This window comes from Mytilus edulis, chromosome 8 (assembly GCF_963676685.1).
Source record: "Mytilus edulis chromosome 8, xbMytEdul2.2, whole genome shotgun sequence".
NCBI lineage: Eukaryota > Metazoa > Mollusca > Bivalvia > Mytilida > Mytilidae > Mytilus > Mytilus edulis.
Window position 1 is genome coordinate 39,055,034 of NC_092351.1, and position 60,948 is coordinate 39,115,981.

Genomic DNA, 60,948 nt, shown 5'->3' on the forward strand with positions numbered 1-60,948 from the left:
AGAGAAAACGAAGTACAGAAAAGAAAAAACAGAGAGACAAGACAGGAAAGGAAAGTAATATACTTAAATAACTTACATTTCAGGAATATCTAAATGCTGCTTGTAGAAGAATTGTACAGTATACGGTTATTATAAGGTATACTTGTGTTTTGTCAAAATATAGCTATAAGAAATCGACCAGTTTTGATGTTCTGGTCAAATATTTGATTTAAACTCAAATATAAGCTTTGAGGAGATGTTATCCAAACCATAATCTAAGTAGGCACAAAAGTAATTTACTAAAACTATATGCATTGTTAATATTTAAAAGTATCTAAAAGAACAGGTAGGTCTAATTAAACTGCAATGCTATTTTTTGGTACACTTTTTTTTATCAAAAGTAAAATCACAAAAAATATTGATCTCCGATGAAAATTCATAAACTTAAGGAAAGTCTTGAATCTAATCAATATCTCAAACACATCAAACGAATGGATAACAACTGTCATATTCCTGACTTGGTACTGGCATTTTTTATATAGAAAATGGGGGCTTGAAATATTCTATTTTCAGTTTCCAGTCTTAATCTATGTTGTTTTTTGTATACTGTTATTTGTCTTTTTGTTGTAAATTACAATTTCAAATGTTGACAAAGCTTAAACTGTTCAAGCTCGAGTTGACATTTTTCCTTACCAAAAAACGAAAGATATCAACTTGGAATTGAAATATGACAAGTTCAAAATGACAAATTTGTTCAATAAATAGACCGATCTTTTGTTCTCTAATCACATTTTCTTTTAACAGCCAGTTTTCTAATAGTCGAATTGTATCATTGTCGTTTTTGGTGGAAGAAGACTTCAAGTCTTCTGAAGGCCAATGGTGCCGACTTTAAAATCATTTAATTCTCCGTATGCCGCATTCGTTTCTGTTTTCGTTTTCTATTACAATTTCATAACAACTTTCGATTCCTGACACGATTTTAACATAATTAAGCACCTGAATCATTTAACTTGTAAATAAGGATTGAAAGACAATCACTATCGTAAATATGTTCCCTTTTATTTATGTAAATTATTAGATTTCATCTCATCTCATGAACGTCATTTGTTTACTTGTAACCGGATGTTTTTACTGTAGATGTTTGTAGTACGCATGCGTGAATTGGGTATCGGGACAACTCGCCCTGTTAACATGTTCGCCCTTGGTCTGTTCGTCCTGAGTTCTTTCGCCCGTATAGCCCTGTGTTCATTCTCTTTACTCTTATCAAGGATGTTTCATAATAATTCGTTGCATTTATTAAAAAATATTAATATTAAGTATATCGTTAAAAAAAACTCTAAAAAAACGTGTTTCTTGTAAGACAATCGTGTTCAGCCAATCAAATTCGGTGTTTCTTATGATCAATTAATAAGCCAATCAAAAACGTTTCTCTGAAGATCATTCTCACATGCTAGATTTTGAACTTGTATGTTTTTTTATCTAGTTGTAAAATCGCCAGTGAACATGGCATGTGAATTTTCATCTGCAAGCAGGTTCTTACACAGCTGAAGGATAAAAGCATGGCTGATTTGACAAAATTCAATGATGCAGTACTACCATAAAGATGATAAATAGTATTTTTTACACTAATTTTTTGACATAATATTACTTGTTACATATTTTATTTTTGTATTCAATCAAATCATTTAAAGGACAATGTACTATTCTTTTTTCACGAAGACAAACAAACAGGTGTGGACACTCCTCCGCCCCCCCCCCCCCCCCCCCCCCCCCCAATTATGGGTGGTGTTCTTTAAATGAGTGACTTCCCTAAAACAAGGTGTCGTTTTACTGTAGAAAAAATAAGAAAGACATTTTTAAGATTTTTAACTCAATGGTGGGAAAATTCATTATATTTGGAACAACTTTTCTAAATGAGGGTTCAAATTAATAAAGATGATATAAGTTTAGAAACATCACAAAATTCTTTTGTCATGTTTTGACCATTTAATACTTGATAAATGCATAGTTCTTGGGGAAAAGTTTCATCAAATAAAATGAATATAAAGGTGCTCATTTTTTACAGTGGGTTGTAATGTACTTCCAATTAGGGTTATCCCCTCATTTGGAGTGTTGTTCCCAACCCGTTAAAGGTCCAACTTTGTGCATAATTCAAAATTGGAAATTTCAACAAGCATCTAATATTCTTACACAAGAAAATAAACCCTGGTCTGCTAGCTACATGTTCATCTTTTCTACCGATGTAATAACTAGAATCATGCAAACAGACTTAAGAAAATGGCATGTAAGTTCATCATACAAATATGACACTTTTTCTAGACAATCCAGCTCGTGCACTTAGCTAAAAATTGTAACCTTTAAAATTATTGTCGCGCACTAAAACCGGCCCCCATGGGAACTTTCAAAAGTTGGCAGGTATGTAACAAGTCTTACTATTATTATGCCCCATTTATGGGCATTATGTTTTCTGGTCTGTCCGTCTGTCCTGCTGCAGGTTAAAGTTTATTGCCGAGGTAGTTTTTTATGAAGTTGAAACCCAATCAACTTGAAACTTAGTACACATGTGTTCCTTATGATATGATCTCTCTAATTTTGCTGCCAAATTAAAGATTTTACCTAATTTTCACAGTCCACTGAACATAGAATATGATTGTACGGATGGAAAATCCATGTACTTATGACACATTCTTGTTTGAAGAAAAAAATACGTCATAACGATAATGGAACAAAGCAGGCTGGGTTAGTGGGGATGCTTTTATGGTAATTCAAGTTACCTTTTATTTACCTTCTTCCACCTCAGAGCTATCAGCTCTTTGATTAATGGATTCTTGTGTGTCGATGTGTTATTTTGAGGTAGCGTATATTACGTAAAATCCAAGTTCAAATGGAACAAAGAAAACAAACCACACTACAAAGTTTCAATTCAAATCACTATGTTATCTGTTAGATGTATATCAGTTCGACATAATAAAACAGTTGAACAATAATCCTCATTCACTAACACAATTTTACTTTCAATTCTTCTATCTAACTATCTCCCCCTCTGATCTCTCTCGCATCCCTTACATACATAATTAACGGTACCCCGACAGTTCCAAAGATAGGGTACGAGGTGGTTCTGTGGATACCGGGCGGTACCTCAACGGTTTTTAAGATGGGCTACCGGGCGGTACCCTGACAGTTTCAAAGATGGGGTACCGGACGGTTCTTAGCATACCGGGCGGTAAATTTAATTAACATATATACCGTTCAAATAAAAAAAATACCAGGCGGTGCCCTATAGAAATGTAATTTAACCCAATGTATTGAATAGAAAGACATCTTACAGAATAATAAGATATACTATCAAAACTATAGAATCGCTACAGTATGTTAAACACATTATGATGTTATATCACTTGTTGATTTATATGTACATGGTAAATACTACACTATGAAGATGATTAAGATTAAAGATAAAAAGACGCATATATAAAGTTGTCATCGACGTCTGCTGGTATTCGTCATTATTCAACATGTGTTTAACTGTAAAATTGTATAAAAACCAATTGGTGAAATGGATTTAAATTTCCTGATAATTATCAGGAGTTACTGCGATTTATTATTTCGATGTAAATCACGATGGGTATGGTTGTCCTGCGAGAGAACGTTCTGTGCTGGTGATTTGGTCCTGTCAGGTGCTGGTGGGTCCTGATTCTGTGCTGGTGGGTTTGTTTACATTGTATCAGAACGGCAATAAAACGACTGTTTTGATGCTTAATTTTTCTCTGATGCGTCATAAGTACCATGCAAAGTATATTACAACAATATTATATTGCAAAAGTCGTGCAAGTTCGTTAAACGGAATTGTCCTAACGCTGTGCTGGTGATAAGAAAAACGGTCCTGGTTCTGTGCTCCTATGTCCTGATTCTATGCCTTTATATTTTAGTTAAAAGTGGCATATATTCAAGATCATTGATGCTGTACTGTTATTGGCTAATTAACTGTTGTCTGCTTTCTTGAAATTGACATTGTTGTGAATCTGTTTACTGTTATTATGAGAGAAAAAATACCCCTATATTTTTTTTTTTTTTAATTAACTGTAATCTTATTTATTGGCCTGTTAATGGAACCCTTCTTGCACCCTTTTAAGATCAGAAAATATGTTTACGATTTTCGGGATTACGATCATTTTGCAAGATCACCAAAATACGTTGTAAATTATACAATACTTATATAAAGTAGATGATGTGGTGTGTTTGTTGTCAATGGAAAAATTTCCATAAGAAACCAAAGGAAGTATGTGTTAACAACCATACGTCATCGTACGACCTTCAACAATAAACCATAAACTAAAAATGTAAAAGGTTTTGCTGGAGAGCAAAAATAGAGAACAAAGGACTTTCTGAGCGTTTGAATCATATGTCTTTAACAGCATAAAACACATTTGTTTGTGAACAATTTAGATCTGACTATAAGAATGACAATAGTATTGCGGGTTTATTTGTTTGGTTTTTTTTTTTTTTGGGGGGGGGGGGGGGGGATGGGGGATAAGTTAGAGCGAGATTACAGTGAAAGTTTTAAGCTTGGCATAGTTTCTCGTAAGATTTAAAAGTTGTATTTTAAAAGAAAAATGTATCTTATAGCTATTAAGGTTCACTTGCTGTATCTGTAAGATTTTTTCAACATAATTTTTTTGTCTGAACGGTTATCAGGTATATTTTTTCGAAAGTTCGATAGAACACTAAAAAAAAATCACTATTTTATGAAAGGGCAGACTAGAATATGTCAGAGAATGAAGACGAGATAACCTTTGTACAGAGATTTTTGTTATGTTTAGCATGGGATCAACACAAGGGAACATTATCCTTAAAGATCTATTTAAAAGTATTTGAAACTACCGTTTGCTTTGTTAATTGTGCCTTCAATTTCAAAAATTAAAATATCTCCTAGCTTCATACTACCAATTGAGTATAAAACAAGTATATAAGTTTAAAAAAGAAATTTTTAGATTAAACACCTACATTTAACTTTAAAAGGTCATAACAGTTTAATACAATACAAATCTACACACAAAAAAAACTGGCTTAATTTCAACTGGTTATCAACCCGAATCGCTATAAGATCATATATAAGCTCACCTGTGTCGAGGGGTCGTGTGAGGTTCATGTATTGTCTTGGCGTTCGAAAGATCTTTTCTTAAATTATTTGACCAAATGTTACCAAATGATTTTTCAAGAGTGAATCTAGGAAAAACAATATTCATCAACAAACATGACCACTGTCTGTTAAAATGTATTCGAGTTTTTAGTTACAGCCGATTCCATTCAGTATGTAGGCAAAGGTAATATCTTTGGTTAGCTTGCTTGTTAGCTAAACCGTGAAGTCATTGTTATGTAAGGTATACTACCCTCCTTTCGAAGTAGCCTGGTCCTACAGACAGAAAGATGTGTCATTTGTCGGACTAGTCTACTCTTAAAGTAGGGTAGTTTACATAACCTAACAATTACTTTTCTGTTCAGCAAGCAAGATAACCAAAGATATTCCCTTTGTCTACACACTCATTGAAATCGGCTTTAATATTGCAAAAGTTCAAGCAATTAGGGCAAAACTTACCGAGTAAAAAAAATCAAAAGGCCAATGTCTATCTACCTTGCACATTTTAGAAAATTCAGATCAGATAACGAAACTGGGTCCAGCAACATTTATAAGCAATTTAAGATTTTGACCCTCACAGTTTCCATTCACCACAAATATTCTCGTTACAACGAATCATTTTAAATACAAAAATACCAGTTACAGCCTTTTGTTTATCTATTAATATATGTATACGGATAAAGTTATGAAAGGCAGCAGGGTCACCAGGGTGAGGAGTCCATGTCATCTGAAATAAATGCTAAGCATAGATCTAGAAAGCGACAGATAATCATGACATTAAAAAAACTCTCTTCTTTTCGACTTTTTTCGAACAAATTGACACATAAAATGAATTATATAGTATTGTGGAATTTTCAACTTGTGTTCAATTCATTGGTTACACCTTTTACTAGGATAACAATCCTGTCAAGTATGAGCTGGGAAAAATATTTCAGAAAAGAAGATGGAAATGTGAAAGTTTCCGTGCGTCAGGTGCAACAGCATACGAACAGCTAACATGCCTCGTCAGGGTGGAAGCTAAAAAGTCCACGAAAATTTGATTTAAAACCTTTATTCGTTCCAACAAAGTTATTGAGATTTTGTTGAGGATTTAATCATCTACGACAACAAGATTTTTTTTTTTAGAATTTACAGCTCTTCTATAAATATATGCAAAGCAAACCATTGATCAAATTGCTTGCTATGGTTGTTTGGATGTTTGTAAACGACAAGTAAGTAGTCTGTTTACTATATACTAGAATTTGTTTGGACAATAAACATTAACTATAATTCCTGTCAGTTTGTATTTGTCCAAACAAATCCCAGTATGTATTGAAACTCCGCCTACCTCAAAACATCCAAGCAAACATAGCAAGCAAGTCAATCAAAGTTTTTTTTGCATGCTTTTATAGAAGAGTTGCACTATATAATGCAAAGAAGCGTTTAAGTCTTTCGCCAAAAAATACTATCAATTTCTTTTTGTCCTATGTAAACTTCCGTACCATTTCCTTCCATTCATGATCATTAAATTGAACTGTAAAATATTTCTTGGTACCTTCTTAATTCCTTTATAAGTCTTATGTATACATAATTATGACAATAACTGTTGTGAGCACAAGATTTACTGCACACTTTTAAAGTTCTGCTTCATCAAACATTAAAATGTGAACTTAAGTTTTGAGACTTTTTTAATCGACACGATTGGAATTTTTGTATATGAGAACATGGTTTATCTATTAGTTGAAAATGCGGCTTTGAATAGCTTTCAGTACCTGCGAGCATTCGTTGTTCAATAATGTGTGTCTTTTCGTTATTATTTTACGTGATAAATTGTTGTGTTGGTACACCACTGTAACAATGAAGGAGGAAATGAGGAGGGTTGGTTGGGTGGAAGTGGGGAGGGGTATGCGGAGCGCTAACAAACATGTCTATGCGGCATGGGCTTTGATCATTGTTGAAGCATCAATGTAAGGGGCATTTAATATCTTAATAAAACTATTCTTATTTTAGATACTATATATTGTTATCTGATATTGGACGAAAGATGTTGCCCTTTTATGTAATTATGTAATTAAGGAATGACTGTAATATTTTTTCTGTCTATTCGAAATAACATAAAAAATGTGGTGCACACTGAATAACGCGCGTAGCGGGTTATTTAACAGTGTGCACCACATTTTTTATGTTATTTCGAATAGACAGAAAAAAATATTACAGTCATTTCTTATAATTTAATTCTAAATTCCATTTCAATCCGTAGAAAACCACGAAAAAACGTTAATGACGTCACGGTCACATGACTAAATTATGTCTATGGGATGATAACAAAATAACCAATCAACGCGTCTTCAGCCAATCAGAAGACGCGTTACATTCTAAATTAAATTATTACAAGTTACGATCATTTGAAAACACATATTAAACACCCAAATGGATGCACAAGAGCTAAAATAGGAGTCATAGATCCTATTGACAACAATTATCTGCCCAATTTTATTGATTTTGTAACATTTGTTACAAATATGACCAACTTCTTATCCAAAATCACCAGCACCGTATCAGGACCCACCAGCACAATGACAGGACCCACCAGCACAGTATCAGGACATGAATAAATTGAGAAAAGGCTAAATTTTAATAAATTGCAATGTTTTTTCACAAAATAGTTTTGCCGTGTGGATTGCGGTATGGAAAGCGGACTCTATGAGCATTTTTGTTTTATATTTTCTGAAATTAGCACTTTTGTGTTACGCTTACTGAAACAGTTTAGAGGGTCAACTTTTTAATGGTTTACATATGAACCCATAAGAAACAAAATTGAAAAATCTCAACTGTTTTCTTCCATTTTTTATGAGTGAAAACGTCAAAAATCATCATTTTCGTCTTTGTTTACATTTTTTCATTGGTCACCAGCACCCGTCAGGACCGAATCACAAGCACAGAACGTTCTCTCGCAGGACAACCATACCCACCGTGTCAATGTTAATATAAAATCTAAAATTAAAATGATAATTTTCAGACACTTGAATGAGGATCAGTTGTCTTAATTCAAGAATAATATATAATGTCACGTTACGACAAATCGAACTCTTGTCGCGATATTTTGTCAGTTTTGTCTTACGAAATCTTAAAAAGTATGAATATACATGAATTGCATAAGAGGAAACCGATTTTTTTTTACAAAATATTTATGCCTACACAAATGTTCTTTTTTTGGTCCATATCTAGCAATTGAAATCATACACCAAATACATTGATGATGTTACTTTTCGTTATTTTTTGTACAAAACTCGAATGTGAGTCAGGACGAACATCCTATTAGAAAAACTATGATACATAGCCACAGATTTGTCAAAAACATGAAAGAGTATACGGACATTTTCCATTCTGATAACTTTTATAATTATAAACTTAATCAGTCTAAAACATGAATCTATATATTGTACTGAAAATTCTCCCAACAACTAATTTTCAAAGAAGTATTCAGAAAAATACCGCAAAAGTCCAGCAAACGTGAAAGAATCAAACTGTCGAACACATCAACCAACGTAACGAAAGGAAAACAAATGTCATATTCCTTATTTGGTACATCAATTTTTATCGAGGAAACTAAGTAGATTTTCACCTGATTTGAATGCTAGCAAAGACTTTCACATACCGGATAGTTGTGTTTAGTTCCGTCATATTGACAAAATTGGGTCAACAACCAAAACTGACATAATTGGTTATAATTAACTTGCCAATACCTGTGATCTAGCAGCAATAACTGTGTTAACAAACACCAAATTCAAAGAATATTTAAGACTTGTATCTTTCCTTATTTAACTACATCAAGTAAATTAGAAAATCGCAAAAATAACTAACAGTGACGTGGACTAGAAAGGACAAAACGCGAAATTAAGTATCCGCGAAAATAAGTTGGTTTACGGTAACACATTTTCATTAGTTTATCTAGTTTAAGCTAAATGGAATTTGAGGATTGTTATTGAAAAATCCTACTATTATCATGATTATGTCTTTTAGGGTCTAGCAGCTACTTCTGTAAGGAAAACATCGAATCTAAACCCCATATTTCTGTACAAGCATGAAGGAATTCTAAAACATGCGTCGCAGAACTGCATAGGGTTATTATACGTCAGGTTTAATATAATAAAATGTTTTAAGAATTACAGAAAATAGAATATATACTAGCTGGAGCTCTAAAGCATGCACCACAGTTTAAATATTTAAATGATTGAATAAACATATATGAATAAACATACAATATGAATATGGTTTCGAGTTTAGGTGTTATACCTACGGAAGCGTATTAGCGCCACACATTTTTTTTTCATCTTTCTTCCTTTGTTTGCGTTAAACGCAAACCTTTTGTGTTACAACGCAAACCTTTGTGATATAACACAAACCTTTGCGAACGCAAACATTTGCGAAATAACGCAAACATTGGTTTTATCTTATTTCTTATTTAAGATTGGCTGTATATATTAAAATTTATCACCTTTGTAGTAATTGCAAAGTAAAATGCTTGAATAATTAGATCATATCATTGACTAATAATGAGCAGAATAATATAAGAAGATGCGGTATGAGTGCCAATAAGAAAACTCTCCATTTAATTAGTCACTATTCGTAAAAGAAAACCATCATAGGCCAAAGTACGGTCTTCAACAGAGAGCATTGTCTCACACTGAACAACAAACTATAAAGGCCCCCAAAAACGATATCCTTGTTACTACTAATTATATATTACAAAGAAAATTGAGTAAATTGAGGTTATACCTAAGAAAAAAAATCAACCCTGCTAATATAGCTATAACCGTATATAAATATACTTCTAAAGTAAGCTCTCGTTTGAGAACTGTGTAAAGTAGGTTAGATTCAAACAAACTACCCTTTGGCAATAAATGTATAGAATGAAGATGTTTTATTAATAAAATTATGTTCTCTCTATTCAAATTGCTACCCAAGCATCTTAAAAATACTTCATTATATTGAAATGAAAATTCAATGACTTTCTATCAAAGAATCTTGATCATATTCTGAGATTTAAAAAAAATGTTTCCTTATTAATAATTCATTTTAAAGCAGAAAGATCATCTTGTCTATTTGACTTGGAGGTTTCACAATTGTATGACATTATTTTTGATCTTTCAATTTAAATATGACTATAAACTAAACTATCTATTTTCTTGTTAAATTATATACTTTTCTGATGCACAAATCAGTCTTAATTTATGTTTAATTGCACTTCAAGTATTCCTTTATTCCAATGCATATTTATTATAATGATTTGGCCTTGTATGTATGTTTCTTTTTTTTATCTACTAGTAAATCACATCCGAAATGAATGACAGATGGACATATATACAAAACTTAATTAATAATTGAAATCAAGATATTTGCGATATAACGCAAAGGTTCGCGTTATAACGCAAATATAGGAAGAAAAATAAAAATAAAATGTGTGGCGCTAATACGCTTCCGTATATAACACCAAAAACATTTATTTTTTTCCGTAATAAAGTTAGTAGGAAGACAGTGATTGGAAAAGAATTAAATGAATGCGGTTGGTTAACAAATGAAATAGTTATATGAAAAGTATATTGCATTTGTAGTACATGATATCACATTTTTTTTTAATTCGACGACAAATCAAAGTTTGACATGCACGTGTTGGATGGAAGATGAATACAATATGCTGTGGGGACCATCTCAATATGTACAAATGCTAAATATTTTTGTTACTGGTCTGGGCCTGTTTGATATCTCTGTAAAAACATCTTAAACAATTACATTTATCAAAGCACGCAGAAGAAGATAAAATTTATTTTTAAAGAACCAGAAAATGTTCAATAAGTACATTTTTTGATAAATAGATATAAGTCTTGTGATTAATTTATCTTGTTTTAACATCTTGTAAAAAAAAAAGGGTAAAAGGATGTAGTTGTATATATAACAAAGCCATAAAGGGACACACACAAAAATATTCATGATCTCGGATTAGTAATCCGTGATATGGAATTGACAATCCCTGATCTCAAATTGCTAGTTTATGATCTCGGAATGATTATCCGTGATCTGTGATTTTTTATCTGTGATCTCAGATTAATAATCTGTGATCTCGGAGTGATATTCCGTTCTATGCATGTTTATTTCATAAGAGCAGTCATCAACGAATGTTTCTGCAGTTCTAAGAAACAAGTAACACACAGTATCAAAACAGACTACAAAGTGCAACATATCTTACTCAGGAATAAAGTACCTTAGCCGTATTTGGAAAAACTTTTAGGAATTTGGGTCCTCAATGCTCTTCAAATTCGTACTTTGTTTGGCCTTTTTAACTTTTTGGGGTTCGAGTGTCATTGATGATTTTTTTGTAGAAGAAACGTGCGTCTGGTGTAAATACAAAATTTAATTCTGGTATCTATGATGAGTTTATTTGCAATCACTGGGTCGATGTCACTGCCGGTGGAGTTTTCATTCCCCGCGGGGATCACCAGTCCAGTAGTCAGCACTTATGTGCTGACATGAATAATCCTTGATATGGTCATATTTATAAATTAACTGTTTACAAAACTTTTGAATTTTGTTAAATACTTAGGATTTTCTACCTAAGGAATATATTATCTTAGCTGGATTTGGCAAAACTTTTAGGAATTTGGTCTTCAATGATCTTCAACTTCACACTTTATATGGCCTTTTTAACTCTCGATTTGGATTCGAGCGTCACTGATGAGTCTTTTGTAGACGAAACGTGCGTTTGGCGTAAATACAAATTTTAATCCTTGTATCTATGGTGTCATATTCCTGTACCAAGTCAGGAATATGACAGTTCTTGTCCATTCGTTTTTTGGTGAGTTTATTTTATACTATTTGTTTGAATACCGAAAACAATAATGATGGGATACACTCTAATAAAAGAAATGCATTCATTTATTATTCTTTAATGAACAAATAGTACTTCAAAAAAACTTTAAAATCAAAAACATGGAATGAAATATTTGCATACGGATTAAAACAATCTTTTAAAGGAGGGTACAAGTTATCTCAAATTATGCCTTATTCATTGAAGAAGTTGAAAACTGGAATATGTCTGACGATAACTCACAATTATTTAGAAATAATGATTTCAGCTCTTTAGGTAATATTAAGACTATTCTTTTATGGAACTTTTTGGTCATAAATTCAGGATCCTAATGCTTCTATGTAATAATTCATCCCTGACTTTCAAATATTAAGGTTTGAGTTCTCTTGGTAATCCATAAAAGCGCTTCAGTCACACCAAAAACTTTTCTTTACATCCCATAAAGAACAATACGAAAGCCAAACCTTGTCTTTAACCTTACTTAGGTTTAACAACATTTTAGAGAGTTCAAAGTAAATCGTGAAAAAAACAATAATGAACAAAATTTCTGTCAAAACCATAAACTTTCTAGAAAAAAATGTAAGATGCAACAAATCTTAAGATTCCTGACCTGAGATGTGTACATGACAATTTGGTTGAAATTTTTTATTAGTCAGAACTCTATTACTTTAAAATCTAAATGACTGAAAAGAATACACATTAAAATAACTTACACAAAAGCATTGCACCTAGATATCTTGTTTTAAAGACAAGAAATAAATAAATCTACACTTTTCATGTGAAAAATGATATTCATTAAAGAGAGGCAATTTGAAGGCTTTTTATTTTCTGTGTTCTGGAAATGCCATGTGATTTATAAGTTCCTCAAGATAAATAACCTAGTCGGTTTTTAATTATTAAAAAAAGTTTCAGACATACATTCACTATTATGCAAACCTTGACTCAATATATTGTCGGGAATGGTAGGTTTTAAAAACGAAAATAGTGGATTGTTTTTAGGTATAACGTCGGTAAGTTTATAATTATACATAACTATGTACATAAATGGATACATTGAACAGAGCATCTATCTGTATAAGAACATATTTGATATTGTTTTTAAATTTGTCTTCTTTGAAAAAAACCTGCATGCAATTGTATTTGTTTCAATATTGCGGTCTAACATGACACATTGCCACCATTCATATAACACTCTGAAAAGAAACAAAATGTTTGATAGTATTACCATTTGATATTCATTGACCAAAAAAAAATGTAAAGCAATGTTTTCGGTTTTACAGTTTCTGTATTTAGTAATAGCATCATCCTACATAGTATGATAATATGACAGTTTTTCGTATTTTTTATCGGGTTTTTTTTTCTGTTGTGTGTGATATACATAAACATTTGGGCTCTTTGATGTCTAGATATTGCATGATCGCCATCTAGCAAAGACTCTTGTTAAATATGTGCTAGGGAATTTTATGAGAGTATTTGCCGGTATGAAAACTTCATTCGTACAGAAGATATTCGTAATAGATTTTGATTAATAGACTATTCATTGGGTGCTATGAATAATAAAAACGATAAAAAATGATAGAAATATTTTTAAAAAACCAACTTTTACTTAAATATATTTGTATCATCTGTTTGCAGTTTACTACAAAAATATTGGGAGTTTATCTTTAAACAATAAACAAATGTCCTACAAAATCTTTACCTGATGAAGAAACATCCTTGTTCAATTCATTTAGTACTAATTCTGGTGTTAGTCTCTTCCTATAGTCCAGGTCAAGAAGACCTATCAATATTGGGAGTATGTACGGTGGTATTTTATCAACTTTGTCCAACGACTGGCGATTAATCTAGTTTAAAATAAATAAACTGTTTTAATGAAAACCAAAAAAGGGTTTTTTCCCACTGAAATAGCAAAAAAGTATATTTAACATAATTTCACAAAGGGATCGTAAGGATTATGTGTGATATGGTGAAACTTTTATATTGCATTCTTGTTACTAACGATTTGACCAATCCCTGAAACCCCATGAACAAAGTCATTCTTTAGTCAAGCTACAACATCCTTACTTGTTAATAGCTTTATAACAACTTCTGGAAACAACTTCATGTTATTGGTTATACGCCATTTTTCAGAAACCCCACGAACTAAGCCATATTCGAATTGTAACTAGCCACTTAAATTAAAGATTACCAACTTTGGCATTGGGCATTATTTAGACCTATATGTTCTTGTCGTATACATCATTGTAAGAGTCGATCAATCGATCAATAATTAAATAAACGAATGAACCAAAAAGCATCTGCTTACAGTTATTTTCAAACATGTCCAAATAACTCATTAAATGCAAATATCTCACATAAAAATATAATTGAGCTTACATATTGTTTCATTTTCTCTCTGGTAGAGTTCAGATTGTCCTGAGTGACTTTGCCATTGATGTGTGGATTCTTTTTGGTCAATAAATTGAAAAGTATCATACCAAGCTGCCAGCTGTCCCATGCAACAAGAAGACTCTTTACTTGCCCATCAAACTTTAAAGATAAATATCTGTTTAGCATCCTCTGTTCCAGGTCTGGAGGACAGAGATATGCAGTAATTGGTCCTGAAAAGTACAAAATTGCTATTATTGTATAAGTGTATATCGTAATTTAAGAGACAAAAAATCCAATATACTTTGTTTTGAGTATCCGTGATTTTGGAAATTTCGATTTGTATGCACTACTAATGTTTCAAATCTGAATTTGTTCAAGTACATGAACCAACTAACATTGCTACATCATCCAAATCTTATTTTTCTCTTTATTTAGATATTTATAAATTTGTAACGAAAATGAAAACTATTAAAAAAAATAAGTGTGTCTTTAACCCATAATCAGCTAGTCAGTTTGCAAGTCCAGTCTACATATATATTAAGTTTTGATTAGACTAAATATATATGTATGTATATATATATATATATATATATATATGATGTGTACAAGAAATGTGTGTACCAGATGTAAGTTTGTACAAATTATAATTTGTACAGGGTTTTTGTACAAGTTATAAGTTTTTTGAGACATACCTTCTTGCACCAGGTAATGAAGGTTTATCTTCTAAGATGTATCAGTTTAATTTTTTTAAATTCAAATTGATATACTTCAACCTAACATTTAGTGCTATTCTCCTTGTCCTCAAACTGGAAATAAGTACACCTGAATTGTTTAAATTCTAGTTTTATTTTTCTCCTTATACCAAAATCATATCCACAAAAAGTCTTTTTGTGTTCTTATAATCTTATTTATATCAATGTTCAGTATAAGACTGAATCATATAGTTCTGAAAATATGACCGAAAAATACGAAACAAAAGAATGTATGCTTGCATCATCCATTTTTGTTCAGCAGGTCATAAAACACTGATATTTTGTACAAAAGATCTGTACAAATTATAATTTGTACAACATTACAACTTGTACACAACATATATATATAGTTTTTGTGTATGGTCGATTAAATAAGTAACACATACGTAAATGATTTTTGTCTGATTTCTGCATGATTGTTGAACCGAAGTCTATTATGACGACAGACGATGGATCATTGGGATCTCGTAACATAACATTTGACACTGAAATATAGAAATCTTATCAAGTGATACGTGAATGTTTTTATGTTAAATTCAATTTTGCAATTATAAAATGTAATTTGTAATAAAAAGAAAAACAAAGCAACCTCATTATATAGACTTTTTAAATGGAATGAACCAGATTGATTGCCTTGTGTCTAATTAAAAAAAATGTCTGTTGAAGATTTGGGGAATCATAATTACAGCAATTTTACTCATTGATGTATAAGTGATATCCGTCAACATTCAATAGTAAAAAAATAACAGACAAGTAAGTGTCCTTATCCTTTATCTTATAACTACTGCACACTTAACATGAAAATAAATGATACAACAACAATACAACATGGCCGAGCTTTCATTCGTCAACAACACCAACAATAAGAGGTTTTTAACGTCTGCTTTCGTTGAACAAATATTTTCAGTCACTTTACATTTCGCCCTTTCAGAATTTAAAGACCTATGAGTAATCTCATAGTTCGTACACAAAAATTAAAATAACGATACGTCATTGGTTGAATTTCCATTGTTTAGAACGTTTTAAACCAATCATAACGTTTGGGGTATGCTTTTAAAAATATTACCCAGAATGCATAAGATTCTGAATCGGCGAATTGATACAGATGCTGTTCTTTCAATTGCTATAAGATTAATCATTAGATACGTTCATATGTTATCAATGTAAATAAAAACAACCCAAGATTGAATAATTAATAGATCCAACCACCTTGAATATTCTTTACTATTTTTACACATTGTTTAAGATCTTCGTGCTAACAGTTATGTATTGAAAAGTTAACAATTCTGTTAATTTAAATGACAGTATATATATATTGTAATTATGAATTATTGGTAGAACATGTAAACATAAGTTATTATGATATACATAAATGACAATATTAAAATTTGATAAATATTTAAACAGCTGTCTTTTGAGATCGACATCTTCAATGTGCAAATTTCAGATATATGACGTACATGTATTCTTGATTATTGCTTTCATTTGATCGCAATTATATGTTAAATGAATTATTTTCAGATTTTAAATGTTGATAACATATGTATGTATGTATAATTGTGAAGATCCGAAAAAATTTAAATAGAAATTATATGTTTTTGAAACTTTATGTGAAATTAAGCCAAATGACCATCAAATCTGCGATTCATGCAAATGAGAAGCCTGTGAAGGATGCTTCCTTTAATTTCGTAACAATTGCATTCATTCTTTCAATGGTAACTGGAAGAGCGATAAGGCAAAATGATTTTGCTTAAAGTAGTATGTATGACAAACAAACACAATATGACAATATAATTGCTCAAGCAAGCAACGACTATCCTAAAACTGTTTATATTGTGTTGTAATTTGAAAAAGCCTTCTTAGATGTTTAAATATAATCTTACATAATATGATATTTTCCATCTAAAATTTAAAAAATACAAACAAGAAACTAGGATGTATCATACAAGTATTTCAAAAACCGTAGTATTATTCAACCGAGTATTATTTTGGTATTGTATTTGTTCATTGAAATGGCTTATGTCATATCCGAATTTAAAAATTCTTTCATCCATTTCTAAAATGGAATTATTTACTACGTTAGTGCTATACCAAGATATATCAATTAAACGTCTGCGTCCGTAAGGACTTCCTCATTCAATTGTTTAATGCGTCAAATATTAAGTTATTCTCATATATTTTAAGGAATTGTAACCTATCAAATATGTACAGTTCGCTTTATACCAGTAAGAAAGTCAAATGTTCCTAGAAAGGCATTGAACTCCATTTCTGATGAAGACAATTAGTTACAGAGAAAATAAAAATATCAACAATTTTGGTACTTTAAAAAATGAAAAGAAAATCTAAGTATACTTTACATTTCAAGTCTTGATGGAATATGTCTTCCTTATGCAACTGGTATACTTTTGCAACCAATGAGTGGAACAATTGTATTTTATCATACAAGTTTCCTCTGTAAGAGGTCAACTCAACACCTGCAAATAAGAACATTATCAAAATGGTCTACCAAATAAAGTAATACTTGCTTAATATTTATAATTATCAAAAACATATATATATAATTATAATGATCTTGAAAAAGAACACTGATGTTATTCTATTTTGTTAGATTTTTTTATTGATATTATTTCTTTTGATATTTTTAATATTTTTACACTTTTTATATTATTGTATTTTCTGTTAACGTTTGTATTAAAAATTGTGAGTTTCTTTTTATTTCTATTACTTTTATTAAGTGTACTATTTATAAAGGGTATCCATATACTTTTCATTTAAATATAAATTAAGGGCGAAAAGTTGAATAATTTGCATAACACATTCAACTAACTAACCATCTATCATTTCCAATAACAGTGCTAAGTTGTCATCGTGCGCTAGTACTCCATACACCATGGGAACAAATCCTTTCGATTGCAATCTCAGGAGTGCTTGCATTTCCTCGTTTCTCCATTTCTTTTTTGGAATCTAGTTATTTAAATAAAAAGTGTAAAACTTAGATGAGACTTATGATAACCTTTATCAATGATATCAAGGTAAAGATTGCTAAATTGTATAATAACTTTGAGGGGATACGCTTCGGTAACATTGAATAGTTCTTTAACCTATAGAATATCCGACCAGGAAATGACTTTGTATTTTATCTTAGAAAGGGAAGAATCAATTACGTATCTGTTGAATGATTATTAAAAGCGATTGTTATACAAGTCAGAGGTTTGGCTAGCTATAAACCAGATTTAAATTACCATTTTCAACATGAAAAAAAGCTCGTACTAAGTTAGGAATATGACAGTTATTGTTCATTCGTTTGATGTCTTTGAGCTTTAGATTTTTGCCATTTGATTAGGGACTATCCGTTTTGAGTTTTCCTCGGAGTTTAGTATTTTTGTGATTTACCTCTTTTTTGGTCTTTGACACAGCTATTGTACAAATTTAATTTTACGTATCAAATTTGGAAGTTTGGCCAACCAAATCAAATGTCCTTAAATTCTGTAAATAATTCAACGTATGAAACAATCCGACTCCAGATTTTATTTACTTTATGCTGTTAATTTCTCCCAAAAAAATATATCATTAATATCAATAACTATGGTTCGAATTTTTATATTTTTTTATAAATCTGTGAGATAGTCATTGATGATCAAGTGAGGAGGGAAGATGTCGATATTTGTCTCCCAGTGGTAGCATTTCTTGTCTTTAACCCAAATGATTTATTTGATAAATAATAGCATTTTAAGTACAAATCATTATCATTAATGTAGCTCAAACAACTTATACTTTTTTCATCTTTTAAAAGGTTACTCGATTATTTGCATTACTCTTAGCATAAAGTTGTCAGTTGATCAATTTAGAGGGTATAAAAACCAGTGGTTAATTGTACAATTTTTACATAAAAAGAAATCATTGAATGTTTTAATGCCACAATTTATCGACACACTTATTGTCAGTTGGATGTGTATTGATTGACAATTGATTGTTGGAAAACAAAATTTATTTATAGTTGTAATAGATTTTCAACTCATTGAATGTTTTAATACCACAATTAAAACATGTTTAACTGAACGAATTATTAGGCCGGTACAATAACATTGTGTCTTTTTATTCATTGTGTTAGTTATTTTTGTGTTTTGTGCTGACACGATAGTTCAAGCCCTTCTCTACTGATTCTTCTAGTTTTGTTGTATAATACTGTAAATTCAGAAATTATTGCGATGTTTGAATTACTACAAAAAATGTGGCTGGGTTATTATCGCAATAATTTAAACTTGCATTTTATTTTTTTTATTTTTTTATGAATTAAATAAAAAAATTCACAATATCGCAATAATTAAAATCGCATTTTAGTCCAATTTAACAAAATCGCAATAATGAATGCACACAATAATTTATGAATTTACAGTAATCTTTCACAGCACTTCCCCAGGTTTGTGAAGAGGACGAGTTCTCAAGAAAATTTTATTTTAAAGAAGTAACATTTTAGGTCTGTCTGTCCAGGGTATTACCCATTTATTTAGAGGCACTCCTTGGTTCCTGTTATTTTTTTCTTTCGTTGAAGGTCATGCAGTGACCTATATTTGCTTATTTCGACTTCATTTGGTCTCTATTGAATAGTTGTCTCATTGGAATTTATGCTATCCCTCCTTATTTTTGTATATGAATAGAACAGATCTAATATAAACTAATACAAAACAGAATGCATGTGTTTCAGTCGCCTTCCACTTCATTATTTTGTGGGAAATAATCCTATTGTTTTAAGTATCTACTATTTATTAGTGCATCATATTTTAGGTGAATTTTATCCCTAATGTATACTTGTATATTTCTTTTTAAATTCTTAAACCTTTGCAGGTGAATATTAGTCAACCACTATAAAGGTTATTCAAAACTGTGTGTATGTTTACATATAAATCGATAGGACTTAACCATTTTTATCTGTGACTATTTTTTGTTCTTTTAATATTAGAACAAAATAATACATTCGTTTAACATCAAACATCAACAATAATCACATCTATTTTGAATATTATGTTATTCATTTGGGAAATGTTTATAAAATGTTGAATGAATGTTGGTTAGAACTATCATAGAAATACTGTTCATCGTGATTTGGTTTCGTTTTCTATTTTCTATTTGGGTTAAACACATGACGTTTGTCTTGCGTACTTTGGAAAATAAAAAAATAAAAATGTACCGTTTTTCTAGCTAAAGTCAAAGAGCATATGCCATTAGTTATATCGTCACAGTGAACTTTTCCAATTCCACCCGAGGCGACATCATATTTGCGTCGAAAGTTCAGTTTCCCTTTCCATATGTAAGATATCTGTAGAAAGATAATATCATATAAATGTTTTAACAAAAATGTAGTAAGAAAATTTTAAACATACATGTTCAATGTAATCTACTTTTTTTCATAATTAAGGTAGATCATAAGTAAATGTTTTTTTGAGACAGAATTTTCTTATAATTTGCCAAAATGAAGTTTTTACTATGCTTTTTTCAAAAATATAATAAAAGTATGGGTCACCGTGCTATTTTTTTAAGCTATGAGTCGCTAAAGTTGCCTAAATTTGGTTAGTTTGTTCATGAAAAAACACATGAGTGCATAAAAAAATTCTATGAGATAGAATTTTAAAATAAATTATGAGAAGACAGGTTTCATAATATGTTTTAAGAAAATAAAAAGAAAACATGGTGTCACCGAACTTGTTTTCTTGCCACATGTAAAAATAAAAAAAATCCCTATTAGCCCAGTATAAATTTTGTACTAAAAGAGTTATCTCCCCTTAAATGGCTCGTTTGAAAAAAAAATATTTTTAAAACCAAAAAGGTTGATATAATACAATAAATTAACAAGTTTTCTTTATATAGATAAACAGTCTAACCATTTAATTGCAAATCTGTTTCAAAATTTGCTGATTTGGACAAATAACTAGACCGATTTTGTATTGTGATTGTACAATCCAAGATGGCGGTATACCATGAATCTACCTTAAACCTATTTATATATATATTTATTTACGACTTGTGTATTTACAATCAATATTATTCTTCTTTGTATTTGATTAGCCCTCTCTCTAAATAATGTGTTTGTATTCTTTTCTTTTAACTTTGTTCATCCCTCTTCGCGTAAAGCTTCCATTGCTGTTCTTCATCCGGAATAGATGTTTTTGACAAAACTTTCAGGAATTTTGGTCATCAATGCTTTTAAACTTCGTTCATTATTTTGGACTTTTTATCTTTTTTTTATTCGCGAGCGCGTCTGGAGCTAATAAAAGATTTAAATCCTGGTATCTATGATAAATTAATTCGTATGAAGCTTCCAGGTTACCAACCTTATGATATCTGGAAAATAATCTGTGTTCATTATTATATAACAAATAGTCCTATTCGATGTCTACATGGACTTACCCATTCTGGAAGTGTTAGGATGCATTTTTTAAGACAAAAATCTTTTTTGTCTAAGATATCAGTGAACATCTTCTCTTTATTTCCAAATTCTATCCATGGCTTCCAATCAACCTGAAGACAGCCATTATTAGTGTCTTTATATAATCCAAACTCTAGCTCACCACCTCTTCCAAACAAATTAATCAACATCTGAATGATCTGTATAACGCTCATGAAAAATGGTGTCGAGGATTCTCTAGGGTCAGTTACATCTTCAACAAGACAACATCTGGTTTCTCCGGATATTTGTCCAAACATTCTCTTAGATTCGTTGTAAGTATTTCCAGGGTCTGCTTTATAATCTGCTCTGTTGCTACATGTGGCTCCTTCCATACCGTTTATGTTGCCATCTTGTTTTTCATCGTGTCTATTTTCTTTTTCATCAAATTCCTCAAATTCTGCAGTTTGGGTACCTTGATCGTGCAATTTCGATACATCTTGTACTTGTTTGTAACTACTCCCTGGCCGAATGACAACTTGAGCTGCGCTCCGACTTGCGTCATCATCACCATTATTTGATTCATGGTGATCTTGGTATTCTTCGTTCATTGTAAGCTCCGATGGAAATGTGTTCACAAATATTCTTTGAGGTGATACGCTCTGAAATGTGGGATGTAATCCTTCTGTTATTTGTTATCATTTTAAAATGAAGGGATATGAAAGTCAAAAAAGGATCTGCATATAATTGTATTCTCAAGGATATAGATTTTTAAAAGGAGGTTCAAAAAATATTTTAATGCCGGCATATTTCATCAGGTCTATCTATGTTAGGAAACAAATTTTCAGTGTTGTCTGTTGTAGAATCATGAGAGTTGATGACTTTATTAGATATTTAAACTATGATACTATATCCATGCACTCAACCTTTGAAGCACGTGCTTTGGATGTACAAGATGTAAAAAAGTCAAAAATATGTTTAGCCTTTTATTTTAAAACACAGATATAATTCTGAAAGAACTTACTTTAAATTAATATTCTAGTATTTTCTCTTAAATTATCATATATCGTATGTGTAGATTTTTTACAATAATTTAAGTTGGATTTAAAAGAACTTCAAAAATAGCAGCATTTCACCTCGAGTCCAGATGAATAGTTTGAAAAACGCTTGCATCATTCAAAATACATGTTTACGTTGATGCGGTTTAAACAGACATATTAGCATAGAATACAGATTTGTAGCCTTGGGAACTGAGAGATCAGAAATAATTCATTCAACAATAGAATTTTATTAATTTTGCTTCATGCTTTTACCTTATCCAAAACTTAAAGAACTCTATTGTAATTCTGACGTATACTCAAACAGATAAAAAAAAATAAAAAAAGGCTAAATATGTTGAGTTACTTGTTCAAATTCTTTGAGTGTTGAATTATTATGAATCATTTAAAGCATTTGTAATGCTTTTGTATATCAAGACAGATTTTACAAAAACAAAACCTTGCTTGACCAGTTTTCTCACATTACTCTAGCACCCCACCCAATTTACAACTAATGATAAATCCTGCTGTAGATGCAAACATTAAGCTGGATATACTTGCCCAGAAAGTTATCGAAAATTTGCGACAAACTATCGGTTTTATTTATACAACAGTAGGTGAATATTAGTTAAGTTAGTACTAAACTTAAATGCACGTTTGACTACACTACCAACAATTTGACTAGCGTTTACATGTACATTAAATGCCGCTATATAAACAGTACTTTTAGGAAAAATCACTAAACAGTACATTAAATGCCGTTATATAAACAGTACTTTTAGGAAACATTACTAATCAGTACATTAAAAGCCGCTATATAAACATTACTTTTAGGAAACAACACTATTCAGTACATTAATTTTTATATCATTTTAAGTAATGTTGAGAAAAAGTTGTTTTCAGTACTGAAAATTTCAGTCATTTTTCAGTACCGAAAATTTCATTCATTTTTCAGTACTGAAAATTTCATTCATTTTTCAGTACTGAAAATTTCAGTCATTTTTCAGTACTGAAAATTTCAGCCGTTTTTCAGTACTGAAAATTTCAGCCATTTTTCAGTACTGAAAATTTCAGTCATTTTTCAGTACTGAAAATTTTAATCATTTAAATTTTTTGTCATCTTTAATAGGTACTTCTACACATACAATATAAGGTAATTGTCATAAAAAATATAAATGTTTTTTATACTGCAACAAGTTGTGTTTATTTCATATAAAATATTGTAACAAAGCTATATTGTGTACGATGTCAATTTCATCATGGCACACTTTCTCCACAATCAGAGGTCCATTAAGGGATAAACATAAGTCTGTCGTTTGTGTTACGATTTGAATAGCTATCAATTTATTAATTTATGTTGCAGTATAAAAACAATATTAGGTCAATGTTAGAAAAATATAAACTTTTAGTTCTCGACGCAAAACTGGCGAAGGGCTCGGTAGAACCTCGTTGTCCCCCAGTTTCTTAGCCCCTAACAAAAAATATGTATGAGACTGCGAAACTGGGGAAGGGCGATATTTTACTGCGCCCTTCCTTTCCCCAGTTTTATTCAGATTACTAAAAAGTTTATATCTTTATGACATTGACCTATTATTGTTTTTTTTACTGTAACCTAAATTAAAATTGATTTTCAAATCGTAACTGTTATATATTATTAGCATACTGAATATAAAACTTTTGTATCCCTTAATGAACCTCTGATTGTGGAAAAAGTATTCCATGATGAAATTGACATTGCATAAAATACAGAAATCAACGACAACGGAAGCCCGCAATGAACGGTGTTTTAATCTTTTGCTGTCGACAACTTCCAAATCTACTGAGGACCAGGATTCTTTAAGGTAAAAATTTACGAAATATTTCAAAGTAGTTCACATTTCAGTTGGATAGTACTGTATGGTGATCACGAAATCAAATAAGGTGTTCAAACTTGGGGCATTTTAGTTGGTTGCAGAACATGTCCGTCCTGGGACAACATGGACCATCTAAAAAAGACAACTCGGACCATCTATAATGACAAAGCAGACAAAGTTAAAGTAAAAAAATAGACTTTGAAATAAATGAATAAATGATTTAAGGAAAAATAACGAGTCTGATGAGAAATATCTAAATTGATACTTCTTTTTTATTCCAATTTTGAGTATATATAAAATTATAACGTAAGCATTAAATTTGCCTCAATGTAGTTACTGCCCTGTAATAAAAGTGAGATATGTGTTTCTGACACAATATAGCTCAAGCTTTAAGTTAAATGAAACCCTTTTTCAGACATTTCAAGAATATTTAAATAATATTTATAATTTTATAATATGAAGTTTTCGGAAGTGTTTCACGACTTGTTTATTTGGAAAAATGAATTTTATGAATAAACTGTTGCCATCTGTTCTGTTCTGTTCTGTTTGAGAAAATCCCTCCTTCAAAGGAGCACTTCGCACAATGACGAATAATGTTTATATAAATATCTAAAAAGACATACTACGTACGCCTCGTGAGATGAGTGTTGGTTACTGTCAAAGACCCTTACGCTTGCTTGGCGGAAGGTTTTTAATAATGCGAGTTCGTAGTCCATGTAGAGCAAAGCAAAGCTTCCTTGTGATGTATTCTACAGTGTAGCAGATATCCATGCATTTACATTTACAACCACAAGCACAAATAAAGCTACTAGGGTCTAATATAAAGTTAGTGTCTAGTGTGATGTTACTATGGATACTACATTTCATGCACACATCAATACTACCAATAAAATTATCTAATTCTTGTAGATAAGGTGAACGGATTTCATGCAGAGCTGGACATTCCATAAGGAAATGATCGATCGTTTCTGGCTTACCCTTGCATAATAGGCATGTTGGATCAACTGTGTTTTGGTTGAAGGCAGCTTTGTTGCTTTGTAAGTAGTAAGACCCTGTCAATAGTTTCAACTTCGTCGGTAATCTACTAATATCTTGAGAAGAGGTATTTACGCTGGCTAAGCTTGGATGTGGTCTATTCCTTGCTGTATGGGTTATCAAGAATATCCTGTGCTGATGGGAGGTCATAAATGGCAAGGAGATTTCGAAGCTTTCCAAACCAGCTAGAAGAGGAAAATCCAACTAATGCAAGTTGTCTTATCGCAAGGTCCTAATACTTTCGAATAGACCTGCAGAGTTTTTTATTTTCAATACAATGTAAGTCAGGTTATGTATTTTGACAATACCACAGAACAAACCATTTATTTTTTGTGATAATTAAGGCTGAGGTTTATTTTCAAAATCCTCCTCCCCCAGAATATTAAATAGTTGCCCCCTTTAGTAGGACACTATATGGACAACTAGCTGGATCCAAATAATAAAACACACGGACAATGACAGTAAGGGTACGACCTTTTGTTATTCTAAGGATGGGAATGGGGCAGGACGATTTTTTGCGGAATTTTTTATTATTTCTAAAGTTTTAAATTGTCGCTAAGCATGCCTATTGTTTCAAGCTCTTGCCAGGCCACAATATTTATATTCGAAGACCTCCTGCCACCTCCCCCTTTTAACCCCAAAAATCAAATGATTTTCTACTTATTGAACATGAGTTTAAATTGATTGATTGTTAGTTATTTGCTCTTAACGTCAAGCGACTAATGTTTCATATACATTGTATGTTTAGACAGGACGCGAAATTTAAAGTCATGTACGAAAAATGTATTTTAATATTACAATATCATAACAAGTAAGGAGATGTGGTAACTATTATCTGGAGTTCAATGAAGTAGTATTATCAATTATAACCAACCGTGCGGCCTTCAAAAATGACAAATACCCATACTGTATATTAGTTATGAAAGGCTTCAAAAAAAAAAATGTGAAACATTTAAGACGAAATAAACTAATCGTCCTAAGGGACGACATAAACAGTTTTAATGAAGGATAACTAGAGGATTTTAAGAGCCTGTGTTGCTCACCTTGGTTTATGAGCATATTAAACAAAGGAAACAGATGGATTCATGACAAAATTGTGTTTTGGTGATGGTGATCTATTTGTAGATCATACTTTACTGATCATTCTTGCTACTTACAATTTTCTCTATCTGTAATGAACTTGGTTCTTTAGTTACAGAGGAACACATTTTGTAAAAACTTACCAAAATTTACCAAATGAATGAAAATTGTTAAAAAAAAATGACTATAAAGGGCAATGACTCCTAAAGGGGTCAATTGACCATTTTGGTCAAGTTGACTTATTTGTAGATCTTAATTTGCTGAACATTAATGCTGTTTACAGTTTATCTCTATCTTTAATAGTATTCAAGAGAACCAAAAACGGCTAAATTTCTTTAAAAATTACAAATTGGGACAGCAACCCACCAACCAGTTGTCCAATTCATCTGAAAAATTTAGAGCAGATATATACATTTATTACATTGGTTGCAATGAATTACATTGATTTCCCAGTTAGATAAAAACCGATAATTTCACATGTGAAATAAACGTGGTTATTTCACTCTCTGACGTCATACAACAATAGGCGTTGTCAAGACGTCGATAACGTCGGATCAAAACAAATTGTCAGTGCGTAGGAAAAAGATATAGTTCCTTACATTTTCTACATTAATTTCATAAAAAAAAGGCCATTTGCCAATGTAATAAAAAGAATAACTAATCGCCGTATTTGAATATAAAAAATAAGACAACTTGTGACCGAACGCCGCTATGGATTAAACTCGTGCTGCGCACTCGTTTAATCCATGCGTCGTTCGGTCACGCGTTGTCTTATTTTTGATATTCAAATACGGCGATTAGTTATACTATAATTACTAGATAAACAAGTTAACCCTTTTAAGATTTGCTTTAAAAGCTTGGTTTCAGAGTTATATGCCAAAATCTACATTTTACTCCTATGTTCTATTTTAAGCCATGGCGGCCATCTTGGTTGGTTGACCGGGTCACCGCACACATTTTTTTTTAAATATACCCTAATAATGATTTTGGCTCAGTTTGGTTAAATTTGGTCCAGTAATTTCAGAGGAGAAGATTTTTGTAAAAGATAACAAAAATTTACGAAAAAATGGTAAAAAATTTACTATTAAGTGCAATAACTCCTTAAGGGGGCTCGCGGGTCTAAATCAATTTTTTTATTTAATATAGGATTTCGCTATATTTTTCTCTAAATGAACTTTATCTTTTACCTAATAGAAAAATGAAATAAAAAAATGGGGTCACCGTCCATTTACGCTCACAATATTCCTTCGAAAGAAGCATACATTTTTGCTAATGTCCTTTTTTCTGTTGAACTTATAGGAGAAATAGCGGAAATATCGAAATAATAAAAGATCTAAATTACAGAAATCGCTTAAATTTTACAATTCTTTAGTTTATGTACAGCTTATTAGAAAACAACAAATAATTTGGATTTTTTTCAATGATATCTACATATTAAAAGTCACTTAGGGCCAACATGTATTGATTTTTTGGAATTATTTTTGTACCGTATGAAAAAGTAGCAACTACTAAAGGTAATTAATAAAAAAAAAATACGGAAAAATGAATGTTTTATTTTTTTCTGAAAATTGTATACCCGCGAGCCTCCTTAAGGGATCAACTTACCATCTTCATCATGTTGACTTATTTGTAGATCTTTCTTTGGTGAACATTTAGTTGTTTACAGTTTATCTCTATCTATAATAATTTTCAAGATAATAACCGAAAACGGACAAAATTTCCTTAAAATTAACAATTCAGGGACAGCAACCCAACAACCCATTGTCCGATTCATTTGACAGGGCAGATAGATCTTGATTTCACCCCTTGTCAGATTTGCTCTAAATGCTTTGGTTTCAGAGTTATAAGCCAAAATATTTACCCCTATGTTTCTATTTTTTGCAATGGCGGCCATCTTGGTTAGTTTGGCGGGTCACCGGACACAATTTTTAAACTATATACCCCAATGATGACTGTGTCCCAGCAGTTTCAGAGAAAATTTGATTAAAAGTTAACGACTACGGACGCCGGACGCCAAGTGATCAGAAAAGCTGTGGGCCAGGTGATCTAAAATACTTAATTCACACAGTTTTTTCACTGTAGTCCCTAACGATATACAACAAACCCATTCTAAAAACATCAAATATGATTCGACAAATATGAACAAAATTAATAATAACCACTCAACTACATGCGCATGATAATGTGTGTGAGCGTTCAACCCCTAAACTTAGAAAACTTAAAGACAAATTGAAAGAGTTGGTATTACTTTGCTTCATAAAAAAGAATGGCAAACGTAGATACAAGTATCTTGTCTTAGGGAGGGATAAATCCTACTTTGTAAAGAATCACTCTGATTCAAACAAAAAATTCTCTGAAACCGATATTATCAAGATGCTTGATTTCTTGATTGACAACATATTTGTTACGTTCGGAGGACATGTTTTTCAACAGACTGTCGGCATCCCAATGGGAACAAACTGTGCGCCTCTACTTGCCGACTTGTTTCTTTATTATTATGAGGCTGACTTCATGCAGGAACTTCTGAGGAAGAAAGATAAGAAGTTAGCAATATCCTTTAACTCTACTTTCCGCTATATAGATGACGTTCTTTCACTAAACAATTCAAAATTTGGTGACTATGTGGAACGCATCTATCCCATCGAATTGGAGATAAAGGATACTACAGATACAGTTAAGTCGGCTTCATATCTTGACTTACATCTAGAAATTGACAATGAGGGTCGGTTGAAAACAAAACTTTACGACAAAAGAGATGATTTCAGCTTTCCAATTGTGAACTTTCCATTTCTAAGTAGCAACATTCCAGCAGCACCTGCATACGGTGTATATATCTCCCAATTGATACGATATTCCCGTGCTTGCATTTCCTATCATGATTTTCTTGATAGAGGGTTACTGCTCACAAAGAAGCTATTAAACCAAGAGTTCCAAATGGTGAAGTTGAAATCATCCCTTCGTAAATTTTACGGACGCCATCACGAGTTGGTTGACCGTTATGGAATAACCGTTTCACAAATGATATGGGATATGTTCTTTACGTCGTAACTGCAATCCCCTTCCCTTTCATGAATGTGACCTACCGAATTAGACTATTTACCGGATTTGTAATCACATAAGCAACACGACGGGTGCCACATGTGCAGCAGGATATCTGCTTACCCTTCCGGAGCACCTGAGATCACCCCTAGTTTTTGGTGGGGTTCGTGTTGTTTATTCTTTAGTTTTCTATGTTGTGTCGTGTGTACTATTGTTTTTCTGTTTTTCTTTTTCATTTTTAGCCTTGGCGTTGTCAGTTTGTTTTAGATTTATGAGTTTGACTGTCCCTTTGGTATATTTCGTCCCTCTTTTAGACAGTCAGTGTTGTAATAGTATAACATAAAAACAATGTTTAAAAGTCCGTTGCAATTTGATTAACCCAAAAGATCGGTACGAGACACAAAAACAACTAACATTTACTAAAGATTATAAACGTGAAGCACCAAAATAAGAGTATTTGTAGTAACTAAAAACTACTAGTAGTAAAAGGACCATTAAAACCAGCATATAAATCATGCTCTTTCCGACTAAAATATTATACATCTATTGACTGGGTGTGAGGATAATAGCAAGTTTGTTGTCCTTGAGGTACCAACTATTTCTCGAAGCAAAGCCGAGAGCAATAGTTGGTATGCAAAGGGACAAACTTGATATTACCCGCACAACCAGTCATTAGGTGTTTTTATTATACTGAACAAGTGTTAAAATTTCCGTTCTTATAATAAGTTCTAGCTAAAGTACACCAAACGCAAATTCACTTTTAATATACGGAGAGCGAACCCATATAATGAATAAGGTACTTTATTTTAGATCTTTAAAACATTCCCGTGAAGATTTTCTTTTTTTTTATAATTGCTTCCTGTAATTAGACAATATACGTATAGTGTCTTGAAATTTATTTGTATGAGGCTTAGAAACGGGAAAATGCGAGGTTCATTGTTGCAGTAGAAATCCATATATATTCATTTTCTCCATGTTGGATATTTTTAATGACTGTACAATCGCTTGCAAGTTTACTGTACAATCACTCTGAACCTTCCTGTACAATCCTTGGAGCTTTTCTTTTCATCGTTTTGCCAACTAGACTACTCCGAAAGGAGGGTAGGCTACTTTACCTTGGTATGACTTCACGGCCCAGCTAACAATTAAGCTAGCTATTCAAAGTTATTACCTTTACCTACACACTCATTGCATTTTGCTGTAATAGCTTCTAGTGGCATATTACTAATTATTACTCTTAACTAGGTAGATGCTTACTACTAAAATTGAGAATGGAAATTGGGAATGTGTCAAAGAGACAACACCACGACCATAGAAAAAACAACAGCAGAAGGTCACCAACAGGTCTTCAATGTAGCAAGAAATTCCCGCACCCGGAGGCGTCCTTCAGCTGGCCTCTAAACAAATATATACTAGTCCAGTGATAATGAACGCCATACTAATTTCCAAATTGTACACACGAAACTAAAATTAGAATAATACAAGACCAACAAAGGCCAGAGGCTCCTGACTTGGGACAGGCGCAAAAATGCGGCGGGGTTAAACATGTTTATGAGATCTCAATCCTCCACCTATACCTCTAGCCAATGTGGAAAAGTAAACGCACAACAGTACGCACATTAAAATTCAGTTCAAGAGAAGTTCGAGTCTGATGTCAACAGATGTAACCAAAGTAACAAACAAAATGACAATAATACATAAATAACAACAGACTACTAGCAGTTAACTGACATGCCAGATCCAGACTTCAATTAAACAGATAGAAAAATTATGATTTCATCATATGAATATCAGGCACAATCCTAAGGATTTAGTATCATACTATCATAATATATGTATGTATGAGAAGAACATAAACCGTGTACTACCTCTTCTGCCACATTCATGATCAGTTTATGTTTTCCATGATACATCTGTCATATAAATATTTATTAAAACTACTGTAATCCATTGCAACATACGTCTGGAATGATTTTTCTCTCCTTTTTCGGTTACAATTTAATATCAGTTAGTTATTATGTATTGTTATCAATTTTTTTAAACCTAAATGACCCACTCAAAAGTTGAGTCTGCATTAGCGGATCCGGCATGAGGGGAGAGGGAGTTTTGGTGATTGAAACCCCATTCAAGTTTTTCGATTTTTTTTATTTTGTGAAGTTTCAGGGTGTTCCGTGGTTTGGATCCCGCACCTGATCTGATATCGTCATTGATAGTATTAAATGATGATCCGATCATGCAACTGATTTTTTTTTATAGTTTGGTCTTGTGTTGTGATAGTTTTGGGGAGAAATGAGCACACACAGACATTTTTAACCCGCCAAATTCTTTATGTACCTGTTTTAAGTCAAGAGCCCGTAGTTCAGTGTTTGTCGTGGGTTCGTGTATGTCATTTATGTTTTTCGTAAATTGTTTTATTATGAATTAGGCCGTCAGTTCGTGTATTCATTCTTATTTTTCATGTCGTAACCTGTTATAGCCGACTATAATTGCTTAAATCCATTTAATTTTTAAACTTTGAAAATCATATCACATCTCTTTATTTTTATATTGAAGATATAAATGTGGTTTGATAAATTGTTGTTCTCACTAAAAAAAAAATTGTTCGTTAGTTTGTCGGATTCTATAGTTGGGAATATTGAAAAGTGCCTGATATAAAAAAAAATCATGTTGTTTTCTCTGTCTTTCAGATAACAAGTCCTCTCCAATCCTTTAAGTTAAGCTTGATAAAATTTGATTTTACTGGAGCTTTTTCTTCCAATAGCTATAGCTTTTAGTAAACCGAAATCTCATTGGAAATTATACCACATCTTCTTATTTTAATATCGTGTTTATTGACATATATAATGCGTGTCTTTTCTTGGATCCGTGGTTAGCTACCACCATTTCACATTCGAATTCCTTTATCAAGTTACAATATCCCGATCCTATGATGAAAATTCTTTGTTTTATTGTTCAAATATGTTGGTTTTTTTAAATTGCTGGTAAATAACATATTAAGTAGAATTCGAAATATGCAAATTTCCCTTGCAGAGCATCTAGTCACCTTTTCTATATATAAATATTTATTTTGTTCGAGGATTATTTAGATCTTGATTTAAGATTAGATTCTTAACATATTTTGTACTGTCCTTTTTTTTTTGTCTTGTATTCTTATTCAGTGGTTGTTTGTTTATGTGTTCAGTTTGTTTTTCGTTCATTTTTTGTACATAAATAAGCCGTTAGTTTTCTCGTTTTACATTGTTATTTCGGGGCCTTTTAAGTTTTATAGCTGAATATTCGGTATGGGCTTTGTTCATTGTTGATAACGTGCAGTGACCTATGTTTGGTAGTTTCTGTCATTTTGGTCTTTTGTGGAGAGTTTTCTCTTTTGAAATCTTATCACATCTTCTTTTTTTATATCCGTTGTACACATTTTGTTTTCGTCTCTGATATAGTCAACTCAAAAGGGGTCCCTTGATAGAATCTTAATTGTTAAAATGACTGGTTTTGTGCTTATTTTCATTTCAAATACCATAGTTGAATATAATAGGACAGACAAGGAATATGGAACGCCATAGCTGTCTTCCTTTGTTCATATTTAGTATATGCTGTGATCATTTAATTATTTTCAGCGTTTGTTTTCTCGATTATGTGTGCCCTTTTCATTATGTTCAGTAGTACATATAACAATTATGTTGAGCAATAACATCATAATGATCAGTAGAATAATCATTATATTGTGCAGATCTGGTATTATATTCAGCACTTTAATCAATATACTTTTGTCTTCATATTCAGTACTTTTGAAAATATCTTCTGTCAACATATTTGTATATTATGTTGATTTATAATTATGTTGATTACAGAAACCGAAATATTCAGTTGTCAAACACACTTTATTATCAGTACTGTTATCATTATGTTGAATGAAATAAATATTGATATGTTCTGTAGACTGATCATTATGTTCAGTAAAATAAATATTATGTTCAGTACAGACAACTTAATGATCAGTGGTTAAAATGTTTTATGTTTGGTTAAAAAAATATTATACTAGGTGGTTAATCAATTATATTCAGTGCTTTTTTCATTATGTGGTGGTGGTAGACTTCCGAAAATAACCGAAAACATATTCATGTTTATGTTATTCCATGGCTGAAGCTCCACCTTTTTTTTTTAAATGTATCCGCCTCTTAAATATTTAGGAAACTGTTAAACGTACTAAAAGGTCAAGATCTTCGTTTGTTTTCATTCCATAACAAAAAGCAATAAATTATGTGTACCCAAATCTTAAGAAACCTTTTTTCAAACTTTATAGGAATGTTACGAATTTTGGAAACAACTACTAAATGTTTCTTCTTTAAGTTGTGAAAAAAATGAAATGTGAAACTATCATTTTCTTTGCCAAGATCCAATTAAATTTCGATTTAAAAAATGGGGTACCTATCGAAAAAGGAATAAATATCGGCTACAAATATCTGTGAAAAAAACATGAATTTTTGGCGATCAATTAGGGCAACGTACACTAATTATGCTCCCTGGGATCCGCTACTGTTTAAATACAGTGTAAATATAACGGAAGAAAGCAGTTTGTACGAAAACTAGATATGTATAAATATGCATAATTCAATGAGATGAAAATTCTGTAAAATATGATTAATTTGTATGATACTTGAAAACAAAAACAAAGCAATTCTTACCTAGCTTTAATGTTCATCCTTATTAAAATACAAAATGAAGTAACAGGCTTCAACCAGTTGGAGGTTTATCAAATGGTAAAAGAAATACTGATTTCTGTCTGATTACTAGTAATAAGTCTGGTCTTGCATTATCTTTCACGATCAAAATAATGCGTTGCCTGATCTTTCACGATCAAGTTTTATGGATATTCAACAAATTCAAGGTTTTCATAAACAAATTAATGCTTTTAAGAGAAGAACATTCCTTAATTTTACTGTACTATCAGATACACCAAAGATGAAATTTCAAATATATCACGATAAACTGAAATATGACCATTATAGGTACAAAAAGCGTGTTATTTGTAATTAATTTCATAGACAAGCATTGCGCCTTTTGTGTTTTTTCATAAAGTACTGCATATTTTCTCTATCTAATTTTACAATTATGTTGAGGAAGTTAAGCCATTTTGACAGACATATTTTTTTGTTTTGATTCGTTCCGCGTTTTGAAAATTAAGCGATTTTTTCAGAGATTTTGAACAAAAATGTACATTAAATGTCTTTCACGATCCGTTACCAGAACTTTCTCGATCGTCTCTTAATACTTGACCGCCGTTAGATATTCTTTCACGATCATTTCTCTCGATAAACCGAATGACATCCGTGCTATTGGTGATAGAATAAGATTGAGGGAAGCGATGCGGTTGACTCTGTGACTATATGACACAAAAATTAACAACTATAGGTCATCATAATATCCCCAATAATTAGAAAAAGCCCCCGCATAGTCATCTATAAAAGGGAGAGGAAAGATACCAGAGGGAGAGTCCCCGAAATGCTGTGCGACAGACAGTGTTATTAATTAATTATTAGCTCCCTTGGTAAAACTCCAAATTTCATAATTAATGTATTTCATTGTTAAATAATTTACATGAAGCTTGATAAGTATATATTTGATAATTGCATAGCTTTTAAACCCTCTTTGTATACATTCAGTGAGAAACTTATATATTTTATAGATCTTAAAGACAACGTCGGTGTTACCGGCCGCTGAAGAGCTGATCAACCAGAGATTAAAGTAAATAAACATAAAGCTGTAATACTATCCAGCAACTTTAAATTTGGGAAGCTTTTTGATATTGAAATATGTATTTTAAATGAAAAGAAAAGTTACAAATAACATATCATATTAGTTTTAAAGAGTAAACACTAGGGACAATATTCGAAGAACAGACATTGTGGTCTCGGTCGTATATTGGTATGACGTTGGCGTCGTCGTCGTTGTCGCCGTCGTCGTCGTCGTCATCCGAAGACATTTGGCGTTTTAGCACTTTAACTTTAGTATAAGTTAATAGAAACATATGAAATTTATACAAAAGTCTATGGCCATTCAAGGTTGGGATTGATTTTGGAAGTTCTGGTCCAATCAGTTTAAGAATTAGGGGCCAAAAAAGATCCCAAACAAGCATTTTTCTTGGTTTTTGCACATTAACTTTAGAATAAGTGAATAGAAATCTATGAAAATTTTAACACAAGGTTTATGACGACAAAAGGAAGGTTGTGATTGATTTTGGGAGTTTTTGTCCCCACAGTTTAGGAATTAGAGGCCAAAAGGGTCCAAAATTAAACTTTGTTTGATTTCATAAAAAAAATGAATTATTGGGGTTCTTTGATATGCCAAATCTAACGGTGTACTTAGATTTTGGATATAAATGTCCAATTTAAAATCTTAAAGTTTTTAAGTTTAAGTTCTTAGACCACATTCATTCTGTGTCAGAAAACTATGTTGTGTCAACTACAAATGTTTTTAATAACACTCCAAATTCAGAGCTGTATCAAGCTTAAATGTTGTGTCCATACTTGCCCCAATTGTTCAGGGTTCGACCTCTGCGGTCATATAAAGATGCGCCCTGTAGAGCATCTGGTTATTTTAGTGGTCAAAAAGTGTGGAATTCATTATCCAGTGAAATAAAAAAAAATAAAAAAGTATATCTGCTTTCAAATACTCTTACAAGTCATTATATTTTTAACGTGTCAAATGTATGAGTTAAGCCACACTGTATACTATAGGTGTTTTTTATACGATCGAAAACAATTGTTTTGGATCGTAAAATGTTATGATGTCGTTGTCGTCGTCTGCGTCGTCTGAAGACACATTTTGGTTTCCGGACAGTTTCTTTAGTTTAAAAAAGTAGATCTTTATGATTTTTTTTCAGAAGGGTCAATACCACAAAAGGAAGGTTGGGATCGATTTTGGGTATGGTTGTCCCAACCGTTTATGAATAAGAAGCCCAAAACAAGGATTTTTCTAGTTTAAGGATAATAACTTGTGTATACGTACTTCATTTGCTCTGAAATTGTACCAAAATGTTTAAAACCACAAGTAGAAGGTTTTGATTCGTTTATTTGGGTTATAGGTCCAAAGTTTAGAAATAAAGGGACAAAAAGGGTCCAAAAGCAAGCATTTTTCTAGTTTCAAGACAATAACTTGTGTGTAATTGTATGGACCTCTCTCAAAGGGGAGGCTAGGATTAAGTTTTGGAATAATTGCCTAAAATATGTAGGAATTAGGGGCCAAAAAAGGGCAAAAAAATAGCATGTTTTTAGTTTCCAAACAAAAACTTGTTTAGGTGAAAGAATCTCTCTGAAATTGTAATACAAGGTTCCATATGCATCCTACAAGGGAAATGATGGGATTGAGTTTAAGGGTTATTGCTTAAAGGGGGGTTTCAATACGTTTTTTGTTGTTGTTGTTGTTGTTGTTGGGGGGGGGGGTTAGTTTACAATTTTTTAAGGGATTCCTTTTTTTTCAAAAGTTTTTGTAATTCGAATTTTGAAAAGTTTCAAGAAGAAACCTGTAATTTAGTGGTTGTCGTTTGTTTATGTGTTACATAGTTGTTTTTCGTTCATTTTTTACATAAATAAGGCCGTTAGTTTTCTCGTTTGAATTGTTTTACATTGTCTTATCGGGGCCTTTTATAGCTGACTATGCGGTATGGGCTTTGCTCATTGTTGAAGGCCGTACGGTGACCCATAGTTGTTAATGTTTGTGTCATTTTGGTCTTTTTGTTGGTAGTTGTCTCATTGGCAATCATACCACATCTTCTTTTTTATATATTCAATTACACAGTATTGTACAGTAGATTTGTTAGATCTCTAGCCACATTTATTTTGTGACCAAAACCTTCATCATGTCAAAAAATCTATCACAATCCAAATTCAGACAGTATCAAGCTTGAATATTGTGACCAAATTTGCCCCAACCGTTCAGGGTTGGACCACTGCGGTCGTATAAAGATGTGCCCTGCAGAGCACCTTGTTGTTGTAATTATAGTTTGTGTATTTAGATCTATTGTTTACATTTGTATATTAGTAGATAAATAATTATTTTGTTTCATTTATGTAGTTGATATTGTATGTAGAGAGCCTTATTGAAAATTGGTTTAATCCTAATGAGTTATTACATGTATTATTATTATTATAACTTGCAACTCAACTTTTGAAACTCGCAACTCGACTTTTGTAACTCACAAGTCGACTTTAGTTACTCACAACTCAATACTCGCAACCCGACTTTCTTACCTCGCAACTCGAAACTCGATAACAAGTGAATCTCTTACGAATTGCCGAAATGATGCCAGAGGCGGATTTAGAGGGGTGCAGCCCCCCTTTTTGGGAAAAAATTTTGCTTGCTTATATAGGGAATCACTGAAGCTTGACTAGAGCGGGGCCCCTCTTAGGCAGTCAGCGGGTCCCCACTTATGATAATTGCTGGATCCGCCACTGGATGTTGCCATCAAAACTGTGTCACTTAATAATTTGTCTCCGGGTCAATTGTTATGAAATCTGTAACTTTTCTACAATGGTTTTTTTATAGTTGCCATGGTCAGGGTTGTTTTGTTTTAAGGGGACAATCATTTGATGGGTTTTTTTTGGAGGGGGTTGACGAATAGATCTAACCATTTTGATCTGTTGCTACGCAAGTTTATATTTTACTGCAGCAAAGCTTCATTTTTACTTTATTTAAATTTGTACACAATTTAGTTCCTGCATTTTAAGTTGCAGAGAATTAATTTTCCTCATGCTCTGGGCATGTTGGGCAAAATAATTGTTTTCAAGTCTTATCAGCCTACAGAAAAGTTTCAAAAATCCATTTAAAAGAATTGGTTGTCATATTTGTTTTAGCCCACTTTGCTATATTCATAAATTGTTATCCGTTATCATTGTCCGTTAACTTATCTAAAATTGTAAAAACTGTTTTCCTCTGCATACTAATGAGCTTAATTATTTTACCAAACTAGGGAACAAGAAATCTTCATAGGGATATATAGATAAAATTGAGAAAGGAAATGGTGAATATGTCAAAGCGACAACCACCCGACCATAGAGCAAACAACAGCCGAAGGCAACCAATGGGTCTTCAATGTAGCGAGAATTCCCGCACCCGTAGGTGTCCTTCAGCTGGCCCCTAAAATATGCATAATAGTACAGTGATAATGGACGTCATACTAAACTCCGAATTATACACAAGAAACTAAAATTTAAAATCATACAAAACTAACAAAGGCCAGAGGCTCCTGACTTGGGACAGGCGCAAAATTGCGGCGGGGTTAAACATGTTTATGAGATCTCAACCCTCCCCCTATACCTCTAGCCAATGTAGAAAAGTAAAAGAATAACAATACGCACATTAAAATTCAGTTCAAGAGAAGTCCGAGTCTGATGTCAAAAGATGTAACAAAAGAAAATAAATAAAATGACAATAATACATAAATAACAACAGACTACTAGCAGTTAACTGACATGCCAGCTCCAGACCTCAATTAAACTGATTGAAAGATTATGTCTTCATCATATGAATATCAGGTACAATCCCTCCCGTTAGGGGTTTAGTATCATACTATCATAAAATATATGAGAAGAACATAACCCGTGTCATGCCAACAACTGTTTTTTTAGAAGTAAATGTGTTTAGTTCCGATGCAAAGACCCTATCAGTGAATCAATGTTAAAGCCAAAATATGCAATCTTTAATGACCTGACAACAGTATCGTAACTATATCCCCTTTTAATAAGTCTATTTAAAGGTTTTGTTAGTTTCTGAGGAGAATACTGACATTTTTGTGCTTTATAAAGAATATTTCCATAAAATTTTGGATGTGAAATACCTGAACGTATAAGATGTCTGCATGTTGAGTTATATTTACGAATTATTTCCTTATACCGGTGATAAAATTTAGTAAATGTTTTGACCAGTTTGTGATATCGAAAACCCTGGTGTAATAATTTTTCAGTAATACATAAATTTCTCTCGCTAAAATCTAATACATTGTTACATACACGAGCGAATCGTACAAGTTGAGATATATAAACACCATAAGATGGTGACAAGGGAACGTCACCATCTAAAAATGGATAATTAACAATAGGAAATGAAAAATCATCTCTTTTATCATAAATTTTTGTATTAAGCTTCCCGTTTATGATATAGATATCAAGATCGAGGAAAGGGCAGTGGTCATTGTTATCATTAGCTTTATTTAAAGTAAGTTCTACAGGATAAATTTCTTTAGTATACATACTGAAGTCGTCATTATTTAGAGCCAATATATCATCCAAATATCTAAAAGTATTGTTAAATTTTTGTATCAAATGTTGTTTTGATGGGTCTTTGCTAATTTTAGTCATAAATTGTAACTCATAACAATACAAAAACAGGTCCGCAATAAGTGGTGCACAGTTAGTCCCCATTGGAATTCCAATAACTTGACGATATACGGAATCTCCAAAGCGAACAAAAATGTTATCAAGTAAAAATTCAAGTGCATAAATAGTATCAAAGCATGTCCAATTGACATAGTTCTTTTGTTTATTGCTACTAAAAAATGATCTAAAAGAGTTTGAACATATGTACTCGCATTCCGACTTTTTAAATGCCCAGTTAATTAGGGATGTGAATTTTTTCTTAATAAGAATATGAGGCAAAGTGGTATATAGGGTAGAAAAATCAAAACTTTGAACAGATTCAAAATCACCAATATATGCATGCAATTTATCAAGTACTTATATAAATGGATCCACAGAACCTGCAGTTGCTGCTGTTAGTGTAAAAGTGTGATGTTGACTTCAAAAGTGAGTATATTTATCAGTAAAATACAGAATTTAAAAAAAATACATATGTGTATAATACTCGATCCATAACTACGGATAATTAAAAAAAATTATAGCAATAATAAAAAATATTCATAGATCTATTTTCAAGGGTAAGATTGGTTAACTTATTATAGCTCTTCATCTTTTATATACGCTTTGGATTTTAAATATTTTGGCCACGAGCATCACTGAAGACACATGTATTGTCGAAATGCGCATCTGGTGCAGAAAAAATGGTACCGTTAATGTTATTATTAGAAATATCTTGTTCTAGTTTATCATGGAGACTGCAATGATAAATTATAAGTCACAAACATTCCTTAATCTCACCATTGCACATGTCAGAAATGCGAAATGTGTGGACTCATCTTTAAATCCCTTAACAATAACCATGATTGGTAAGGTTACCGTAGTATTTGATGATTATTTTACGAAAATTGTACCCTGAATTTTATTTCTAGATTTCAGCAACAGAATGAAGAATTCCAAGAGTCTAATACGGTTTATTTAACAGGATTTTATCATTGAATCAACATCCTACAAGACTATAACAATAAATGAAAGAATCCATGGATACTAATAGTATTTATGTGCAGGGGAGAACATTTAAACAATACTGTAAGAGACATACAGTGGTGTATTTTTAAAGAGACCGAAGGAACCTGTAATAACTTGCCATGAGTGTATATTTTCCAAACTAGACGCTCGTTCATAATAATTAACAATTTAAATTAAAATTAGTGTATGAATATTACAGATAAATTCTAAAAAGAGAAAATTTAGTTTTAAATGAAACATTAAAGTACAAAACATTGAAATAGTCCTTTCCATGTTGTGGGACATGTAGAAAGTTTATGCTAGCTCATTCATGTAGCTCTATATAGAGGACTGGGTCTCTGTCCCTCCTAAAAAAAAACGCATTCGAATCCGACAGCAATCAATCGATAAAAAACACCAAACAAAAATCAAAAGGGAAACATAGTTTACCATTCGTACACTTGATACATGTAGCATGCTCTGCATTGTGAATGAAAACTAAATCAACAGATTTTTATTTATGTTTTTTTGACATGAGACAAGCAATGAGAAGGTTCCTACCTTGGTACAGGCGTTTGAATAAATTATTTTTAGAATATTAAGTTGATAAATGGATAAGAAATATATCATAAAAGAATGAACATCTTTCGTTCTGTCTTTTGCAAGTAAGGCCCTTTTCCCTGAGTAATTTGTTCCAAAGTTGATCAACAAATACAACTTAAATCCAGGATTCGAGTCATCGATGAACATGACATTGCTTGTCTTTTTGCTTTCTTGTTGTGCCTGTGACATGCGAAAGATACAGATAACAATCCTACGGCGTTAGCTATTTGTATTGAGCTTGATATTTTATATGGTAATTAACTTGAACTGGAGGCTTCATACCTTGTGGCTTATACATGTATAACGAAAGTCTGTATTATATCTGTTGGACTTGACCTCATTTTCAATGTCAAGCAACTGCTTGAAAACAAATTTCTATTTGTATTATAGTAACTTCTCACTTACCTATTAGTGAACTATTGAATTGGACTATTTACCAGGTTTGTAATAACATAAGCAACAGGATGGGTGCTACATTTATATGTGGAGCAGGATCAGCATACCCTTCAGGAGCATCGAAATCAAACCCATAGTGGGGTTCGTGTTGCTTTATAGTCATTAGTTTTCTATGCGTCTTGTGTACTATTATTTGTCTAATTTGCACAGGTCATTGGTCAATGTTAAATTTTGTTTTTGTCTTTTTATACGACCGCAAAATTTGAAAAAAAATCGTCGTATATTGCTATCACGTTGGCGTCGTCGTCATCGTCGTCGTCGTCGTCGTCGTCCGAATACTTTTAGTTTTCGCACTCTAACTTTCGTAAAAGGGAATAGAAATCTATGAAATTTTAACACAAGGTTTATGACCACAAAAGGAAGGTTGGGATTGATTTTGGGAGTTTTGATCCCAACATTTCAGGAATTAGGGGCCAAAAAGGGCCCAAATAAGCATATTCTTTTTTTTTCACACAGTAACTTTAGTTTAAGTAAATAGAAATCTATGAAATTTTGACACAAGGTTTATAACCACAAAAGGAAGGTTGGGGTTGATTATGGGAGTTTTGGTTCTAAAAGTTTAGAAATTAGGGGCCAAAAAGGGGTCCAAATAAGCATTTTTCTTGGTTTTTAAGTAAATAGAAATCAATTGGAGTTATCTTTCTTTGTATAGAATAGTAGTTGAATCAACTTTTTTGCACCATAACTTTAGTATTAGTGAATGGAAATCTATGAAATTTAATCAGAAGGTGTATGACCACAAAAGGAAGATTGGTATTGATTTTGGGAGTTTGGGATCCTTACAGTTTAGGAATTAGGGGCCAAAAAGGGGTCCAACTAAGCATTTGTTTTGGTTTTCGAACCATAACTTTAGTATAAGTAAATAGAAATCTATGAAATTTAAACACAAGGTTTATGACCATAAAAGGAAGGTTGGTATTGATTTTTTGAGTTTTGGTCCTAACAGTTTAGGAATAAGGGGCCCAAAGGGTCCAAAATTAAACTTTGTTTGATTTCATCAAAAATTGAATAAATGGGGTTCTTTGATATGCCAAATTTAACTGTGTATGTAGATTCTTAATTTTTGGTCTCGTTTTGAAATTGGTCTACATTAAGGTCCAAAGGGTCCAAAATTAAACTTAGTTTGATTTGGACAAAAATTGAATCCTTGGGGTTCTTTGATATGCTGAATCTAAAAATGAACTTAGATTTTTGATTATTGGCCCAGTTTTCAAGTTGGTCCAAATAAGGGTAATCAAACTTTGTTTGATTTTATAAAAAAATGTATAAATGGGGTTCTTTGATATGCCAAATCTAACTGTGTATGTAGATTCTTGAATTTTGGTCCTGTTTTCAAATTGGTCTACATTAAATTCCAAAGGGTCCAAAATTAAACTCAGTTTGATTTTAACAAAAAATGAATCCTTGGGGTTCTTTGATATGCTGAATCCAAACATGTACTTAGATTTTTGATTATGAGCCCAGTTTTCAAGTTGGTCCAAATTAGGCTCTAAAATTATTATTAAGTATTGTGCAATAGCAAGAAATTTTCAATTGCACAGTACTCAGCAATAGCAAAAAATTTCCAATTGCACGGTATTGTGCAATAGCAAGAAATCTTCAATTGCACAATATTGTGCAATAGCAAGTATTTTCAATTGCACAGTATTGCACAATAGGAAGAAATTTAATTGCACAATATTGTGCAATAGCAAGAATTTCAATTGGAGTTCTCTTTCTTTGTCAAGAATAGGTAGTTGAATCAACTAAAATCATTGTTTTATACAATATACAATGTATATTCACTTTTACTACCAACTGATAAATTAAGACAATCTTTACCATTCAGTGATAACAAGCACATTTTTACATTTTAATAATTTATGATGTATTTAAATGAGTAAATATTGTTGCAAACTCCATTAGAAATTTGAACTGTGATTAGTTTTGGGATAAATGATAGGGGGATGTGAAAAAAAATTGGGGGGGGGGGGGAATTCAATTTTTCTCATTTGAATTTTCATAAATAAAAAGAAATTTCTTCAACCATTTTTTTGAGAGGATTAATATTCAACAGCATAGTGAATTGCTCAAAAGCAAAACAAAAAATTTAAGTTCATTAGACCACATTCATTCTGTGTCAGAAACCTATGCTGTGTCAACTATTTAATCACAATCCAAATTAAGAGCTGTATCCAGCTTGAATGTTGTGTCCATACTTGCCCCAGCCGTTCAGGGTTCAACCTCTGCGGTCGTATAAAGCTGCGCCCTGCGGAGCATCTGGTTCTTTTAGCAATACTATTAGATAAAACTATATCTAGTGAATGAAATGATTTTATGATTTAAATGTTTGTTTAGCAGGGTTCATCTGACGAGTCACCTTGACCTTTTTTTTCAATGTTCATTGGTCAATATGTAATTTTCATGGTTAGGGCTGTTTCTTTTATGAGATAAGCAAAAGCAAAACTATATTACGTGTGTATAATGATTGTGAGCTAAACATGTCTTTCTGACTTTTTAAATTGATTTATCTCACATTGACTTCATTTTCATGGATCTTTGACAATGTGTGATTTAAGTGACACCTGTACTAAAACTTTTTCCTTGGTCTATCAGCATAAAATAATTCGTGAATAGAAAAGCAGGCGACACGTTTCAGCTTGAGCATTCTTGTTGCATCTTATAAGTTGTATTTGAGACATTATTGGTTAGAGCTTACAGGACTGACTTTTACTGTTGAGGACCAAGAAATTTGAACAACAAGAAAGCAAATAAAAAAAGGTTGTATAAAACATGCTCACGACCAAAAAAAAAATCATATTTACTTTCTATAATATTATCTAAAATATGTTCAGTTACTGTTAAATTCTTGTGAAGACTCGATTCGTGTTCATTTCCCATCATGTGATAGCTCGATTCACTTTGATTTCATAGGTAGAAAATCTGTCTGTAGTTTAGATAGTTCTTTTAAACTAATCGATTTTGAATGTGGTTTAGGTCAAGGACAAAAAAGGGCATTTTTTTGCAAATGAACACTCTTTTACTTGTAACGTAAAAGATGAAGAAAACCGAATAAGACTCCAATTAGTAATTGACTGAAATGTCTTTGGTAGAAGTGTTACTGTTTTGTGGAGATTTAACTAACATTTCTTTTCATATTTAGAATATGTATTTTAATTGGAATCTGCCTTACTACCCTAAAAATTAGTCCAGCTTTTCATTCAAAATCTACTGATGACAAAATTCTTATGCTATATTAAAACCACACAAAGAACAATAAGAAGCAAAGTTCTTCTTTCTTGCCGTTGAATAGAAAATATCAGTGTTGGTAAAAATAAGGAATGTGGTTATAATTTTCAATGATACAACTATAATAATTCACCAAAGTATTAGGTATATATACACAATTGTAGTCGACTGTATGGCCTTGATAGAGTGAGTAAAAGTCGCTATAAAAGGTTTAAACATGTAAAATATGAATATGAAACAATTCATATCAGAATATTAACTGCCTAATGTATAACAAAACAATTTACAAACAACAAATATGACCGAAATGAACCAACCACAGCCACTATACTACAGGTTCCTGACTTGATCCAAGGTTAATGTTAAAAAAATATCTTGAAACGTGTGCTTATTCTTTTAAATAACTTTGAAATTATTATTGATAACAAACTGTCATGGTATCAGAAGAATCTTTTCTATCTATAGGAGAAACGTGAACTATATTAAAGACTTCATTGCATTTCAAGTGCAATAAGAAAGTATGAAAGAATAACAGTTTTAATATAGACGACTGTATATATAATCTACATATTTAGTTCTATTAATAAAATAAGGAGATGTGGTATGCCTCCCAACTAACAACAACAGAACAAGGATACTATATATATATAACCATAATGTTCAACGTCAGACGTCGACAAAATCGGTTCAAGTCGGACAAAGTCATGATATAGATATGTCTTATTTTTTTTGTCGGAGCTATTCAGAACTTCTTATATGGTGTTGACTGCTTAATATTGAAAAACTGTATTGGTGACATCTGTCTGGTGGTTTTGTATTTGTTGCTTATGTGATTGAATTTGACTGTCTTTATGACAGCTCCTTTTCCGTCTTTCACATGAATCAACAATAAAAACATCATTGCGCATGGAAAGCTGTAACATTCTTCTTGATAACTAGCGAAACTAATCGTCAGGAGAAAAAAACCCAACCCCGCACTGGTCTACGCCAAAAACATTGAATAACACCAATTATAACATACAACAAATAACGACAATCAAAAATGAGAAGTTGTGGCTTGAAACAGCCGCATAAAGAATGTGGTCATAAAGTTCATCAAAAGAATCCTCTTCAATGTATTAATGTGTTGGAATGAAAGAATACATAGTCATGGAGTTTAAAAATAAAATTCTTGTTTTTATCCCAAACCAACTTATGATATTTGTTGATGATTCATTTTTATTGATTGTTGATTGCTTTATGTCCAGTGGCAAATATTTCACGATAGTAGGTCTTGTAATAATAGAGGCCAATCGGGATGATGATCAGGGGGAATTTCGACTTCCACTGGAAAATAAAGGTGTATAAGCAAAGGACAGAAATTTTGCCGTGCAACAGGAAGAGTTGTTGCAAGGGTTCTTAACGTGCAGAGATCTTGTCACTCTCTTTACATGAGGCATTGAATTTAACCTCGATATATGCATTCTGACAGGACGTAGCTGCAAACTTGATACATCTTTCACAGCCCGACGGACGCCCCACTTTGGCAAGCTTTTTACTGCCGGTCGGAACAGGACCAAGTGAGCATATTTCTATTCCCAACTCACCGTTGGGGCTTATGATATTTGTGATAGCAAAAAGTATTTTTTTTATTTGGTCTTGAATTTGACTTCAACTTTCTGTACTTGAAAATGACTGAAATTTTCAGTACTGAAAAATGACTGAAATTTTCAGTACTGGAAAAGTACTTAAATTTTCAGTACTAAAAAATGACTATAATTTCAGTACTGAAAATTGACCGAAATTTTCAGTACTGAAAAATGACTGAAATTTTCAGTACTGAAAAATGGCTGAAATTTTCAGTACTGAAAAATGACTGAAATTTTCAGTACTGAAAAATGACTAAAATTTTTAGTACTGAAAAAGACTGAAATTTTCAGTACTGTAAACAACTTTTTATCAACATTACTTAAAATGATATAAAATTTAATGTACTGAATAGTGTTGTTTCCTAAAAGTACTGTTTAGATAGTGGCATTTTATTTACTGATAAGTAATGTTTCTTAAAAGTACTGTTTATATAGCGGCATTTAATGTACTGATTAGTAATGTTTCCTAAAAGTACTGTATATATAGCGGCATTTAATGTACATGTAAACGCTAGTCAAATTGTTGGTAGTGTATACTTTAAGTAATTATGTAGGCGGAATTAAAGCAATTTTTGTTCATGTGTTATGATTAACCAAAAAGGATTTTAGAACACATTTATTTAAAATTATAGGATGCATTTTATTTTATTTTTTTGTTTTGTTTTGTTTTGTTTTGTTTTGTTTTGTTTTGTTTTGTTTGTTGTTGGTTTTTTTTTTTTTTGGGGGGGGGGGGGGGACATAATTAACATATTTTGACATTTTTCTTTTACCATGTAGCGTTTATTTTTATTTTTTTCATTTTTCTAAATAAAGTTTTTTTTCCTAAATTTGGAATTTTTTTTCACCAACAAATAAATGAATTGCGCAATACTTTGACATTTTTTGCAAAATTTTTGTTTTTTTTTGCCACATCGATATGTATCTTTTTACATTTTTTTAGTGAAAAACTATCATAGGCTACTTGTGGACTATGGTTATATAATTGAGTCTCAATAAACCTATTACTCATCAAATTAGTTCTTGGAATAACAATAATGTGTCCTATATTTTTGACACAGTCAATTAATTTTAATCAACTCGCATAATTTTTGTATGAATGGGATAAGCTGACCTTTCAATTCTCAAAGATGTATTTCCTGGAATAATGACCTATTTGAATAGCAACATTAAATTATAATTTGGAGGATATATAAGTTTTTCGAATGATCATAACATTCACCTGACCATGTTCATGATAACTACATGAACTAGGAAGTGAATAAAAATAACGACCTCGTTTATAAATAAAAGAAACGCCCACAATTATAAATAAAATACATTTATGATGACCTTCATTCAATCTAAAACTACATTTCCCTTATAAAATAAGTCCACGAAAGGGTAAACGATAACATGGGTCTTCCATTTCATCAAATGAACAAGACAAATGGAAAATATATCAAATATCTGAATAAATAAATTTGAAGAATGTTTTTAAAATAATGTCAATCATTTAAGATGTACACAAAAGTTTGGTTAAAACCCCTAACAAAACAAATAAATGTTTATATTTAGATTATTTCATGGGGTCTTTATATATAACATAAAAAATACCTTTTCAAATATTCTTTCGGTCGACTTAAAGGTTTAGGTGAATTTTAGAAATTCCCAAATCTATATTTACCTTAAAAGAAAGTTCAAAACAATTCTGGATTTTCATTCCCGGATAATGTGTAGTTGAGCACAGGGATTCGACTAGAATAAATTTAAATATGTTTGAACACCTAAACTATCACTACAAACAAAACTGAATGTTTTTTGACACGGGATATTACAGAGGCCAAACGTTTATCATATAAGGAACTATATTATAATTTACCATCTATTCTGTTAAATCTTTTATCTACTACAATCAGTTAGGAAGTTTCACTGCGGTAGTCACAGTTACTTTTGCTTTTTCGCGATAAGTACTGGTCTGCTCAATCCACGGTATCCACAGTATTTGATGCGATCAGGAGCCTCAATTTTTATAATTTTAATTCACTAAAGGGTTATTGGTATATATATAATTTATATAATAAGTAAGTCTGAACCAGTGACGACTTAGTTTGTTTTTCGTTCATTTTCTATATGAATATGGCCGTTAGTTTTCTCGTTTGAATTGTTTTACATTGTCATTTCGATGCCTTTTATAGCTGGCTATGCGGTATGGGCTTTGCTAATTGTTTTAGGCCGTACGGTGACATATAGTTGATAATTTCAATGTCATTTTGGTCTCTTGTGGACAGTTGTCTCATTGACAATCATACCACATCTTCTTTCTTATATCTACAACAGATTTCATCCATCGGATCACCAACATTGACGGTGATACAAGGCTGACAATACATTATGTATATAAAATTCCTCTAATCATCACACCAACAATGTTAGATCTTTTAATTTGCTTTCGCAAATTTTTTGTTCTTCCCTGCCGGAATTCGTAGTCATGCTACCATGGCTACTGAGATATCGTAGCACGCTCTAAACCACCCGACCACAAAGGCTCTAAAAAAAGAGCTTTCGATGGCCGGGTGTTACCTTTCCTCGTCAGTTTACCGTCGTAACACAGTACATGATTTATAAGGACCGAAGATTGAATTGTTACAGATTAGCTGAATTATCTATTATAAAGCATCCTACAAATTATTGTAAGATGCAGTCACAGAAATAATTATATTACAAGTATGTCTGAACCAGTGACGATATATATATAGATAGCAATTTATATATAATTTATATATAGATACCAACATTTTTTTTATTTTATTTATAGATTACAAGATTGATCGTTTATATAAATATACAGTGCTAATTTCCTTTGTTTAACGCAAGCGTACATTTTAGATAAATAAATTGAATGAAAACTACGGTTCCTTATTTGTGCATTGTGATTAAAAATTCGTATGTATCATTACTTTCGTTTGTTTACAAAGTTCTCTGTCTTGTATTGTTCTGGTCGTACTCTCAGGTCGTACTATTGCAAATATTAAATTTCATGACTGTATCATGTGTTTCCATCAGTTTACCATAGAACTATCACATGGTTAGGTTTGAAATTAATGGTATTTAAACCCTTTTTTTTAGTGCTTACCGTTTTAATTTATTGACATAACTGCACGACTCGTTTCTCAATTGATAGTGGTAAGATAATCGTTGCAAAGAATCCTGTTAAACTTTATTGAAAGACGGTTTTAATTTTGCAGTTTTGGGAGAGTTTATGTTATATTTTGAAGGCAATTGTAGTAACCTGTAATACAAGTACCGTTCCATTTGAGTTTAGTTATATGTCTTGTTGTGTTCCTGTCTCTGACCTAGGTTTTCTGTATTTGGCATGTATAGAGCATCATGACATAAGACATTGTTACGTGTACCATGATGAACTTTCGTGCATGACTGCTGTGTATATTTTTGACACAGGAACTATTGACCAGAATATGACTTTTTGAGTCTTGACCTATCCACGTTAGGTGTGTCATTGGGATACAGTGTGTATATTACCTTGACCTCAAAATATAATTTTCAATTGACCTTGCTTCTGAATATGTGGCATGTAGATGTATCGTCATAAGATGGTGAGTATAGTGGCAATAGAAACTTCATGTGAGCTTGACCTTGGGCCTCAATGTACAACTTGTATATTTTGTTTGAATTAAATGAGGAATTGTCTGATTGGCACTCATACCACATCTTATTTTATCTATTTTAGATATAAAGATATATTCGTTAGTTTTGTGTAGCACGACTATCCTTTCCTCAAAATCTGCTTTGTGTTTTTTTTTATAAGGAACTCTTGACCAGACTATGACTTTTTGACTCTTGACCTCTGCATATTGGGTGTGTCTCTTGGTATGATTACCTTGACGACAAGTCAGGAGTCTCTGTTTTTAGTTGATCTTGTTACAAGTTCAGTTTTATGTTTTGGAGTTTGAACTAGTACACACTTTGGTTTGGGGCCATCTGAAGCAGATCGAGGGATTTGCACGCTTTGTTGAAGACCCATTGGTGGCCTTTGACTGCTTTATGCTCTTTTGTCATGTAACTGTCTCTTTTACACATTCCACATTTTCATTCTCAATTTTTAAGAATGTTAGGTTTAATTTCTGTGAAAAATTTGAGTGGGTCTCATTGGGGTCTAAGCGTGACGCGGGATTGCTGACTTTTTGTAAACGTTATACGTGAAAGTGAAATTATTGTGCTGTGAAAACGGGAATTGAAGTCTAGCGGGACACGGGAAGTTACAAAATAATGAGAATTGCTTACATGTACGTACATAGTGTAAGCGGGATACGGGAATCTGACAAAATAGTAAGCGGGATCAGGGATCAGAACCCCCAACACGACCCCCATTAGAGAGAACATTTACTGCTTTAGCAGCACCATGTGCTGCCAGTTGTGATAGATGATGCAAAATGTTTTAATCATTTTACCTTAGATTTCATTTCATTTCATGGACATGCAGATATGGATAGTCTGTTTTTACATCTTAAAAGTTCACACAGAAGGTATACGCATATCAATAAACTGAACTCAATGCAAAGAACCTTTAAAGTACACTTAGACAGAGAGCTCAATCTAGTGAAACACTTTGTTATGCTGGTCACATGTAACTTGAAATATCGTTGTCTGTTACCAAACTGCACCGAGATCCTGAAAAATTATGCAAGTTAATTCTAGAAGTAGAATTCAATGGAAGTAAATAAGCTGTTTACTAATATAAATGTAAAATATGTCAATGGACCACAGATGCCCCTGCTTGTGAAAAAAAAACATCAGTAAACATCCACATATAGATGAAGGATTCACGTTATTTTGACCGTTTTGTGACTATAAGCATTATATAAGTTTCAAAATATTTGGTTAAGGCAAACTGAAGTTGAAGAACGGTATCAACTGATTTAACATTTTTCCTATCTTAAAGCTCCGTGTTGACATTTGTATCATTGGTACTCGTATCACATCTTCTTACATCTAACGACTCATGAACAGTAAAAGTGACGCCACCCAATATCGAACTTCATAAATCTGTGTTATGGGGTAATAAGCATTGCGTATAAGGTTTATAACGTTAGATTGAGTAAAACTTATTTAAGAGAACGGAAACGAAAAATTCAGCATTTTCTATGTTTTTATAGGGACACGAATTCTCATAATGTATGTATGTATGTATGTACTGGTAAATGCCTCCGATATCCGAAGAACCCCTCGAAAGCTGCGAGGGTACAGTGGCATCCATGTACACTCCCTAACGGGATTAATGGAGATGCGTCACTAACGTATGTTTATACGACAATTAATTTTACAAGGACAATCAATCCCCACCCAACACAAAGGGAGTGCTAGGACATCGGGCAGTCTGTTATTATGGTGGAGGAAGCCGAAGTACTCGGAGAGAACCACCGGGCCACTCGGTGGAAACAGACAAACCAGAGAGATATCTGAAGATTGATCTCCAGGTCAAAGTAAGGGACAACTTTGACCAACCGAGGCCCCCAAAGTACCCATTCTAGTTTAAACTCCGGTCTGGGTACCAGAGATGTATGTGAGAGGGTGAAAATTACCTTTCTGATGTGCTGATATTTTTAGCACCCCGAGTGAGAATCGAACTCGGGACCTTCAGCCATCGGTCTTAACCACTATACCAAGAACTCACACATAAACCGTAAAAGTGACGCTACCAAATTTCAAATTTTATTTTGTGTTGTGTGGTAATAAGCATTGTCACAGGTTAGGGGGATGGTGGGGATCCCGCCTTATTCGGTATGTATTTGCCTGTCGCATGTCAGGAACCTGTAATTCAGTGTTTGTCGTTTGTTTATGTGTTATATATTTGTTTTTCGTTCATTTTTTGTTCATAAATTTGTCCGTTTCTATTCTCGTTTGAATTGTTTTACATTGTCATTTTGGTGCCTTTTATGGGTGACTGTGAGGTATGACCTTTGCTCATTGTTGAAGACCTATTGTGACCTATAGTTGTTAATACCTGTGTCATCTGATCTCTTGTGGAGAGTTCTCATTGACACTCAAGCCATATTAGGTAAAGGGTGGGAATCCCGTTAACAAATTTAACCCCGCCTTATTCTGTATGTATGTGCCTTTCCCAAGTCAGGAGCCTGTAATTCAGTGATTGTCGTTTGTTTATGTGTTACATATTTGTTTTTTGTACATACATTAGGCCGTTAGTTCTCTCGTTTGAATTGTTTTACATTGTCATTTCGTAGCCTTTTATAGCTGACTATTTTGTATGGACTTTGCTCATTGTTGAAGGCAGTATGGTGACCTATAGTTGTTAATTTCTGAGTCATTTGGTCTCTTGTGGAGAGTTCTCATTGACACTCATGCCACATTTTCTTTTTTATATCGTGTATAAGTTTTGTAGTATTTCCCAATATTGGTTGAGGCACACTAAAGTTAGGAGAACGGGGCTCATTTTTTGGGATGTTCGGGAAGGACGGACTAGGGTAACACCTTATGCCTCTCCACTATGGCACCAACACAGAAGTTCTGACTATTGTGCTGGTAATACTCATCCCACTGGCACTGTCATTAACACACACACACAATTTTATTATAAAAATATTTAATCTTAATTTTGATTTCTTTTTTTTTTTTGGGGGGGGGGGGGCGAATAATTATATGCATCCCCTTCACAAGGAGTCTCAAATTTGACAAATTTATTGTACATATACATTTTTGTAATATTTTATAGCTTATTTTTCAACTGATTAAAGCTTTCAAACTTAAATTGATCATCTCTTTCTTTTTATACGTCTTTTAACATTTTGTTTTGAACAAAACGATTTGTTACATATACTTCACATGTATTCTATCAAATCTGGCATAATTACAAAGCCAATTAAATAAAATTCAGTCGAACTTGAAAATAAATATGCAATCATTCAAATATATATGCAAGTCGTTAACTGGTCAAGTGGCTAGATGCACATATCGTCGGCAAATTGAACGACATGTCGTTTTAAAACTTCTAGAAATATTAACGGAAATAAGGGATGAGTATAAAGAAAAATAAATGAAAACAGAACGACTGAATTAAATAAAAGGATGTTCGATATACTGCAGTATATTTCGGTTTATTTTTAAAATCTATACGATGCTTTATTTTTATCTAGTTTCCTAATGAAAATAATTAAAAGAGAAGATAAATACCTTACAGCTTCATTTACCGCCGATGCTGAAATGTTTAATGTTATAAAACAATTTTAGCGTCTTTGACCTACTTTATCTTTTTATTCGGATACTTGCGGTTATCTTCTCCAAGTTCAACGGGAACATTAGATTGATCTAGAATAGAACCCAGATGGAACCAAGAAGTTGGGTTGCTATAACCAAACAACCCGGATGTTGAACCAGTTACCATGGTTTCGAACCAAAGAACCAAGGTTCAGAACCAAAAAAACCCAGATGAAACCAAGGTTTAGAACCAGAGTGCCCGGATAGAACCTAATTGCATTCAGAATTCTCCTGACTTTTTATACCTTCAACGTATTTTCCAAATCATTTATTTATTTAGTATATATATACTTTGGCGAGGTCTTAAAATTTCATTATTCAACTACCGAGATAGCACAAAATAGCACAAAAATTAGAGAAATTCTAATAACTGGTCATTAAACATTTTATTCAGTTGGCAATAACAATAGTTATATTGAAATTCCTCCTAATACAAACAGATCATTTCAGCGACTTTTGACATTTTTCATAATGTGTTCGGACTAAAATATATTTCAATAAAGGGGGCACAGAACACCTAAGGGGGTTAACTCTAAAAAAAAACAGCTGAGCGTTTTAATCACATACTATTAGTAAAGAGCTATCAAGCTTTTCAACGAAAACATTTATCGTTTGTCAAACTGCTATATATCCAACCAAATTATTGCTGTAAATTGTGTGGTTCAAATATCTAGAAATTTTCATATTTATGTAAACAGGTCAAAGTAAAAAAAAAATGAAAACTGTATGAAAATTAAACGAACCAATCTATGTTAGTCAAAGCGTTGGGTACATGTAGCTCCTCAACTGATATTAAGTATCTTTCAATTTTAATCTATTCATTCTGCATTGCACTCACAAGGTATTGCAATGTAAAATTCTACACACAAAGACAAAGTCATGTGAACAGTGAAATATTCCTATACAAGTAAAGTTATTTTGTATTTATGTAACCAAGGCTTGATCTTCTGAGATAGAATGCATCAGTTGATGAATGTTGTTTTTCGAGGTGCTTGTCCAACTATAATGTCGTCTGGCGGAGATTCTATTTTCCTTTTTCTAAAATGAAAACAGTAAATAAGCATCAGTTTTATTACATTGTGTTTTCATGCAGGTTTTAGGCCACAGACTTGACATTGACTACTTTTATGTTGCTATCTTTTCTGTCCTCTTCAGCTTCTTACTTTTTTTACTATTCGATTCGAGCGTCACTAGTGACCTTTGTTTACGAGGCGCGCGTCTGGTATAAAAAAATCTTATTCATTGTATCTAGTGTGATTTGAGCATACTAGTCAACAAAATAAACGATACACAATTAATGCTGTCAATATTCCTATATTTTTCAATTTAAATTTCCTGTATAAGTTTATTAATGTATTCAACGTTAATAAGCATCTGTTAATTTCTTTTTTTTTAAATCCGAAACCAATACGACGAAAATCCTGAATTTTACTTTTCATTCCAGTAATCGAGTTCTCCCTGAATAAATGATGCATTTAAATTGTTTGATGCAAATAATTGAGTTACTGCATCAGGTAAATAATTTTCCATTTAAAACAAATTCAGAATTTGATGTCACGGTAACTCCAAAATAAGTATGAAGAAGCTGTTAACATGCTCAGAGCTGGGATGACTCACGCTGACGTTCTAAATTATTTTCACGTGGCAAGAATAACAACATCAAGACTGGTGATGCGTCTAAGGCAAACTGGCTCAACAAATGATAGACCACGTAGCGGCAGACCCCATGAGATGTCACAACGCCAAGACCGATTTTCGGATCCTTGTATGGACTATCTTGAACTAAACCATATTCGAATTTTCCCATAGCCAACATTATCACCGTATCTTTCTCCTATCGAAAATAATTGGATCAACTTCGCAGACGTTTTCGAGGAAGGCAAAATCCACCGGAAACGCTACCAGGTTTTCGTTTAGGAGTGGAACAATATCCCCCAAGCCAAGATTATGAATTTGATTGGAGCTTTGTATCGTAGGTGTGAAACTGTGGTAGCTGCGAGAGGTGGTCATGTTCGATAATAATTCTGTAAACTGAAATTACGGATAATGACTTTGGTCCGTACGTATTCTGTCCTGGTAATGTCAGGAACGCTATTTTTTGTTACTGTGTCACGTACAATGTTATAACAAACATATTTTATCTGTTTTGTGTTCTTCTAAACGTTAACATTAATATTTTTTATTTAAATGTTGTATCGTTTCTTTTGTTGACTGGTATATGTTCAAGTCTACTTAATCATAATACGGTGTGTCGTTATTTGAAAATAAGGTCCATTGATTTTCGTAGATATCTATTGCCATGGATTACAGTAAAATTGTACTTTCGTGGGTATTTGATTTCAGGGTTAAGCCAATGTCTGTGTAAAAGTACTTAACATTTTTACTTCGTGAAACATTTGAATTCGTGCTTAATCGATATCCCATTGTATTCTGAGAATCTCATTGTTTTATTATCAAGTGCTGTGAACTACATATATTTCACAACTCGTTCGCTATGCCCGTGTCTGTTGTGAAGTTTTTGATTTTAACAAACGTAGTCTATGTATTACTGTTAAATTTTTAAGCCAGGGATTTCGTTACCATAAATTACTTAAAACATTTACTAAATTTTTCCATAGATATAAAGTTTTGGATTTGAAGTTTGGTTGTACCTGTAGAAAACTTATTTCAAACGGGATAGCACATACTCATTTTTACGGAAATGTTGCTTAACCGTGCCCGGCAATTTATAAAAAAAATCTTGTAAACTTATCGATCCTTTAAATAAACTTATTCTAAAAGGTTACCAATTCAACACTGCAATAAATCATTGAATATAATTTTATTGGTATTAATATTCGATTTTGTTATCAATAAATTGAAAGCAAACTGAATATTCTTCTTCTATACATATAAACACATTCATTGATCTACACTCTGTCGATAAATGTACTTTGGAATTGCACAAGGTCATGCTTTTCTCTGACTGTTTATGACGTCCTTACACTAAATCCATTGGATTTTGGATGTATACTGATTGCTAATTTAGTATTAGGGGGCATGTTTTTTTTTTAAATTAGTTGTTAGTGGCTTGGAACTAGCTGTCAGTAATTGTGAGTACTCTCAGATCTAAAATTAGTGTCTTTTTGTTGTTAACGTGTGATATACAAGTACATAGCCACGTCCACTCTGTATAGTATTTCTATTTGTATCTGATCAGTTAAGCCTTTCTCGAATTATTTTTATAGTTCGTTCTTATGTTGTACTGTTACAACACTGTCCATGATTAGGGGAGGGTTGTGATCCCGCTAACATGTTTAACCCCGCCACATTCTATAGTTATGTGCATGTCCCAATTCAGGAGCCTATAATTCAGTGTTTGTCGTTTGTTGATGTGTTCCATATTTTTTTCGTTCATTTTTTATACTTAACTTTTCAGGTCGTTTTAAAGCTGACTATGCGGTATGGGCTTTGTCCATTGTTTTAGGCCGTACGGTAACCTATAGTTGTTAATTTCTGTGCCATTTCGACTCTTGTGAAGAGGTGTCTCATTGGCAATCATATCACATCTTCTTTTTTATATTCAATATTTTTGATAATGTTTTTTCTTTCTTTTATAGAATGAACAATTGGTATGAATTCGATTTAATTATATATATGGAAAAGAGCAAAAATATGACACATATGAAACGGACTTTTTAATTGTTTGAAACCTCTATGTCACATGTGATAGAATACACATACCTTGAACATTTCCGTCGTAAAACAAGAAATAGCAATAACAGAGACAAAAGACTTATGGATGCAGTTACACCAGCAATTACTCCCGTCTTCCCTACAACAAAAGGCATGTAGAAGTTCCATTCTGCTGTTGTTATTCAAGCATTTTATATTTATTACCAATAGTTACTTCTGCTGGTAATATATTGGTTGATTTCTAATAGTTCTAGGGTCATGTATTGCCTGTTTTCAATATATACATTAAAAAAATTGTTAATGATATTCTATCGTCCGTTTTAAGTAATGATAAATAATACAAATCAATTAAAACACATATGTTGAAGCAGCAAACAAAACCCACTTTTTGAGACTTAAGAAAAGACTCTGAAAGTATTTCTATATATATATATATATTAAATTAAATATAACATATCTTTTATCTTTTGACGAGTTCTAATCACAAATGTTGCAGGTGTGCTTGACTACAATTTTAATTGACTAGGACTATCAATTTTTCTACCGAAGGTTAGTGGTTCTCTCCGGCACTCTGGCATCATCAGACAATAAAAATTCACCACCATAAAATAGCACGATTGGTCTTAAAGTGTCATTAAACACCAATTAATCAATATGTTTTTCCTAAGATATATTTAACTTATTATTAGTTACCCTTATCTTCGCTCAAGGTTTTAGCTAAATAATTAGTAACGAGGATTGTGGTACTATGTGGAGTTGTACTTGGTTACTGTTGGCAGTTGTTAACCATGTGATGAGATAGATGTGACTTATTATTAGTTACCCTTATCTGCGCTCGAGGTTTTAGCTGAATAATTAGTAACGAGGATTGTGGTACTATGTGGAGTTGTACTTAGTTCCTGGGGGGCAGTTGTTAACCATGTGATGAGATAGATTTAACTTATTATTAGTTACCCTTATCTTCGCTCGAGGTTTTAGCTGAATAATTAGTAACGAGGATTGTGATACTATGTGGAGTTGTACTTAGTTCCTGTGGGCAGTTGTTAACCATGTGATGAGATAGATTTAACTTATAATTAATTACCCTTATCTTCGCTCGAGGTTTTAGCTGAATAATTAGTAACGAGGATTGTGGTACTATGTGGAGTTGTACTTGGTTCCTGAGGACAGTTGTTAACCATGTGATGCGTAGCACTGGGATCTGTAAAATAACAGGTAACTAACACATAAAAATTATGAAAGTTCATTCTTAGAACTGTAAATCCGACAACAAGTGTATGCCAAATAAATAGAAAAACGTTCAGTTGAAGATCTGCTGTTTTCATGTTAACGGCGGCCATCTTGAAAATGCCATATCCCAATCGCTAAACTGCACATGCTGGTTAGTATTAGGGTATAGTTCCATTAATATTGATTATAAATTTCCGAGATACAAGCTGGACAAAAAAAAAGTCGAAGCAAAATAATAAAAAACAGAAACTCAGAATAACAAATATGTCACCCCAACGCCGTTGAGAGTGTCATAACAAGACGTAACTATGTCCAGATGCAATTTTCGTAGGTTGGTAATTTATCTTGGTCTACATATCTTTGCAAGTTTTAAGGCCTAAAGCGTGTATTCGATGTGACTGGCAAATCAAGGATGAACAATTTTAATTCAAATTGAAGTAACAATAATGTATCCAAATTTTTAAATAATTTAAATATATATATATAAAGGATGTGTGTTGAAAATTTGAGAATTAATAATGCATTTAAACAGAAAATGTCGACAAAAATAAATTTCCTGTTTCTTTACTATATTTACAACGTTTCAAGATTGATAACAAACTTTTCCCTAACATTAAAGAATGCTTAGCTGACCAACAATAAAAAAAATTTCCAGTCTGATCAGTCACTCACCTAGAACTGGTACCATAATTGGAACTAAATTACATATATAATCAAATCCACCAACGGTATAAACATTTGCACTTTTGCCTGCAATGTCGAATATTTCAGATCCATGTGTGAAATCGCCAACGCCTACTCCATACACAGTAACATTATTATTTCTAAGCAACTCCGCAGCATGTTTAGTACTTATTCGGTCATCTGAATCTCCGTCAGTTAAAGTCACTACCACTTTTTCTGCGTTACTTCTACTTCCGTTTTGTAAATTGAATAATGCCCGGGAATAGTCTAATGCTTTTGCAGTATTTGTACTGGCTCCAATACCTTTATGAATGTGCTTAATAGGATTTAAAATCTAAAATTTAAATCAGTTATCGGTAGTGCTCATACCACTGTCCGTCGTTATACTACATCGTCAAGTAATAGTATTTGGTTTCTAGTTGGATTATCGATCTTTGCAAGTGATTGATTTACCCATAATCCTCCTTTTTGACGTCGACATTTAGGAAAAGCAGACGCATTTTTTAGCCATAGATTTATCTTCTAAAAAATCGGAACCAATCTGACACATAAGTTGTTAAAAACCTTATTTGTTTTAAAACTGTTTCAAATAATATTTATCAAGGATTTAATTGCCGTTTATTTTGACTCGATGGATACAATTGTCGAAGGGTCATGGCAAATTATGACTTTTAGCAGACGGCATGGTTTTGTCGTCATTCCGAGAAGAAAATAGATTACTTCTACATCGAATTATTTCTAAATTTTATTTACGATATGCAATTTTGACAATTTGAATTTAGTTCAAATTGAGGGCAAACTTCTAAATCTAAATTTAGCATTATTTTGGTTGATTAGAGACGCACGTTAAAAGTTAAGATGGCTGGATTATTGAATACAAAATAAAATACTGTTTGCTTTACAATGGATGGGCCATTGGCATTGGCAAATCTTATATTCATTTTTTTGTTCTCGTGCTTTGAGACACGATCGGCCACAGCAGAATCAGCAAATGCGTTGTTTTTTTGTTTTTTTTTTTGTTTCTTTTGCATTGTTTGAATTCTTATATGTTCATATACATATTTACATAATTTATCATAGCATGTCTTTTTCAGTTTAAAATGCTCAAGGTATCTGGTAGGAAGAGGCTAAGAAAACTATTTTGCGTTCAAACATTGATGGAGATTCGAGTGTTAACATATATATAGAGGGTCCAGTAGCAACAACTTTACACAGACTCACAGTTCAGAGGTTATGTCTATGACTTACTATGGCTCCGGTATTCACGACCGCTACTTCTAGTTCTGCTGATGATAATCAGGTAATTTTCCAGTTTT

At 32.3% G+C, this 60,948-nt stretch overlaps 2 protein-coding genes across 2 annotated transcripts; both read right to left on the bottom strand.

The window, feature by feature from the left end:
• Positions 1-12,023: 12,023 nt before the first annotated feature.
• Positions 12,024-48,462, bottom strand: LOC139485512 (uncharacterized). The gene is made up of 9 exons (XM_071270042.1): positions 48,368-48,462; positions 21,488-22,126; positions 20,271-20,399; positions 17,914-18,046; positions 17,440-17,556; positions 15,469-15,567; positions 14,337-14,560; positions 13,660-13,804; positions 12,024-13,153 (listed from the first exon to the last, which is right to left on the bottom strand). Exons 2-9 carry the CDS (start codon positions 22,073-22,075, stop codon positions 13,119-13,121), a joined length of 1,470 nt encoding a protein of 489 aa, XP_071126143.1. The 5' UTR covers positions 22,076-22,126; positions 48,368-48,462; the 3' UTR covers positions 12,024-13,118.
• A 5,948-nt stretch (positions 48,463-54,410) lies between these two features.
• LOC139484080 (collagen alpha-5(VI) chain-like) lies at positions 54,411-60,573 on the bottom strand. The gene is made up of 5 exons (XM_071267804.1): positions 60,523-60,573; positions 59,621-59,966; positions 58,803-58,919; positions 57,767-57,857; positions 54,411-55,081 (listed from the first exon to the last, which is right to left on the bottom strand). The coding sequence occupies exons 1-5, from the start codon at positions 60,571-60,573 to the stop codon at positions 55,006-55,008; spliced, it is 681 nt and encodes a 226-aa protein (XP_071123905.1). The 3' UTR covers positions 54,411-55,005.
• Positions 60,574-60,948: the final 375 nt, after the last annotated feature.

What these genes read in the sequence shown, in the direction of transcription:
- LOC139485512 (XM_071270042.1), bottom strand. Translation starts at nt 22,075, where the DNA reads ATGAACGAAGAATACCAAGATCACCATGAATCAAATAATGGTGATGAT. An exon ending in ATTCCATCAAGACTTGAAAT is followed by an intron (nt 15,568 to 17,439) that starts GTAAAGTATACT and finishes TCTATATTTCAG; the next exon opens with TGTCAAATGTTATGTTACGA. An exon ending in CAAGGATGTTTCTTCATCAG is followed by an intron (nt 13,154 to 13,659) that starts GTAAAGATTTTG and finishes GTTTCTTTTCAG; the next exon opens with AGTGTTATATGAATGGTGGC.
- LOC139484080 (XM_071267804.1), bottom strand. Translation starts at nt 60,573, where the DNA reads ATGAATATAAGATTTGCCAATGCCAATGGCCCATCCATTGTAAAGCAA. An exon ending in CATCCATTGTAAAGCAAACA is followed by an intron (nt 59,967 to 60,522) that starts GTATTTTATTTT and finishes TTTAAATTTTAG; the next exon opens with ATTTTAAATCCTATTAAGCA. An exon ending in AATTATGGTACCAGTTCTAG is followed by an intron (nt 58,920 to 59,620) that starts GTGAGTGACTGA and finishes GTTATTTTACAG; the next exon opens with ATCCCAGTGCTACGCATCAC.